This window comes from Chanos chanos, chromosome 2 (genome assembly GCF_902362185.1).
Source record: "Chanos chanos chromosome 2, fChaCha1.1, whole genome shotgun sequence".
Classification (NCBI taxonomy): Eukaryota; Metazoa; Chordata; class Actinopteri; order Gonorynchiformes; family Chanidae; genus Chanos; species Chanos chanos.
In genome coordinates, this window is record NC_044496.1 from 9,805,179 (window position 1) to 9,876,928 (window position 71,750).

Consider the following 71,750-nt stretch of genomic DNA (forward strand, 5'->3'; position numbering starts at 1 on the left):
CCCCCCCCCCGGCCAATAAGTGAGTGTCACATTGGGAATGCCCATGCTGTGACCTCATGAGAAGCTCCTATTACATTCTGCCAGCCAGGATTGCCAGTGTCAGGGGAGTGTGGAGATTCACCCTTAATAAAAGGGCTTGACACTGCACTGCCACTCATTCAAAAAATGTTCACTTCTTCCTCGCTACGAATGAGCAACGAGGGTGGTCTGGTGAGTAGGGTTGCCACCCGTCCCTTATATTACGGAATTGTCCTGTATTGGAAAATAAAATCCTGCGTCCTGTATTGAATCAATAAGGGACGCGATTTGCCCCGTATCTTCGTACACAACATTTCATATATACACAAGGTCTTCAAAGTGCTGAGAATAACATAACATCACGTAAAATAAAGCCAGTTATACAAGCAGAGTGGGGAAGTTTAATTTCAGTGGTGATCTACAGACCAACAAGCTCTACATGCTGTGTTAGACTACATGTCAGCGACATCATATCCATTAGGTGTGACTCAGGGGCTGCCTTGTAGCTTACAATTAAAAATAGCACCCTCAGCTGCAGTATTTTTCTTTTCCTTATTATTTCAATGATGTCTCAAGTCTCCTGGTGAAACGTAAGAGGCTGTTGAGATATTGGGCTGAATGATCAGGGGCGGGGGGTGGGGTGGGAGCCTTCCTTATCACGCAAGTAACATAAATTTCTCTTTCATAGTGTTCGTTTCATGTCTCACATTGGGAAAAATACAGACTCCTGGATTGCTAGACAGATTTTACAAAGAAACTGACTGTCCTGAAATGAGTCTTACTGAGACTTTGCCACACTAAGCACTGGATGGGCTAATGGGGGGGCCATCACATCAAGTCTGTAGAACCTGGTGAAGGTGTGTGGGGAGGCTCAGCTTGCTGTGGCCGCAGACCCCTGGTATGTATGCTAGCTGTACCCTAAAGCAAAAGCCCCCACAATCCAGTGAGAGAGCCGCTGCTTTGAGACTGGCTTCCCCAAGTGGTTCTTTGCCCAAGACACAAACAGCTGGTCACTTCTCCTACACCTTTTGGACCTCTCCATGTAGATGTGTAAAGCCCACAAGGAAGACAAAATCACAACCACAGAACACTGAAAGGGAACTTCCTGTAAGTCTAAGCACCATTTCTCAAATATTGACCATTTGCTCTCGTAAAGGGACCTTGTCGAGGGGGCCCTGACATTCTGGATGGTCTCAATAACGCCTAGAGGGAGGCCCACAGTCCTCAGATTAAACCACTCACAGGCCAGGCCCACAGAGCCAGCCTCTCTGGGTGGGGACGAAATATTTCTCCGCGCACTTGAGACAGCAGGTCCCTGCATTTTGGCAGAGGCCATGGCTCTCGATAAAGAAGTCGGGTTATCTCTACCAGCCAGTGCTTTGACAACCAGTAAGGAGCAATGAGAATCATCGACAGGGCCTCCTCCCACCACCCTGGCTAGGGTTGGGGAGATCAGAGCTATCGGGGAAAATGCATACAAAAGAACACAAGGCCACCAGTGCGCCACTGCATCCACCCCCAGAGGTTGCATTCTGATCGTGAAAAGAGAAAAGCAGAGGACACTGAGTACTCTCCCGCGTTGCAAAGAGGTCCACGGTCAGCCGCCCGTAACGCTCCCAAATTAGACTTACAACGCCTGGGTGAAGTCTCCATTCTGCTTAAAGGAGGTTTCCCCTGGACAGAAGATCTGCTCCGCAGTTCAGTATCCCTGGCACATGGGTGGCCTTCAGGGACAGAAAACAATCAGTCTGTGTGCCAGCGCATGTAAATGAAGGGATCTCAGGCCCCCCTGTCTGTTGATCTAAGCCACTACTGTGGTGTTGTCTGTCCAGAGCAACCCATGATGTCCCCTCAGGAAAAGGAAGAAATGTTTCAGTGACAGATGAACTGCTAATAATTCCAGGTAATTTATGTGAGATGAGTGCATCTGCGGATCCCAGATCCCATTCACTGCTCTCCCTTTGAACACACCCCCCCAGCCTGATAGGGAGGCATCTGTTGTGTCCACTTATCTGCAGAAAACAACCCCCCATAGGCACTCCCTGAGTCAGGAAGCCCACCCCTTCTCCATGTGCTGTTTTGCAGGCCACTGAGACTCTCACCCTGAGAGAACCCTGACGGCATGGGTCTAACCTGTGAGAAGTCACCTAACGCTACATTCCCTTCATGTGCAAGCGTCCCATTTAGACCACCACTAGGCCTGAGGCCATCAGCCCCAGCAGCCTCTGGCAAAGCCTCAGAGACACAAATTTTCACCTAGAAAAAAGGCCTAGACAGTTTTTGAGTGTCTGTAACCTTTCTCCAGTCAGCCTCACTCTGGCCTGAGCTGAGTCTATAGATACGCCTATAAAGGAGTCTGACAAGAAAGAAAAACACTCTCTTCTAGATTTATTTTGAAGCCTGGATTCACCAAGTGTAACTGCGTGTGATCTGTTGCTTCCTGCTCGGAGGATGCCGCAATAAGCCAGTCATTGCTAAGTTAAGTGATTGCACACACACACACTGTGAACAGTCAATTTGTCCTCTGCATTTAACCCATCCAACACACCAGTAGCGAACAAACACAACAGACGTAGCATTCCTCTGCGCCCGGGGAGCATTATGGTTAAGTGCCTTGCTCAAGGGCACACAGCCATGGATGTTGGGCCTGGGAATCGAACCAGCAACCCTCCAGTCACAAGCCCGGTTCGCTAACCTTTAGACCACAGGTCTTACGGAGCTATTTGGATTCCGCGCTTCCTGAGCGGTCCCACGGCCCCCTCAGTGCATTTTACAAACACTCTTGGGCTTGTTGGTCGGACCGGGTCCCCTCCTGAGGCGAAGGGACTCTTCTGCCAAAGTCCCTTTTGGGCCGGCGCTCTTGGCGGAGCCTGGGTGGCAGTTTGAAGTTTGGGCAGCCTGGGGATTCTGAAAGAGGGAGGAGGCCTCGCTGCGTCCTGGGCGAAGGGCCGGCGATAGGCTGGAGGGATGACCGAGGATGCCCTTCTTATCAGGCACAGCTTCAGGGCTTCATCCTCCCTCTTTCTCTCCTCGCACCTCTTCTGCATCGATGTGACCGCCGTACCAAAGAGGCCCTGGGGTGTTATGGAGGTGTCGAGAAGGTCCTCCTTCTCCCTGCTGGACAAGGTGGTGAGGTTCAGCCAGCGCACTCTCTCCTGCAGGACCATCAACCCTATGGCTCTGACCTGTGACTATACCATTACCTTGTGCAGGTGGAAGCAGTGATCTGTAATGAGACACAGCTCATCCCACAGTGCGGGATCAGGCGAAGCCGTCATCTCTGCATCCAGCTAAGCCTGGTATGCCATTACAAGAGAGGTGGTATTGAGGGCCCGGATCGACAGTGCAGCCACCTTGTAAGCCTTGTCTGTAAGGCTGGACTGAAACGGTCCGCTCTGGATGGGAGTGCATACCCCGGCGATGACAGGGATGTCTTCGGGCCCCACCCAACAAAACCCCTCCCCTACCACGCCAAAATAAACAGTTAACACTGAAAAGTACTGACATCGAAAAAAAGACTTGCAGCATAAAAAAAAAAAATGCTCAGAAAAAGACACGAAGAAACCAAAGATTGACAATGAAAAAGTACATTAGAATAAACAAAAAACATCAAAACAACTTTTCAGTGCCCAAAGTTAATTTCAACACAGGTGTTTCAATGCCAATGTTTATTTTTCAGTTTAGTTTTCTTTTTTAATCAATGCCGATTTAGTTTTTTTTTTTTCAATACCAAGCTTAAAGTCTCTGATTTAGCCCCATAGTCCCAGCCATGTTTTCGCTCACTCACATCGTGTTAAAAGGAATTTTTGAACAAAAATATGTAGGTTAGCTCGGGACTCCCGCTCATGTGCATTGGTAGCAACTGTTTTTGAGTTGTCTTCGTTTCACTTTAGAGGAAAGTACCGTACTTAATAGTCGCAGGCACGACGAAAATACAAATACATCAGCTGATAAGATCCTTCAAATTATCCAATTTTACATACACTCGCAACTGTGTATGTAAAATGCAAAGACAGATATCAAATAGAATCAGCTTTAACTGACACAACGACAACAACAACAACAACAACAACAACAACAACAAAAGACTCAAAAGGTAGAGTATTAACGCGATTAGGCTGTAACAATGGAAATAAGTCATTCTTCAGTGGTGTCAGCGTGAAGTTGAACATCCTCTCCCCTTTAATTCATTATTACGCCTTGATGGGTGTTAAACAAACAAGGATTTTTTTTCGTTCTGACTGAAAAGCGGGGTTTCGAGTAAAATAGGTTGAGTGGTAATCTGGGGCACCACGCCACAAGGGAGTGAGCTGTGATTCAGCAGCATGACAATTCATTTAAAAGTACCTAAGTTGCAGTTAGTAGCCTAGGCAGTACTCAAACTAGTCACAACGTCTTTATCAACTGCTTTCCACATCTATAATTACTTCTGCAGATATTAGTGTATTATGATTTTAGATTAAAATTACATTCAGGGTCCATGGCAACGCCCTAAGCCATTGTCCCAGCTTTTTCAAACACTGGAGGGCAGTTATGGTTAACCTATCAATTCTTTGGTTGTTTAAATGAACACCAAAAAGAGGTGGTTAGATATGTGCCTTCATACTATTATTGACTGTACAATCTGCTTCTCAATTCCTTTTAACAAACAAAAAAGACAGAGGTTTTGATTACCTGTTTTATGAATGGGTTGTTCTTTAGGTCAGTGACATTCATTCATTTAATGAACGCTTTTATCAAAAACCACTTCACATTTCTTTTTCCATCAGAGGCCATAAGCAGCAGTGTTGAGTACAGTGTCTGAGGGCACAATGACACAAAGCCATCATGGTCAGGAATTGAACCCACAACTATTTAACTCTTTCCCCTTTACTACTAAGATTCTGCCAACTATTTATTTGTTACTAACACTTTTTCACATGATCAAGTCAGCCATATGCTATTTTCCCCAAACATAACTGCATTCCGGTAAACTGCTGGAACAGTTATGACTAAAGGGGTAAAAGGGGTGTTCCAGTGACACCTGAACACAAGAACAAAACAATAAATAAATAAATAAACAAAAGTATGTAAAACCTCTCATGGCCAAGTGAAAGTGAAAATTCACATATTCCAACATCATCCTTTTTTCATCACCTTCAATGACAACCATTAAAACATGCAAAATTTCCAGATAATTTAAAACACCATCTCTCTCAACTCTCACTTATTAAATTACCTGACAATTCAATTTAGCATTTTGAGAGCCAAACAATGTTGTACAAATGTCCACTTGTAACACCAGCGCCCCCCGCCCCCCAAAAAAACCCAGTTAGAAAGTAAGTTAGCAGCAGTCAAATTTGGTAAAAGAATGACAAGTTTGGGATACGTTAAAACAACTTACTTACTAAGGAAAACCGTTTTCAAAAGGCAAGATTAATAAAAAGATTAATAAGAGGGGAATATGGAATAATCAGACTTTTGTATAGGAGCACAGTAGGTCCATTTAAATACCACAAGGAGCATTTCCCTGACTAATATGAAAATTAATGTTTATATCAAATTATATTACTTTGTCCTTGCTTAAATGTGGCATTAGAGTAACAGAATGGCAAAACAACTGCTGAGGGTTTCTCAATACAAATGAATTACAAATTTCTGGTACAGTGCTACCATGCTTTTATAGTCAATGCTTTCAAATCATTTGAGCAACCAGACAACAGAACATATTCTTCATACAAATCAGGGCAGTCATGATGTAAATCTTTAAAAGCGACTCTTTGATTCAAGGAAAAAAAATAACCTTTAAAATGGAACCAAAGAGTATCGCTAGGTGTGAAATACTGGACAATGCATTCTGTAGACAGAAAAAAAAAACAGTTATAAACAACTAGTTTATTTTAGTCCCAAGATTAAAAGTAAAGAAATGTTATGAGAACTCACACAGCCTCAAAAATCTCAAGGTACCAATAAATTAACATTCAGCAAAAAATGTACTAATTAGATTGGTTTTGTCAATAGGGAACTGTAACGCTTCAAGATACCAAGCCATCTATTTCTGGCCACATGGATGACGTCATAGCGGCTAAATATCAGCCGGTACTAAAGTTATCGCTTTTTAACATTATCACTGTGGAATGGCAGCGTACTGGTAGACCCCTAAGAACACAGAGACCTTTCAGATACAGGTGCAAAAAGTAATGGTCAGGGTTTAAGACTGTTGCTTTGCACAGTAATTACAAGGCAATATGACATGTGAATAAGATCATCAATAAAGTTCTCATCCACAGAAACAGTAAGGCAAATATTCAAAAAACATGATCTCGTTCTGAAATAAGGACAGAGATCCATCTGATTTTGTTTCATCGCTTGCTGTCCTCGACGTTTAAAAACCCTTTAAGTCATCTGTTGTGAGAGGACAGGAAAAAGAACAAGTATAAGTGAGGAGGGAAAAAAAAGAATCTATTCTGAGGTTTAATAAAATTCAGTTATTACTAAATATCATCATTAAAAGACTATGAACACAGATCAACACTCTCCACTCATGTCCTGAGCAATGACAAAGCACAGTGAAGGTGAAACATCTCTTAAAACACATATGAGGCTTCTCAGGTCCCAATGCATTCCACCTGTTTTATCCAACTGTACATTTTATAAACCACTGCAATTTTTACCACCATTATGTAAAAGAATAGTCAATTTAAGACATATAATGTGTAACATCATCATGTGTATGTGTCTTTTAAATTTGTGACGTTATGTGAGACATTGTATGTGTGTGTGTGTGTGTGTGTTCCATTACAGTAAGTCTTCAAAGCCTGTCAGATCACAAAGTTCAAAGGCATTATCTGTCAATGTAAGAGCAAACTACAATTCAATACAGAGTACAGTAAGGACTTTTATGTTAACAGACCCAGTCACTTTGAATACACTATTTTGTCCTCATTAATCACTGGAGACAGAGGGCATCTAATAAGGTCTGTCCTCCTTACAACACATTTGGACCCTTATGAGGCATGTTCAGAAACATAGAAAATAATAATAGAGGTGTGTTTCATTATCACTGTACCTTTTTTAAAGATGAACTATTGCACCAGAGTCTAAAATAAATCACTGCATTTCAAAGAGACACATCATATCATCTCCTCACTTCATAAATAATGCTATGACCTGCCAGAGAGGTCAAAACGATAGTTTTATACACTAAGACTCTTCTCAGCAGTTAGCAAACAAGGAACATTTTGATCACAGCATCACCATATTTGCTAATTCCCAACCACAAAAGCAACCTTTTATTATTTGAATGTTTTGTGCTCCACCTACTCATATTATATGCCTGGAAAGGTCCTTTCATTAAGTTGTAATTTGTGGCAATATATTTTTTTCCACTTCCAGTTGAGAGTAGATAGTGTGTTAGTGTACATTATATATGGTAGTGTAGCAGTTCCTGACACAAAAGTTAATTCCAGTGTTGAGACTGTGCTCAGACAGTGTTGAGGTTAAGTCAACTGAGGTTTTGTTTCTTTTTGTTTTCTTTTTTTTTGACCTCTGAGTGTTTTCACAGATAGACAAAGTAAGCAGTTATCCTCAGATGGCCAGTACAGACTCTTCCTCAGGTTGTGCTGAAGATGAGGGTTTCCCTTTGACATAAGTCTGTAGCGCAGACGCTGTAGTGACGTCTGTGGAACTGTTGCAGTGTCTGAGGTCCATTTGGCCACACTGCCTCTAAAGTCTGACCTGTTATCCCGGCCCACGCTGTGAGACAAAAAAAAGAAAGAAAGAAAAGAAATTGGCAATGGATACATGAATGTGTTATTCAAAAAAATTCAGCTTTATCTTAAAATAACAACATCAGTTACTGAAAGAGAGAATGACCCCACATGATAAACCCTTCCCAAGGAAACAATTTTATTTCTTTAGATGCGGTGTTTAAATGTGGCATAGCTGAGTTTTGTTCTGGAAATCTCAAGATACAGAGCACGCAGCAAATCAGTGCCTTAACCAGTTGTGCTCTGGAGCAAATACGACTTAACATTTCAATTAATGTTTAATGTGGGTGCATTTACCGGTACACTGGACCAGTGTACAGCAAAATCAGAGTGTCAGTAAAAGGGCTTACATGATCATGAGACAACACAGCGGCAATTCAGACAGTCTTGACCGTTGTCATCAGGAGGGTTTAGCTTCCTCAGTTTGTGCTGTCTGATCTCACGTACCAGTGTGTAAAACGCATCTTCTACTCCCTGGGGACAAAATTATGCACCTCTTAACACATTGTACTCCTTATCTTACGACTGGTTTTAGTGTTTGTGTCAGTGAGTATCCACACTGAGGCCAGTGGCCTGGGGAATGCCCACCCACCTGTCGGGTCTTGGCCGAAGTCTCTATGTACGGGATGCCATAGCTGCGTGCCAATTCCTGCGCTTGTCGTGTGTCCACAGTACGAGCAGGCAGATCACACTTGTTACCCACAAGCACCATGGGCACATCATCTGAGTCCTTAACCCTTTTGATCTGTTCCCTAAGCAGGCAAACACACAAAACATTGAGGAAAACAAAGACCAACAACGTAGGACATCTGTACCACGTTTCCAGTAGTGTTTACAGACTGCAGACTAGTGTCTGGTACATCACAGCAGCATTTGGAAGAATTCTACAAATTCTGAATCTCTGAGTATTCAGTTTAGTTGCTGAAATGAAGTACATTCATTTGAGATTGTTTTAAAAACTCATATTCTCTTATTGCCTATCCCAACAGCATATCACTATATTCATTCAAAAGTAAATACAGGTATGCGTTGCATAACAACGTTTCAGTCAATGACAGACCGCATATACGACGGTGGTCCCATAAGACTGTAAAGGAGCTGAAAATTTCTTTTTATCACTACTTTAGAGTGTACTGTTTTTGCTTATAAAAAAAAGTTTACTGGAGAACAGTATGCCGTGTTACGTTGGCAGCAGCCTCATACATCTCGTGCTTAAGGCGTCTCTTGATTGCATCATTTTAAGTACACTCTACGATCACACGACGATGAAATCGCCTAACAATGCATTTCTCAGAACGTATCCCTGTCGTTAAGCGACGCATACCCGCATCCACAGACACAAATTCATATATGACTTAGAGGTGTAAACCTCTGAATAGGTAATTAACTGTAATTTTAAGTTTGTTTGTTTCTTCCATTAACCATCAATTGACCTGTACTGATGAATGTCCTCAAAAGACTTAGTGTTGTTGATGGCAAAGACACAGAGGAAGCCCTCTCCTGTCCTCATGTACTGATCTCTCATTGCACTGTACTCCTCCTGACCAGCCGTATCCAAAATATCCAACAGGCATGTCTCCCCATCAATTACCACCTGTTTTCTATAGGAATCCTGCAGAAAGTAACAAATCCTTTGAGAAACAGAGACATTCCTACATAACTCAGTCCAAACTTATGTAAAAGTTGTATGTTCAGTGGGATTTATATGCACACCAGTTTGCAAGTTGATTTTCCGGAGTAAAATTTCAGAGAGTTGCAAACAGATAATTTCAGAGATATTTTACCTTCCATTAACAGCTATGTTGTTGCTGTTACACTTGAAAGGATATTGTTTTCTGGTGCTCTCATAATTGCATTTACTTAGGTAAGGGTGCATCTCATTAGCATTAAAAAGTATAGATTGTAAAATCCACAATTGCTTTGTGGGAGTATGCTGATGATGAGGCCTACCTCAATAGTTGGATCATATTCATCCACAAAGTGATTCTGGATCAGCTGAATGGTGAGTGCACTCTTTCCAACACCTCCAGCTCCAACCACGACTAACTTATACTCAGTCATTCTGCCTGTCCTTGTGAGGAGAGAGAGAGAGAGAGAAGAGAAATCGAATACCGGTTCTTTGAATGCTATCCTCACAAACTCTTCAAAATGCTGACAAAAAAGGAATGTAGCACAGTGCCAGTTGATATATATATTTCAGGTTATCTTAAAGCAAAAAGTATTTCCTGGACAGATCCTAGCAACAACTCACCTTGCCTTCTGTTACCATGACAAACGAGGTAGCTCTTACCCAGTGACGTACATGTAGCTATTTTGGCTATCAGGCAAGCCTTTCCAACAGTGAACCGTTGGGCTTTCCCCATAACACACTGCCAACCATCTATTCTTGGATCGGGTTTGAAAGATAAACACCAATAGGAGCCCACCTTTGAGTTGCAACATTCCTGCTCCATTCCACACCTTGAAGGAAACAGAGTCTACCACACAAATAGATGTACCTAAAAAACGACTGTAATGAGCTATTCTGAACTGTCATGTATTTAAACTAGGCAGTACATATGAAATACAACTTAAAACGTATTCTACATACCAACATAGGCTTGGTAACCTGCACATTTTATCCATTAACCAGTGTAGCGCAAAAGCTACTGCTCAGTACAAAAACAATTTTAGACTGAAAACACTCAAACACTACAGGACATCCACAATACCTATCATCAATGATATCTGTGATATACACCTTACAAGCTGGAAGGCATAGGGTGAGGTATTTCTTTCTAGCTTCCATTTCAAAGGATGTGTTCATATTTTTTTCGCCTATTTTTGCCAAAGTAGTCATATTACCCATGCTCTTCAGGTCTAAGAGGGCAAAGACAAACACACACCTCCTGTGATATGACTCAAGTTCCTCGCTGCTTAGTGTTGTCAAGCGACAAGACATGCAGAGAGAAGAATGCTATTTGTTTAGTACTGGTCAACACTATATAACTACCTGTATCATACCAGCTGCTGCCTAGACACTGCTCTTTAGCATTAACTTCACACCTACAGAACTAGAGGGAAATACATAACAGCTTGTTTAGACTGGGCGACCATATTTAAAAGAAAAATTACTGCCAGTGCAGTTCCACAAGGATCTGTCTTTGGTCCATTCTTATCTAATTCTTCATGATTATAAAAACTGTGAGATGATTTGGGAAAATTCTATCAAAAGCCCTAGACAAGTAAAAGATAAACAGTAGCTACAACTCTGCAGCAATGCGTAACACTGACATTCTTAATCCTTTGATTCACCGTCCAGCATGCATATCAATGAAAGGGAAATTTCCTAAAATCTCATAATCGGGCCAAATAAATGGAGGGGATAACCTAAGGGGGCACTTGGCCTTCTAGTACAAGTCTAAGAGTCATATGAGTTATTTTAGACTGGCCTAACTTTCCAAGGGCACAAACAGAACAAAATTGATCTGTCTAGTTAGTACGTGCACATGGAAACATGTTATCTAGTGACTTGAATCTACTGAAAATGAAGCAGTCCAATTTTTGAAAAGTCTGAAAGTCAGTGAAAACACAATGTGGGAATATTGTACTATTGTACTACAGCTATTAAGAAAGATAGTGGGGGAAAAAAAAAAAACAACATAAACTGGAAATTACAGAGGTAGGCTATTGTTTTTACATGGCATAAAACAAGGTTGGGTTTGCAAAATGTGGTACTTGTGCTTGTACAGTGATTTTTATGCAAACAGATGTCTTCTTTACACACCTCCTTGACAGTACCCCATCAAACATTGCCTCTGCTTCTGGTACTGCTATGTCTTGGAACCAAAGATACTCACAAGTGCATAGCACACCTCCCTGTCCTCAGGAATATTATTCTCAACGATGGGACTTCTTTAAGCTGCATAGACTTAAAGTTTAATACAGATATTTAGTTGCTTAAACTACAGACACCCTTTAACTCTTTGTATTAATATTATTACTAATGTCATAAAAAAAATAAAAACAGTCTTAGGACGAAACAGTTTCCCTGATTCTTTGCTTTACAAATACATACAAATGATTCAATGACGGAGAGTTATGCAGACCCACATCACAACTTGGTCATCGCAGAGATGAAATACCTTAACTAGTTGAGTAGTTAGCTTACTTAACCGAACTTGTGCACATCCGTCAGGTAAGCCGACGTAACATACTGTCAGCACATTTTGAATAGGTATCGTTACCAGGCGATGCTTACAGATATCAGCTTGTTGGATTTTGTGCCCTTCTGCGCTACCTCAAACCAGAATTAGCCGATGGAAGAGATTTATGGAATTAATAACTGAAAGGCAGAATATTCTTAACATGTGATGCCTGAATGGTTACCGGAAAGTTGGAGACAGTGTCCTCTCCGACAGAATCACCACGACAAACCACAACACCACATAGTACCTTAAATCTTAGTAGGGGTAGGCAATACCCTACCGGCATTTCCGCAGTAAGAGCTACAGTGGTTGTTGCACTGAGACGGGGCGTTACCTTCATACAGGGCAGCCATTCACCAGTGAGTCAGTCAGGACTCTGAGGTGAGGCCCAGCTACCATGAGGGCTGGAGTGGGGTTCACAACAATTGTTTGAAACACAGAAAACAATATATGTGCTCAATGTTTATTTTCTTATTTCATTTTCAAACGACCGGACCAAAGTCCCATTTCTCTTTTATACAATTAGGCCATTCCCCAGGCCGCAAGTCAACAGCATACAATGACATCACCCGTATTGATTTCTCAGATGGCAGCTAGTAAACAATGTAATCATTTTTAGTGAGGGTGAAGTATGAATATCTCTAAAAACAAAAGAAGAGACACTCCTTTTCCTTGTCCATTCATGCATATAAAAGTATAGTACAGTAAAAATTAACTGAAAGCACAGTGGTTAATTTAAGTGACTCGAAGTGATTCAAATAAGCTTCTAGAAAGAGTCATAGATCTATGTCATCGTCCTCTATTATAACTGAATGTGTAATGCGAATCCGCATTGATTTGCAAAAAGGATGTTCGGCATAATTAACGCAACAAGCAGTCCACATGAAATCTTGAAGTCTATGTCTTGATTTCTTTTCTTTTCTTTCTTTTTATTTTTACAAATTCATTTCAACAGTTCTTGTCCACTCCTTTTAATATATGTTCAAATACAAATAATCAATACTCACAAAATCCGTGGTGTTCTCCTCGAGGACAGAATGCGATGTTCCCTGAGAGGCAATTCAGTAGCCTAGGCTAATCTGTAGATACGCGTCAAATATGTTCAAAACATGAAATGATTTCAGTCCCTTAATTACCCACACAACATTGTCGACTACAGCTTTTCATTATTACTGAAACGTGTTTGTTTTTTTCATCCCAGTTACGATAGTTCTCTCGATACTGCTTTACCGAAGCTTGAGCACAGCGAAACCGGTCAGGTCGAAATGGTACAGAACAATGTGTGTGTAGGCTACTGGGAGACTGGCGCTGCAGCCCACGCCCAAACTCGCTGCAACCCGCCGTCTAGATCAACTTAGCTTTACAGCAGCTTATTATTGGTTCAGAAGTTAAACAATATGGTATCATCTTCGTATCAATGCAAGCAATTACTAAATAATACAATAACTCCTCTCTTCACACAGGAGAGTGAAAGAGACACTTTCAAAATTACATCATGTCTCGGAGTCTTTTGGAAACCCATGAAGGGAAGCATTCGCATTCCTTTCATGTTTTCTGGTAGCCCAGATTTGATCGATGTTGAGATGAAATTCTCGTGATGGACGGCATGTCCCTTGAGTCACCATGAGGGACAGCAAAACAAGAACATAACACATCTACAAGAGTCTTTTACGATGACTGACATAGCCTATATCGTGATGTTTTCATGCCAAGGAGAGGCTGTTCTGGCTACTGTTTGTAAGAGAAGGTGGGAGGGAGAACATGGGGGGAAAAAACTGTACGCGGGAAATGTATCCTACAGTATTCGGTTTTTAAAAATATTTATGTCTCTGAACTGGGTATAGCAAAATTTTGACCAGCTGATTTTGTGTTGAGTATACTATTATAAATCTATGTTGAGTTTTCATAAACTAACAAACATTTTAGAGGCTGGGAGCATGGAACAAGCCATTATGATGCTTTTACAGGGTCAGGCAAGAAGGCTCAGCCATATCTAACCATACCTAAACCACTGTGCATTTTCAATTAAATTATGCAGTCAAGTAATTTTAGAGGTTCTCAAACAGACATTAGGTCCAAACAATGTCTGTTCTCCTTTTATTTAATTCTGCTGTATGTTTATCCCTATAGAATGGAAGGACTTGTGCAGTTAAGCACTCAGTGGAACATGGATAACTTATTTATTTATTTTTCAGAGGACTGTCCATTATTTCCTTTCCACATTTCTCAGTTCCTCTGTTGATGCTCAGTTCATTTGAGGACTGACTAAACTAGCTAAATCCTCCAGTAGAGAGCAGCAGTCTCAAATTTTTATCTGCCCTTGCAACTAAAGTATGGGGAGTTAACATTTGTCAGTGAAGTACAAGCTAATGCTTAAAATTTGTGTGTAAAATTATAGGTTCACTAACAAGCACAGACAAAGATTCCAACATCTCAGTCATACTGACAAGAACAGCATCAAAGCAGAGTTATGACTCAAACTAGTCAGAACTTGCAAAAAAGGTGTATGAAAAACAAGAGTCCACACTTAAATTTAGGTGTTGCTAAAACATGACTATCAACCTAATTGCTACAGTTTAACAACTGAGTGCAAGTCAGTTACCGAGACTGTAACTGGCTTGTCTTTGCAAAATTGCATGTCTAATAACAAGTGATTTGTTGGTACCATGTAATATAAATGTGCAATGCAACACTATCACAATACTCAGCGTTAAAGCCTACTGTAGTTTAAACTGCGTATGTTCATACACAAGGATTGCAGTTGAAACTAACATGCCTGTCACCTGAAGTAATTTGACATATGAATGACCACACCATCATACTGCGATTTCAATAGACTTCTTAGCTCAAATGTTCAAAAAACACTGTACTTATCAGAACAAATAGCAGTGAGATAATGCCAGAGTAAATTTGCCTTTTCCATTCGTTGCTAATCCTTCCTTTCTTCGTTTCTCATAATAAAATGTGGCCATGGTGTCACATGGCCTTTTGTGTGGCTGCCCTTGGCGTTTTTATTGGTCGATCCCCCTGAAAAAGCATCCATCACCAAGGAGACAGGGAGTGCTACTTCCATTGCACCCATTTGACAATGCCGGCTGAGTCACATTTATATCTGCACTCTCTCTCTCTCTCTCTCTCTCTCACTCAATCTTTTCTACTGTGTTCACCAGGAGTTAAGAGGGGTGAGTGCATTGATGCTAGCATCTTTAAGAAAAGGCTTATATTTGTGTCTAGAATGTAAACTTATATTGTACATTGGGTAGTGTAATAGACAAATAGAAATTAAATACTTAGATAGTTCATGAGAGTATGTGATTTGTTAATTAGAAGAAAATTAGGTCTGGATAAATTTAATATAGATTGCGATACTTTTTGAAGTAGTTGTTTTGTGCATCATTCAAAGCGTTTGTGTGAATAAATTACAAATACTGAGACATGACACAAAATAGCACAGACTCTTTGCTCAAACCTATGAAAAATATTGCTCCTGTATTTATATATAGCATGCTTAGGTAATGCTTCATGTCAATTCAGTATTTCATCTAATATGCAAGTACAGTGTGACTACTGTGTTATCAACATACCAGGTTATTATCTGACATATGGAGTTATTAGGCACATAGCTACAAAATAAAATGGAGCCAGAGCAACTAATAATTTTATATTGCTTTAAATAAGTGATAGTCCTCAAATTGACAATACAAGTCTGATTAGTTTGCAAAAGGTCACTCTCATCATGGGTTGCTCCAAAGCCAAAGTACTTCAGCACGCACAGACATGTAGTCACCACCACTGACAAACACATCTGACAAACACATCTTCCCACCCACTCAGTCCAGAATTTTGTGGTCTACCACTGTCAGGAGTTACTCAGGCCAATCATAGTGAACAAACATAAGCGAACTTTTCCTCAATCATCTTCACCCTTGTGTAAGTCTAAATGCCTTTTTATATTAAGGCAGGCATTTTAGGAGAGTTAGCATTTAAGAATTTCCCTGGACCAAACATCATAATCAGACAAAATGTAATTTTAAACTAGACATATATCCCCTGCTTTCAGGCTGGAAGAGCACATATTTAGTAAGGTAGACTTCACTATAGGAAAGTATAGTCCAAAAGGAAATGCTAAGAATTGTTTTAAGAAGTCGTTACAACTTATTTGGCTGTGCCTACTGTAGATTTATCAAAAACTACCTTACTGTAGTAACTTCAGTGCTATAATTTATTCACATGTGATGCCAGTGTGATTTGCATTGTGTTTTACCTAAAGTGCCTATGGTTCTGAAAAGGCATCCTTTTGTTAGTATTTCTGACTGCCTAATTGCCATCGATGTAACAAAGATTAGAGCGGTGTAGAGTAAGTTAAGCAAAACTTTTACAGGATGGAAATTTAATTGACAGAGGGAGCAAAAGTGTGACGTTTCATGAGCTTTGGCTTTCCTTGTGAAATATCATTTACAGAGTCAGTGACACTGACAACATTTATGTTAGATTTAGGTTCATAAAATAAATGTATAACATATAAGGACATTAGGATATAGGGCATATATAAGGACATAAGGATATATGTGTGCACATGTACATAGAACTTTAAATAATAAAATACCTACCATTCAGAGATGAAGTGAAAGCTCAACATACATACAGGCAGATGGCAACATTGTTGGAGTCGCACACACAGATGACACAGACATTCTGCCATGTCAGCTGTATTTGGTCTAGTGTTTCAAAGTAAACACAGTTCGAACAGTTATTTTTCTGGGTGATTATGCATGATCTCAGAAGCACAATGCACTGGCAAATCTTTTAAAGTCACCCAAATGTTACATGAACTTTCAAAAATTTTTAGAGAGAGAAAGAGAGAGAGAGAGAGAAAGAGAGAGAGGACTCCTTTCACCTGGTGTGGGGGAGGAGTTTAGACAGGTTATGGAATGCAATCATGGGACAGAGAGAGACACAGAGGGAGTTGCTTTGAGACAGTGTTTGGAGGCTAAGGCGTACAGATCGCCATTTCTCCTTTTCATTGACACATAGACACTCTAAACATCACCACTTCAGGACAGTATTCTGATTTGTGATTTTTCACATCAACGCTATCTTCTTCATATAGTTTCTGAGGACTTAGTTTCTGTTTGCTTTGTTCAGGATGGTATCAGGAAAGCTTCACATATGGAAGAGAGCTTTCAACTCAAAGGTAAATACAACCACTCTCTCAGACAGAACAGCAGGTTTATCTCGTTCCTCTGTGTAGTCTGCATCAGGGAGTACCAGATTTTCCACTGTAATTCCCTCAGTCCTAAGTAAAACCTAAGAGTAAATAGTGTGACTCTAGACTCACTTGTGTCAGAGAGGACACTTCATCACCTGTTGTTTAAAACTATTTTGTTGACAATGAGCTAAAGAGATGTTGTCGCAAAGCTTAACTTAACTTTTAGTATTTTATATATGTTTAATGTTGTTTTTTGTGTTATGTGATATATTAAGCACTTGAGAAAGTTACGTTGTTCATGTTATTCAGATTTTGTGCATGTATATAGTCTTTAAATAAAGTTTGAGGTATTTTCAAGTGTATTTTCCTGTACATACTATCTGTCCACACTGCTTAGTCAAATTTTGTGCTTGTCTGGGGTTACTTGATAGTGTTTCAGGTGTCTTCTAGTGTATTTTCCTATACGTTCGCATAGTGTTTTCTGTGAGTTAAAATTTGCTATCTGTCCACACAGACTTTTGGTCCAACACATATGCCCATACGCTTGACCAAAATCCTGTTGAGGCAATGCCTACAGTTAGCGTTAAGTTGTTAGTCACAGGTCTGACATCTGTGCATTTGACAATTTGAAGTTCTTATATTCTCTCATTCATCTATGAAAAAACAACATGTTGTTCATTGATAAATCCTCAGGCGTGTCATTACAGTCCTGTGCAAGCCTCTGTGTTGACTTTACTTTAAATCAGGTGCTTTCAAGATCAAGACATTTAAACGGTGCTGTGCCTACCTTACGATGGTTTTAATAAAAGTAGCATACACGTTACTGACATTTCAGCTGTGTTCTCCAGTACTGGATACCCACACTCTCTGTTACTGTGTAATTTATTGGAATATCTGGACCCTGTTTTTTCCCCCACAATTATTGTGCCAACACAGTGTCTATAGTTTTACGACTTTCCTATTTCAAAACTGGGATTTTAGAGGCCAGCTGGAAATGGGTTGGTAGGTTATTTCATTAGACATTTAGGCTTTTGAAGGTCATCTTGTTGGCTTGATAAAATGTTTTCCTTTAATGTTAAAGTACAATGTCCGTGAAATAGCAGCAATCGACTCATGACTCATCATGAACACAAACATCATTCATTATGCTTCATGTGAAATAAGCCTTGGCAAGAATTAGCAGCCCACACACCACCAAGTTCTGATATCTGGCAATGAACGTGAGGGATTGGTTCAGTCCAAGGTGTGCCATTATTGCTGGACTTTAATCTGTTGTTGAAGTTGATTGCTGATAGGGCAGAGAAAAATTTCTAAGTATATTTACTTATACTCACGCAGCACACCTTTTTATGTGCATGTCTTTTCTCTGGGAAGTAACCACACTAAACATACTAAACATTTCCTTTTGTTCTTTCTGATACTTTTATCACTATGAACGTGCAGATATTTGCATGCTCCTAATTATCTGTTTGTGTTTGAAACACTCGTGTATCTTTAGTCACTCTATTTGTTTTCTTTCCCACTCTCTCTCTCTCTCTCTCTCTCTCTCACACACACACACATACACACACACATACACACACACACACAACCATATACATCACAGTATTCTAATATGTAATAGTTAGTGTAGAGAAAGAATTGACACCAAATGGTCTTGGAGTTTGTCTGTGTCTCTAACAGTTACACAGCTTAATAGTATTTGATCTGTGACCATGATAAAGACAAGTGAGAAGTTTCATTTGGTTGATTATTAAGGGTCTGTAAACTTCTAAGTGTCACCGGTTGGCTGTCTGAGGTTGAACCACCTGAAATACTACATGCCAAAGGCTGCTTGCTTAGTTTCTAGGCATTGTTTTCCTGCATTCTGATTGACCTCACTCATACCAAAGAGAGGAAAAGATATAAAGAGGAGAGAGAGAGAGAGAGAGAGAGAGAGAGGTCCTCCCTTTGCACACAGTGATAGCAGCTGGGATTTGCTTTAAGACTTACTCAGGGCAGTTTCACCCCTTAAACTACACCTGTTAAACTTAATGTGTGTGTGAAAAACTGATGAGACAGGAATGGGTTGGTTCTTTTGTCAGTGGAACACACACATTTTTTGGATCGTCTCATTTTGAGGGCACATTTTTTTGGGGATATTGTTGCATACCACAGGTATTTAATTGACTCAGTACTCTCCTTTGTAGAATAATACTAAAAACTGCCTAATTTAGAAACTACCCAGTTAGAAACTACCTAATCTTACAAATGACCTTCAGATAAATTGTCAGGTATGGAAAAACGTGTTGATAATTTGACACCTCAGGGTACTAGACATATCATCAGCAGGAAGGAAGAACTTAAACCAGTTTGTCTTGTTTATTATAAATATTTTTTGTAGTACGTTTTTATCATGTGTGCTAAAGCTCTGATTTCTGTCTTGACTGAATGTTCTGGGAAAATCTCTAGTTACAGTGGCAGGTTCAAGGTCTTGCAGCCGTAAGTATTTCTCAGAGATGGCATGTGAAGATTAATAGACGATAAGAGAGTAATTTTTCATTTGTGGCCATGCACATGCTATTTCAAAGAATGTTGTTGTGCAGATAGCAGTTGTTTCTTTATTTAATTCAAATGCTAATGATTCAACATCAGAGTGCATAAATGACCACTGATTTTTCTTTATTTAATTGTGGACCTGACCTGAGTACACTGCGTTTGTGGTCTCAGTTTAAGGGTTTAAAACTTCACCTATGACATGCCTTAAACAAGAGGCTTAGACAGGTTCTCTTCTAAAGCTGTTCTTTGAGGTTCTGTGAAGACGGGAGATCAGCAGGAGAGATGTCTCTTTTATTTGAGATGTGCACACAGACACAGACACAGCCTCTTAGCACACAGATTCTCTCTCTCTCACTCTCTCTCTTTCAAACACACACACACACACACACACACACACACACGCACACACACTAGGGCCTAATCAACAGCAGTTATGTTGAGTCAGGTGTGAGGTCTGTAATTACATGCAGCTTTTCAGATTCAAGCCTACAACATGCTTAATAATGAGCCTTTGATCTTATGATCTTAGAAAAGTCACAGGCTGCCAGTCGTCTAAGAACTGACAATCTATAATATAAAAAAGGGCTGACTTCCTTTTCTGTATTGTTGTGTAGGATTTGCCGAATGCCTTTAATTCCCTTTGTTGAGTTACATACGTGTGCTCACAGAGAAACCAGACAAAGTATGTGAAGTGTGTTTTCAGAGACTGGACATGATAGGGACTGTATTTACCATATGTAGAAGAACTGGGATGGGAGATGATGTGTGTCTGTGTGTGTCCTGGTTATTGTCATTTAATTCTTGTAATAACTCACATTTTGGTCTTAGTTTGTGAATCCATGTATTTTTTCACGCGCTGAGATAGATAGATAGATAGATAGATAGATAGAAAAAGAAAGAGAGAGAGAGAGAGAGAGAGAGAGAGAGAGTGAGAACATCTATTTCTTCTTATACTATTTCTTGTTCAACCTTGAGACTGAAAGAGCTTTCCTGTTAAACATTCCAAGAGTGACGTCATATTTGCCTTTGGACTGTAGTCCAGTATCAGCTATGTGTACAGTTTCAGCCTGAGAGTCTGTGGTTTGCTGAAATATTTTTACCTAATGGAGTGAAGCATTCACGGGTCGCATTTGAGCCAATTCACACATTACGGATTGGCAGGGTTTTGGAGCTTTATAATTCAAGGCTTTACAAAATTTATTGTAGAAGTTAATACTCAATTCCTATTACCAGTGATTGGATAAAGTATTAAAATAAATAAACAATGTTCCAAATGATTTTCATGGAAAAAAGGTGTATTAAGTCTAGGGGGAAGTGTTCAATACATTTGCCACATTTCAATCATTTATTTGGTTGCCACATACTCCTTCTCTTGTTCCACAAACAGTGGAGGGGAATGTTGGTTAAATATTGTCTGAGCTGTCTTACATCAAACAGTACAACACAGCTCACACATTTCGTAACCTTTACTCGTATTTCAGTACATACGCAAGTATTTTTCCACAATTTATCATAAGTGACATACGGTTCGAGTAGAATGAGAACACTGGGAATATTAACCTGTCAGATATGCAGTGTGAAGATCATTTTAGGCTTTGAACTATTCTGCCCATAAGATAAATGGGCTAGAGCATACAGGCCAACCTTTCCCAATTAGTCTCAATTAGTCAGAGCTAAACATATTTGATAATGATCATATCTAAGACAGATCTGACTTGCAGAGATGGCACGTAATGATTTGTTGTGACGTGAATTTAAGGTTTTTGTTTTTTTTTTTTAGTTTAAAATTTACCCTTTTTGTTTGCAACACTGTACTATTTGAATGATAGGGTGTTGATTTGATTTTATAATGGGACAGCCCTGTTTGAATGAAAAAATGGCTGGCATCTCCTGTCCAACACCAGTTTCAATAATCAGTGCTTTAAGAGTAAAAAATGCCTTGGACCAGTTTAGCATGTCCTGACACATTTTTTGTCATTTTAGACCTTGTGAATGGAATGATTAAGATAGGGAAAATATTCACCACTACTTTTACACTAGTGTAGGATTACAGTGTAGAGTTTCATCACAAAGGTCAGACTTGTGTTTCTTTAGGACGTAGCCTCACCTTAGGCATACATGAGAGAGAATATCATTGTTTCAGCACCAGCTGTAAAACAAAACAAACATGGTCTTGCACTGAAAAATGCCATGTTACCACTCGTTCATCATTGTTGCTATACTAGCAGCTGGATTTGGTATCTCTGTTTGTAGAAATAAACAATGGTTCATCTTCACTTGTAGAGTAATTAACTGCTGACTTCCATATTATTTGTCCACAGTGACCGCAGAAAATTACAGCTCCTTATTACATTTCCCTTATAAATTAAGCTTCCTAGGTCCAAGGCTTAGAGCTTTGGACCTGGTATTGTGTAGTGATTTAGTGTGTTTTTGGTTGGTACAGTTTGTATCATTATCTTTTTAGAGCAGCATTTCTTTGCCAAGTGCCCTCTGCAAAAGAGGTATACAGATCTCAGTTGGAATTTGTGGTAATATAAACGCTAACAGAAAAACTAATTAAAAATGTGTAATTAACAAACTCCTGAAGCCTCATCAGTTGAATGTCTTGATTAAAAATGTTCCACGATCTCCCAAACTGCCCTGAAGGCAGCATGTCAGTTGTTTAAAATGTGAGTAAGTCAGATTTCCTGTGTTGAAATCATGGGGAAGAATTAACACATTGTCCTCTGTTCATAACCTGCTGGCCTGCATTCCTCAGAATCATACCTAAGATTGTCAACACCACTACCTGAACTATGGAAATGTCTAAAAACCCTTTCTCTCAGGAAGACCAATTCATGGTCACAGATTACCTGTTATGTACACATAAGATATGGCTGATCAATCTAGATAAACCGTGCATTTGAGTATCACTTGTCACATGACAATGTACACATGCAATGTCAGGTTTGGTAATATAAGCAATTCCATTTCCAAATAAGACCTGTGAGTCTTACACCTGTGCTTACTCAAGTTTCCATTGCTACTTAATCTAGCACAGCAAATTTCTACTTGTGCGTAGTAACTCTTAGTTCTCACCTCTTAACTTTCTTGATTTAAGATGGATGGTTGTATTTTTGTTTTTATATTCTGATTTAAAATTCATGCTAGTATCTCTGTTTGTTTAGTCTCCTTTGTAGGGAACTGACAGTAGCATGTACAGAAACATTGGGTGGGACTGAAATAAAGAGATGGAACTGAAGGTGTGGGTGGATGGGGTTTTGCGGGTGGTTTGCGGCCTATCAGAAGAAACCTCCTGTCAGGACGTGGTCATTGCTCTTGCCCAGGCTATAGGTACTGTATATCTCTTCACACAGGACTTTGTTATCTGTCCATATGATTCTGTCTGCATAATTTTGAAATTCTACTGAACAGTCTCTCTTTTTTTCTCCCTCTCTCCACTCTTTCACTGATTGTTTTTTTCTCTCTTGAGCACAAAATGAGTATTTGTTTTGATGTGCTTTCCAGGTCAAACTGGTCGCTATGTTCTCGTCCAGAGACTCAGGGATACAGAACGACAGCTTCTCGCGAATGAACGCCCACTGGAGTCACTGGCCAAACTGGGCCAGCTGGGACATGAGGTCCAGTTCATCCTCCGTCGCACTGGCCCAAGCGGTTCTGGGGAGCCTGACACAGAGAGATTACCTCACCTGCCCAAGTCCCATGACTTAGAACCCCCAAAACGCAAGGAGCCTAAAAAGGCCCTCACTTTCAACCTGGGACCCTCTACCTCACCTCAAACGCGTATGAAGTACTTTAGAAATGCATCCAAAGACTCTCAGGAGCAAAGAGCATCTCCCACTCCTCCGTCTTCCCTTCCTCTGACTGGACCTTCCAAGGAGGAAGTTTTCAGGCAGGTCCTTCATCAGCAAGAAAGGCTGCAAGCTCTAAAGGACCAGTTAGAGACTCTAGATCATGAGGTATGGGCTTTGGAGCAGCCTCCTCCAGGGCTCTCCCCTTCTGCCCTGGAGGAGCTGGACTTTCTTGAAGAGTCTTTCAGGCGCAATGAGGCAATACTGGCACATGGGGTGCAATGGGAGACTGAGCTTAATGCTGAGACCCAGGAAGAACAGAATATGCTCAGGCACCTAAATGAGCTTTATTCTGCTGTTGATGAACATAACCACAGGCTTGATGATCTCAGCGGTCAAATGGGGAAGCTAGAGGAAGACATCCAACTCTGCAAAGATGGCAAGAAGAATGGAATGCGTTCCATGAGGGTGGAGGAGTCTTTAGGGATGGTGAGGGGTGAGTTGGACGGAGTACACCATCAAGCAGAGGAACTGGCAATGTCTCTCAGAGAGACAGAAGATGGACTGGAGATGACTGAGCAATTACTAGAGGTAAGGACTGAACATGTAAGAGATGCGGCTGCGGCCTTTATATAAGTTGTAGGGTTTGTTTCATAGTGTGAATCAGTCATGTTCACTTGATTTAAACATAATCAGACAAGGATCAGTCATCCTCTTTGTTACAGTTTACAAGCTTTATCTCCTCAGAGACATTTGTGCCTTTTAAAAGTAAGCTCAGATAGAAAGATAAACTAGTTGTACATGTTTTCACTATGTATTACGTATTACACTACCTGGAAGTGTAAACGTAAAAACGCATGCATACACACACAGGTAGTTTAGAGACAGCTCTGATCATACAATTTTACTTGTTGAGACTTATTGTTAAACTTTGTCCCATGGCAACACTATGTAAGCATCACTTTCTTTCTTCAATGAATCAGTTGTTCTATGAACAATCATTTATTGTGTTAAGCGTGTTACTGAAATAATATTGGCTTAAATTGAGAGAACTATACTCATCATGACTAAATGCCCTTAAGAGCATGGTGTAAAAACTGTTTCATCATCTGCTTTATCACATACCTACCCCAGGGCAACACTGTACTTCTTCACACTGACACACAGCACTCTTTTAATGCCTGGCTGTGATATCCAGAATCCAATCACATGTTCATGCTTCTGTGTGGTACACTCAAATTTCAATTGAAACATCTAAAATGTGTCATATAATTAGGCGATGAGGGCAAACAACAGAAACATTGACGCATAATTATCCTTTTGTTAAGGTAAAAACTGATAACGAAATTGTCCCATTAAAATCACAGCAATCAATAATTTATTTGTAAGCTTAGGGACAGTTATGATGCGGATATAGAAACACTGAAATGTTGATTATGCTACTAACAAATGTACATTCTTTTGCCATGATATTTAATAGCACTGCTATACAATGGATGGAAGTTTACATTTCTGTGGGTGTGAAATGTTAACCATTTGTCTAAATACTTGCTGTACTCAGGCAACAGAAACAAAAGGGCCTCAAATATGTCTTGCTCCAGTAGTATCACATAAGCTCACTGAAAATCACCTCAGATAAATTGTTGTATTACCTCTTGCAAACTTGCATTACTGAACACCAGCACAGTGCTGGAAACTCATTGACCCATGCTACATTCAGTTAAGTTATAAAGGGAAATTTTTCTCCTAAGAGTGGGTAGCCACAATATGACAGCCCAGAACCAATACCTGATCTCGGCAAGTGCTGAAGGAAGAATCACAGACAAACTCCACAAAGAGAGGAACCATCACCAGCACTCAAACCCAGAAATGTTTTCTTGCGAGGCAACAGTGCTAACCTCTACACCACCATTCTGCGGTGTATTTCTAACACGTTGTAATACTCACTGCTAACCAGCACTCTCTTTGTCGCACAGGCTAAAAGTCAGGAGCTGGATGAGCTAAATAAGGAACTTCGTCAGTGTAACCTGCAGCAGTTTATCCAGCAGACTGGAGTCCCTCCAGCTGTGCCAAACCCGTATGCAGATGAGCCAGACCTAGACTATCTCTCACCAGATGGGCAGAGTGATGATGGTATGAAAATGGCTTACTGATGCGATAAGTGATGATCTAGGAGGAGATCTCTACTAGTCTGTCCTCTGTCTACAATGTTATGAAATGAAACACACAGCTAAATTGAATTCAGTTCAATCTCCAGGGGTCAGTGTCACAAAGCATCTTTACGGGACTGAGATAACTAGGGAGCATGCCTCAAATGACACTGGCAAGGCAAAATTTCCATAGGCTATGGAGGAGATCTGAATGGGACCAAGACTTTAGGAAGGAAGATCTGCATTTACACACCTGAGTAGTTCATAGGATTCACAGGACACGTAGCAGCAACCATAAAAGCACTTGAATAGCACTTGAATTCTGTAAAGGTTTAAAGGGTGGCTTTAGTTAAACTTAAGATCCAGAGAAAGCACGTATTACCTTTGAAATAAGCCTCTGCAGAGAGGTTGAGTAATATCAGTACATGCAAAGGAGTATAGATTGTTAAAACACTTGTGGATCAAAACCATATGCAAATTTCTCAGGAACAGAACGTGACTACTGATTAACCAGGAACTGCAACTAAATATTCACCGCCAACAATGAGTCATTTTGTTGGCATTTGATTAAGACTGAATGTAGCACTTGGCTGATTTTACAGCTCTGCTGCCCTCTATTGTCTCATAGAATCAGAGCCCTCTGTTTTGGAATTTAACCCTCATACCACTGCCAAGCAAATTCTTGAGAACAACCGCAGCCTCCAAAACCCACTGGTGTCCAGGCTCCATCATGAGGGTGAGTATGTGTAAGGGGGTAGACAGCCAGTTCTCTGCTGCTGCCTGCCAGTCTCTCTGCATATCTCTGCTTGCTCAGGCTTTTTCTCTGAGTGCCTACAAGACCATAAACTCTTCAAGCCACATATGAATGCTTCATGTTCCTCCTCTTTTCTCTACTATTGTTTTTGGGCCTTCTCAGACTTACAGTATTTTATCTTTATTTTGTTAACAGTCTATAGTTCTCTCACACATCTATGGTACGCATTGCTCTCCCATCTCACAAGTCTTATTGACTTTGCAGTTCACTCGGTTTTCAGATTTTCCTTATCTGGCACTTTTCTTAACATAATTCCATAAATAAGGGGTTATTGAATAGATAACTTAGTTCAGGCACATCTTTAGGATGGAATCAGTACATGTAACTCTTAGCACAGGTACTTCATTTTTCAACCAGAGGTAAATTTTAAATGCTATTGTGTATATGTTTCAGCACTGCCATCCAGAGAGAATTCATGGCGATAGCACAAGGAATCGGTCCTTCCCTGTCCATTCTACATTCTATGACCTGTGTCAGTGTTTACCCTATGGTGTCGAGTATTCATTTACATTTTTAACGTATTTCATGATATTTGTAGATCGAATTTGAGGAAAATCTATACATGTAAATAAAAGGATGATGTTTGTAATAAAAAATTAAAAAGATTACAGATATTTTTAATGTTATTCTCATTGTGTCAAATGTGTTTTCTGTTCTTATTCAGTTATAATGATAATAAATCATACAGTCGATTGTAAATTGTGGGCTTCCTGTTAATTTTTATTTTCACACATATTTAAATGATAATGGTTTGGTTGTTAAAACAATATGTAAATGTATTAATACTCTAATCGTTTTTACATCAAGGTTGGTGCAATAATTTTAATAAGAATTTACATAACTTCAAAAGCCAATACTGATATATTCTATGCTAGAATGATATATATTGTTCATATACTATCCTTGATTATAAATACGTTATGGAGAACTAAAACTGAAAGATGTGATGCCACCCATTGTTCCAATTGCCAGACCAGGGCAGAGATTGGTCTCACTCATTCACACTCTCTCTCTTTTTCTCTCTCTCTCAAACATTTTCATTTGTGGGAGCTGTCATTGTTCCCAAAAAGTTCTTTGTTCCTAAGACGTTCCTTTAAGAAGACACTGAAAAATGAACGGACTCCGGAAATGTCTCCTTAGGACTTGCCTGGCCGCCAGCTCTGCTGGAGCTGCTAGTCGCTATGTGATGAGCATTTTTATATGGATTAGTGGAACGCATCATCAAAAATATTTTGGGAAGATATTTCCAGCCTAACTAATAAACACCAACGCCTCTTGAAAACGTTTAAGCGCTCTACTTTCATTTTTTTAATGTATTCTGAACTTCGTGATTCGTTTTAATGCTTAATTTAAATTTACAAATCGTAATTCTAACGTCATTCCAAGAATTTTAAAATAACTTCCTTGGTGGTGTTAGCCAATCAGAGAGAACATGCCCAAGGAAGTGGGCTCCTCGATTGTAAACTCCCTGTCCAATGGTCTTCGAAAACGTCAAGAATTCAAGTGGGGTGGGACTATGCCAGCTTCAAAACATTAGCAAAACAACGGTGGGTTAGTTAACAGTAACTGTTGTTTGAACTCTGTAAATATTTTAGATTACTTGTTGAAAATCATGCGATCGGGGAAGTACATTATTAAATTTAAAGGCGTGGGCTTTGGCCAGTGGAACAGATAAGAAAACTATGTGATAAGTCTCTTGCCTGTACCTCAAGGACTGAATGAGTGTGGGGCAAGCAAAATTGTACCTGATTTGTAGCTCCACGGTACCTGTTTGCACGCCTTTTAGCCTTTAGCCTTAGTCTTATTAGGATTGTTAAAAATGCCAGGTTATCAGATTTTACAGTTGAGCAACCGGGGTCTTGCCCTGTAGAACATCACTGCTGGAATGAAGGAGTTTTAATGTTAGTCTGGAGTTGTGTGCGCTGAAAAGAAGTTCTTTACGCAGTACGACGACATGAAGTTCACAGCTGCTCGCAACTAAAAGCGTGTATGTGGCAATCAGCTGTAGTATAATACAAATCATGTAAAAACAATAAGTAGAATAGGTAATTTAAATGGGTGATATTGAAACGGCAAGCTCGAAAGATGAATGTACAGATATGGACTTTGTGACTGATGAATGCAAATGCTTCATCTGCCTCAGTACCTTCACTGGGCAAGCAGTGGCTTCACCTGACCATTGTGAGCACCACTTCTGCTTGGAGTGCATTTTAGAGTGGGTCAAGGTGAGTGACTGTGACTCTCTCTCTCTCTCAAAACATTTGTTACAGAAGCTTAAATATTGATGGTTATGTCCAAAACTGAGCATGTTCTAGTCCTGGACTATCAGATGAAACCACAGGATTTTGCAGCCCTGCTCCCTAGCTGCCCTGTCTGGTCAAAAGGCACATACCTGAAATATCCTGCCATTACATACTCAGTACTAGTACTGATGGCTCCTAAATTTGCATTGTCTGACCCACATACACAATTGTATTTGGGTCAGTATGACAACTGAAAGGAAACAGAACCAGGGTTTATTTGTATGTTTCTGTCTTCTGTCACTTCTTGAGGTGCATGATTAACCAGCCATCCTTGAAACTGACACCTGCTACAGCCCCTTAGCCTTGTTGATGGATGAGGACAGTGAAGGCTGAAAGTTTGAGTGTGATGTTAATTAGCTGATATGCTCTCATTAAGCACTGGCCTTGGGCCCCTGTCACAGAAGACACTGTGGGAATAACACATTACAGTTCAACACTGCCACACTCTGGCATTGTATGGCAGTGGAACTACCATGATTATCAGACACATTTTCTCCTCATCTGGCTTATTCTAACTTTGAAATATATGAACTGACATACAACATTTGTTCAAAAGTACAGTTTATACGAGACACAGGGAAAGTTTTAGCTGTTTGAGATTTGGTTCTTTAAGATGATAAATCTATCTGTTATAAAATACAGCCTGTAATTAACTTTTTAAAACTGACTGGGTAAAAATACTGTTAATTTTAGTGGATATGTTCAATGTAAAGTTTACATTTGTATGTGAAAAGCTTTCTAAGTAAGAAGGCCTTCTCTTGAAAAATTCTGTATGTATGTTGCATGCAGAACTGTGCATATTTTACTTTTACAACTATATATCATCCTCCCTGTAGAACTCAAATACCTGTCCAGTGGATCGAAAAGAATTCAACACCCTTTACAAGAGGAAACGATTTGGAGGAAAAATTCAAAATGTTGTAAGAAACTTCATTAGATTTTGCTGAGTTCTCTGTGTCTGTTCCTTCCTTATAATCTAGTCACAAGTAAGTAGATATTAATTTGTTTCTTTCTCCTGGGTTCTGTGTTCAGATTAAAGTGCCAGTCCGGCAGAACTTAACAGAGGAAGATACTGACAGCGATGAATGGACTGTCTGTGAGGAGTGTGGCCGCAGTGACCGGAGGCACCTAATGCTTCTGTGTTCTGTTTGTGAGTCTGGGTGAGAACAGAGCACATAATAATATTTTATGTATATATAATATATTTATGTGTGTCCTCAGGCAATGTCAAGCGTGACATAAAAAATTACTTAAAAAAAATGAAAAAAAACCCTGAAAGCACTGTTTCAACGAATTTAAGGTGTCATTCAAATCTGCATTGCTTTATTAAAATCTTGAGAAGCTGTTTTGGAATGTCAGCTTTTCAGATGCAGGGAATGAAGCTTAACTCAGAATGCTATAGAGTTAAGTTGTTCAAGGTTAATGAAGTATAACAAGTTCATCTGTCAAGTGTCAATGCAGAAGAATGAGTTTAGTGGTCAGTGCAGTGTAATATTACTTTATTCATTCATTCTGCATCTATAGTGTTAGTCTATGACTGTAGCTAGTTTGTGTTTTTCCTGTGGTAGTCCATGTATTTTGCATTAATTGTTTAGAACAAGCACAATACAAAAAGTGCTGTACAGATAAAATTAATGCCCTTGGTAGTCTCTGATTACTGGGTGTAATGACTTGAAGAGTCTGTGGTTTCATATTTTCATTTTCTTTCCTTTCCTTTTTTTTTTTTTTTTTTTAAATATTTATTTTCTTTTAATCCTGTTTTCTTTGAAGGCACCACATCACCTGTCTGAGCCCTCAACTGACTGCAGTTCCATCCCAGCCCTGGATCTGTCAGGAATGTCTGGACAGTAATTCTCAAACAAGTGAAAATAACTCTGAGGCTGAGATTTATGAAGATGAAGTAACAGATCTACTTGCTGATGTTGTTCCAACGTCCTGTCGCCTTCGACCCAGCTCAGCAAGACACCCCCAAACCAACAGGAGGACGAGTGAGAGAATCAGGAGCCAAGCCAGCAGAGACTCTGTCAGATTGTCCCGCTCTGATCAGGTGACAAGCTGATTCTATGAGACAAAGAGAAATAGAGGCAAACTACCCTTAAGTCAGTAGATCATTTTCTGCGTTGTTTTCCACAATTGCATTCATACATGTATTAGCTGTTATTAATTTTTCTGTTTTTTTTTCCCCTCATCAGCATGTGCCCCTGTACCTTTTGAGGTCATCTTGGCCTACTCATGAAGAGGAAACTGGTGGCAGAAGCATAGCCAATGCTTCTGGAAGCAGACAGAAGCCCTCTACCAGCAAGAGACGAAGGACCTGATACGTCACTTAAACACTAACGAATTCATTTGCTGTCAACCGCTCTGGTTTTTAAATTGTAGTGCTAAAATTAAAAAAAAAAAAAGTTACAGTAATTGATCAACTGGCACTTACATTGTGATTCTGTACAGAATGTTGGATAATTGTGATGCTGCATTGCAATACACTGTAACAAGAAATGAGTATTCATAGATAATGATAATGTCTAAATAAATAAACGCTGTAGTAACATGTGGTAAATAATATATAATCACAGTTTAATTGATGTCTGCTGAATTTTAGTACTGATGCTTTTGTTTACTGTGCTAAACTTCAAAAAGATGTTCTGTTACCAAAAATAACCAGAGGAGGGCAGCATTTATTCCATGAAGGTATGGGGACTGTGAGAATTCAAGACGTCACTGTAGGCGTTAACCCATGTGGGTCATATGACAGAAACTGAAACAGAGACTGGAATGATTTCAGAGTAAATGAAAGTAACAAGCTTTGATTGTGGTGGATATCTTTGAGCATGATTATTATTATTCTTCAATGCGTGACTGAATAAGTATTGTAATCTGAAATTAATGACTGAGGTTACATAGATCTGCATTTGAATTTACTGTGACCGCAAGATGACACTGAGTGAATTTAATTTGGTCATAACACGATCAGAAGACTCAAGTGATCTCAGTGAGCAGTTTGCCTTGGGAGGAAAGTTCTCCTGATCATGTAGAGTTTCTAATACAAGGCATAAAAATTTTTCATTCAGAAAACAGTGGGATACAAACAGTATTTTTAAGTTTCGTCTATTGGCTCCACCTCTAACCCACAGTAAGGAAGTGAATGAGTATATTAGCTCTGTTCATACCGGTATTCAGTGAATGAAGGAAGTAACAGACAAATCCTCTTTTCAAAATGGCTCTAACAAACGGCAAGTATAAAACTCTTCTGATAATTTAACAAATATTTTAAAAGTGTATTCGTTTGGACAATAGGGGCATTGTATGATGTAGTTATTACTAGTTTGTCAAACTGCAATCTGCTTGCTCTTAATAGCAACTTAGAAGATGAGGTCCTCTTAAAAAGCCACTTGCCTAGTCGATTCTACCTAAATGTGGTGTATAGGATTGCGTTTTGTGGCATCTGTGTAGACTGGCAACATAGTGAATACAATACTCTTAGAGAGCAACACTCAAGCCAGGTCAGTGCTAGCAGACTGTGGCTGTTATGTACTGCATTACATGTTAAAGTCCTATGCCGTTGTTGCTAAAGTAAACATTTTGTCCCTTTCAACTACAATTATACAGCAAGACTTTGTAAGACACTGAAAAACCATCATTTATTTGATGACAGTAATATCTAGGGTAAATATTCTTTTTAAAATGAAAACACTTGTTCATCTGAAAAACAATCACTAAACAAACCTGTTCTGACTATTTCCATATTGCCAAGGTTACATTTGTGACTTACAAATCACTTAGGGATAACATGTAATTTGGAAAGCACTCACTCCATACGTGTCACAAAATATGGCTATATGATCACAACGCTTTTAAAACACGAATAAATATAGTTTTACACTTTACAATATAAATAATTGTAAATATTGTATTTATTTAGAATTTACTTAGCACTACTGACTTTAGGAGTCAATGATCTAAGCTACAACAACACTAATACATGACTATAACTTTGGTCTCCTCTCCTGTCATTTTTGATTATATACACACACAGGCTTTCAGCGTGGACAGAAGGAGATGGATTTTGCAGGGAAAAAGCTCAAAAAATTGCCTCTTTCAATGATAAATGACAGAGAGGGGATCAGAAAGGTGGACCTGCAGCGAAACAGATTGCGAGATGTCATTGGCATTTCCCATCTATCCAACCTTAAAGAGCTAAACCTCTCCAGGAATGACCTGGGTGAGTTCCCTCGGGAGATCAGGGAGCTTCAGCAACTGGAGAAACTCTATATGAACCAGAACAACATTAAAAGTATACCAGAAAATGTCTTTCCACAACTGAAGAGGCTGACGTTTCTCAAGCTGAGCACAAACCGACTTACTGACCTTCCATTGGACATGAAGCACTGCCAAAGTCTCAGTTACCTGAACATCTCCAACAACAGCCTGAGAGATCTCCAATCTCTGGTGGGTCTACCTAGACTAAAAGAACTTTTTGTGGAGAGGAACCGTCTAGAAGAGCTTCCAGTGTCTCTCTTTCAGGGTAAAGAGTTCTCTGTTTTCAAAGCGAGTGGCAATCCCCTCAGGAAGCCTCCAGAGGAGGTTTGTGCAGGAGGTCTGAAGGACATCAAAAGCTATTTTTCCATGTTAGAAGATAGCTCCTCAAGTGTCAGTACGGTCAAAACAATGTTCCTTGGATCGTCAATGGCAGGGAAGTCCACCCTTTGCCGTAGCTTGAAAAAAGGTCAGCCGGAACCTGTGGGTGAAGATGACCGGACGGTGGGAATTGAAATTTTTGACGTTGAAAAAGAGAATATACGTTTCCTCTTCTGGGATTTTGCTGGGCAAGAGGAATACTACTTCACCCATCATGTCTTCATCACCCCTAATGCCTTTGTCATCCTAACTGTGGATCTTTGCAGGTATAAAAAACATCATTTATTTGTTTTGATAAGATTGGTGATTGAGTGACCCCTGAAGAGCTTGTTGCTATGTTTTTTTTTTTTTAGCTATGACATGGACAAGCCAAAGTCTTTCGATGAAAACGTGAGCTTCTGGCTCAAGAACATACAGCTTAAAGTACCAAACTCTGTGGTTCTTCTGGTGGGTACCCATGCTGATGAGTGCAAAGATGCTACAGAAGTGAGTGGCAAGAAAAGAGACATTGAGAAGAAGGTGAAGGAGATGCTGTCAGAGTGGAAGGAAAATTTATCCCAGCAAAAAAAGACTCTTCAGGATCTGAAAGACCCTGCATTGTTCTCTGAACAGATCGATGAAATCGACCGACTTTCTGAATATGATTTCAGGGTAATTTAAAATGGCCTTTGTTGTTTGTGCGTGCATTTTCAAAGTAGGGTTCTTTCTGTTCTAATATTATTTTTGCTTACATAGGTTCTTGACCTGATACCTATGGACTGCACTAAGTCTGAAGATATAAACAGGCTTCTAAACCACATTCTGCAGACAGTTTCAAACAAGAACACATTTCCTAACATAGAAATGACACTACCAAGATGCTATCAAGAAGTTGAGCAAGATATTAAAAAACTGATTAAAGAAGAAGCTATTCCTCAGCATGGTGAGCATTTGTTTATGACTTTATATTATTGTTCAATCTCTATGTCAAGCTTAACTCACTTTCTGGCATCTGTACGCAGGAATTGTGGCTCTTGATGACCTTCTTGCTCAGTTAAAAGACCGACATGAAGAATTGAACAATGAAAAGCTGAGCTGCATTCTTCGATATCTCCACCGGATTGGTATCATAATGTGGTATGAAGAAATCCCAGCCTTGAGAAACATGGTTTTTGTAGAACCATCATTTCTCATCTCATTATTCAAGGTGAGTGCTTAAAAACACAAATATATATTTAAAATGTTGTATAATGACCAAAACCATGGGTGTTACAGAATAGTCATTGTTAACCAAATGGTCATTGTTGTAATATATTGATAAAATATGTGTCCCTGGTTAAAAAAATACAGGGTGGATGCAGACAAAAAATAGGCAATTACAAATAATCTCTTATAGACTTTGAGAAAACTACACATGAAAATAACAACACTCTGACCTTCTACATATGGGCTCACAGTTCACTACATTATAGCTGTAAAGCCAGAATATGCTTCCTCCCCATTAAGCAAATGTGTTTTTGGTGTCCTACAGACCATTGTCAGGCATGATCTGGCTCAGCAGCTGGAAGCCATTCCAAAAAATGTCCTCAAACAGGAAAATGCACTCCACATTCATAGGGACACGTGGATTCGGGATTTCCAAGAGAAAGCCACTCTGACCAATAAAGCAATAAGAATCCTCGTACGTTCAGAACTGAAGCAACTGGCTCTTGATGATGAAGATCTGGTAGAAGAGGTAGTTGGAACCAAAGAGAGGGCAGGGAATCTCCTCACACTTTTACAACACTTTGAGGTTTGCCTACCGAGCAAACTCACAAGTCCTCTTAACCCTGAAGCCAAAGAATTTACACCAGACAGAAAATGGCAACCTTCAAATCCTTCAATATATAATCCAGATGGTGCCTGCCTTTTCCCAAGCTTCTTGTCAAACAACACCCAGATTGAAAAGATGTGGGGAATGGACAATCCAGAAGACCTCAGAGTGCATGTGTACTTTCTCCCAGAGATTCCCCATGGCTTCTTTCATAGGTAAAATAGTCACACATACCATTTTCCACAACCATCAACACCTCCAGACTGTTTGTCATTGTTTCCTTTGAGTGACATGTAAGCAGTCCTCTTTCTGATGAATTCAAACATACCTCATTCAAACAGCCTCTCAATATTTGTTAGATTAGAGAATGTATAGAGTAAGAAAAGATTTCATAACCCAGCTATTAGAGGTAACTGAATTTAGTGACACTAGATTCAGATGTATTCATCGTGCTGGTATTTTAATTTACAGTTAGACAACTCTTATTGTTACAGGCTAATTGTCAAGACATGTTCCTTTTACCCAACTCACTGGGTAGGGCTAAATGAGTGCTGTTTCTGCTCTGGTGAGAAACGGGTTCTGCTCAGAGAACACCGAAGTGATACAGACCACTTCATAGAAATCCGCTACAAAAACCCTGAGATTGGAGGTGAGATTCTTCTTTATGTGTTTAATTACATGCATGCATGTAATATTTCTAATTACATCACCACCTAACCAATAAGAAACAAAACTATCTGTGTAACGTGCTATGCCTGGTTTTTACCTACTTTTTGTTCACGTGTTAGATTAATTTTTTTTAAAGGTTGCATTAATACAATCATCCTAAAAAGGCAAGGTGTGGATGATGAATTGGACGCTGCACAGCTGCACAAACCCTAGTTTTATAGTAACTCTGCCCTAAACCATTCTCCATACAAGTAAATTGACAGCCAGTAAATCTTGATTACTACTATCTGCTTTTCATTGAATATTGTTTGCTGCAAAAAAAATATGGATTTAACATGTGGCTAGGACATCATTGAATCTCTATGTCAAAGCTCTGTCTTCTTTAAACTTAGTGAGATGAGTAGCTGACCACAAATCATCTACTATGAGCAATCAGCTGTGGTTATTATACATGCATACTCAAATTCATTTGAACCGAAGTAAACTTTTCACTAGTAGTTAATACAGTTGTCACTCCCATTTTTAGCTCCACTACACATAAACAGGACCATGTTAGGGATTAAAATAGGCAATGGCAACAGTACAAAGCTCTAGCTGAATACCACCCCAGAAACTTACAATGTGGCTTTAAAATACTTTCAAAGGACTAAAATTCCAGGTTTCCAATGAATGACAATAATGTTTTTGTGCCTGTGTTGTTGCTCTTGCCATTGGAACCATACTCTTTAAACCTGAAGAGATCCAGAAAGCATGGGACATGGTTAAGGTTATAATGATGAAGCTGGCAGTACTGACCAAGCAGTGGCGTGGGCTATGCCAACTTGTCCATAGCCCATGCAGGCATCAGGGCTGCACAGATTCCTTTGAGTGGGGAGACTGGCAGGATTGGCTGGATTCCTCCAGAGCAGACATCTTTAACCTGTACGTGGTTTGGCATGATTACTTTTGGATAAGGGTTAATGTAAATAGTGGGTAACGTAGTTTTAATCTGCACATGAAAGCATAATAATTTCAGCATAATTTCAACCGACTCCACAGTTAAGTGTCCTTAAAAGTTATACTGAATGTACGATTATGCTCTTACAGTAAAACAACTCTGTATAGACATAACAATAACAATACTTTGCCGCAGTAAATACAATAAACGTGTTTATTATTATCAAACTCAATTAACCGTAACGATTTTTGACATTTCATTCAATGTCTTACCTACTTAGCCTATATTCTTTGCGCTTCGTTTCAACAGGGATGATAAAATCACTTGCCGAGATGGACATGTGCGGCAGACCGAGCTGCTCTTTCCGAAAGGTATTTTGATTGTTTTAAACTCACAGTTTTCTACAACGTTTGTACTTTCCTGCTTCCCACTTTTATGAATATCATTATACGTCCAGTATGTTTGTCTTTCCGCAGGCCCAAGTGTCTCACACTCGAACTCCAGAGGATGTCACGGGAAGAAATCTGCCTACGACAAATCGAAGTAAATATCATATCTTCCAGGATGGTCGCATGTATAATTTAATGTATACGGTGTCAAGGAGCATTACATTCGAACTTGGCTTTGGATCTCGTTTAGTCGAAAGTTTGCACAGTTTAAATCTTTTTTTTTTTTGCACCACAAATTTACTGCGAGCAATAACACAAGACACGGTGGTTAGATAATTTGCCAACCTCCAGGGAGCGCTGTGTATCCGTTAACATGTGTATGTCCACTTCACTCAACGCTGTGAAACAAGCAAAGAGGCCATCGCGTGTCCTCCAGTTTAAGATAGAGCCGTTTGGCCAATAAAAGTTGCACGATTATTATATTCTCACTGTAACTTTAAGTTAAAAAACTCAAATTACTGAGTAAACGGCTATATGAAACACGTGTGATTAAAATTCATTCTAGATGGATTGATGCCCCCCCCCCCCTTTTGATTCACTTTATGTTGGTTGAGACAGTAAATAATTAATTTGATAATACACTTGCATCATGCCTTCATATTTTTAACTGACTTTTTTTTCTTTTTATTAAAGTTATTATAGGAAAATGTGGTATGCAGAGTTCTTTATTGCATCTTTGTCTTCATGCGCACACAGAATTATGAAATAATAAAGAATAATAAAGATTTTTGAAAAATCAAAACTCTCGGTATATTTTTTAACACATTGTATCATTACATGTATTTTTTTAGCTGGGTAAAAGGTAACTACTGGTCAGCAGTAGCAGTATTTAAATTGTCCTAGCTTGGCCTGGAGGAGCGCTGATTTGTTTATTGGATTCCCCTGAGCCACGCGCCCGGCTCGCGAACCCATGCTACAGAAGAATAACTCCACGGGGGCGGAGTCTTCCCTGGGGGGGTAGCGTACAGCTCAAAAAAAGAGAGTGGGTGTGGGACGCGTGTAGAAAAGAAGGAGTGCGCGTCTTCTCTCTTTCAAATCGGTTGTCTAACAGGTGCCGTCATCATCTGACAAACTAACTGAAACGTTACGGTTAACCGAGCCACGCGAAGGGCACGAGAGCGGTGCGCTGCCACATCTGACCGACCCACACCTTCTTTATCTTTAACTCTTTGGATCAGTTGTTAGAGATGGAGACAACTATCATCACAATGACACAGATTAAGCAAGATTCCTACACGTTCGGAATTTCAGAGAATTTTGCGGCTCTCCAAAACCCAATCAAAGAGCGTAATTCTCCCAGCTCTGAGAATAAGCAGTGTAAACCAAGAACGCTGAAAAGAGAGCGCTCCAGTAGTCCAGAGCTACTACGGTGTAAGCGCAGACTGAGCTTCAATAGTCTCGGCTACTCCATCCCTCAGCAACAACCGGTGGCGGTGGCCAGGCGCAACGAGCGCGAAAGAAACCGAGTGAAACAGGTGAACATGGGCTTTCAAACTCTCCGTCAGCACGTCCCCAACGGTGCAGCTAACAAGAAGATGAGCAAAGTTGAGACATTACGGTCAGCCGTGGAATACATACGAGCCCTCCAACAGCTTTTGGACGAACATGATGCTGTGTCTGCCGCTTTTCAATGCGGTCTTCCTTCACCAACGCTCTCCACTGCATACTCTGCGGAACCAGAGTCTCCTCACTCCTCTTACTCCTCAGACGAGGGGAGTTACGAGCATCTGAGTTCTGAGGAACAAGAGCTGCTCGATTTCACAACATGGTTCGACAGATACTAGTCAGGTAAAGGTTGCTCCTTAATGCACGTCTTCATAGAGCCCCCCCCCCCCCTCCATTGTTATAATGCGCAATGAAATATTTCATGCGTGTTTCTCGTCAGCTGTTGCCTTATCTACTATTTCAATTTCCACACAGGTGTCAGAGAAACTCCGTGTAACTGTCTTCTTGATGCCCTTTCACTGATGACTTGGTGCTGCACATAAGGACCAGAGGAGACCAGAGCATCACTGCTGATGTGAAAACGTGTGCATGTGAAGCACACAAACTAACCAAAAAGAAAAAGAAAAAACCCTGCTTAATCAGGTGTTGGGTCCTGAAAGACAAATTATTTATGATCATGTCCCTACAATTCCAGGTCCTACAGCGAAGCAACTTCTTTTCTCTGGGAATCCTCACGTATCATGCTGCACTGATGGATGCCAGTATGACAACCTCCTCACTGTAAAACCTGAATGAGAAAACAATTTGAGTGAGATATCAACAAGAACAAAACAGACACTACTTCCACATAATTACGATATAATATTTATTCGACCCTGATTTTCATTCCTCTGCTGAAGTTTGTAGGACGGTAACATCACTTCAAATAATACAGTCCATTCCAATGTGTAGAGATGGTCATCTGGTATGGTCATCAGACAAGACATATAGATCAAACAGACACTACACATGCAAAAAATGTATTATATTAGAGAGTTTGACATTCCCTTCTCAACCAGCTGTGAATTTTTTTTTCTTTTACATGTAACACAATAGGCTATGTATTTCATTGTATGCACTCATATTTTTCACATGTAAATATGTAATGTTTTGCTTTTTTATGAAGAGGACTCTTATTTTATGTATAATAAAAATATTCTATTTATACAAGACTTGTGCTTGAAATTTTGATTTAAATGAGAGATTTGTGTTTGTGTGGACAAACAGATTTTGAAGCATTTCCTATCCAAAAAGCAAAACAAAACATTCCAGCTGGTCAGTTGTGTCAGTTTTCACTTTGGTTTATGCATTTTTAATCTTCGCAGAACAGACAGGTTTAGCGAAAAGGTTGCCTCCCATTGTTTAACCTTAACATCTAAGTTGTTAAAAGCAGTTTATTCAACTTTTTTTGACAACGGGGCTCTGATTTCACACTACACTTCATACTATTACTTCAAAGTAGCACATAAGGGATAGAACATTTTTCTACTGTACTTGTGTGCCCTTTTCCTGCAGAAAATCTTTTGTATAGACTTGAAATTCCAGGAAATAAAACCATTTTAAATAATATATGCCATTACACAGGTGCCTCAAAAAAGTTAAGGTCTTTCCTCACCAAAATCTTTTTAATTGCAAGTTTCCAATGTCTGTGATCATAAAATGTAGCCATACTGAGTAAGTGGTAAGTGTTCACATTAACACAAGAATTTTGTTCAGTTCATTTCAGTCTCGGAAGTTGTGTTCTTTCTTAGATCTACCTGTTTGAGGCATAACTTTCTTTGGTCATTTGTGAAAACTGTTTATTGTTGTTCCCTAACACTGACTGACATGTCAAGAGTTGGGACTGTGAATAATGTCAGTGATAATATTAATGACTCTAGCAGTTTAACCTTGGGGTTCTATAACGGAATGGTTAATTTTTAAAGCTTACACACAAAAAAGTTGAAGTTCAAAGTACTTTATAAAGCCTAAATGCTTTGGGAGTGTGACCTATGCCTGTAAAAGCAATGCCGGTGAATGGTAAACAGAGCTTCCACAAGAATAATGATGATGAACCAACCTTTCTGGAAGCTGTCCATGTTGAGCATGCCAAAGGCAGTTTGTACCAGTAAGCCCCTTATTCTCCAGATCTGACTCGTCACTTCTCTGTAAAGTCTGGTCTGAGACAGGCATTTCTAGCACTTTCAGATTGCCAGTCCAAGGCAACTGATTTCATACCGGCTGCTGTTCTCCACTGAGCCATGGAAAAGTTTAAAATATTCTCTGTTGTATGAAAATACAACATAACCAAATGAAAAATTTGATTATTTTCAGATTCCCTGAAACAGGTGGGTAATTCAGAAGAACCAATAAGAGACTATGTGAAGAAAGGCATGGGAGTCAGATCAGTGAAAATAATTGTCATTATTGTCCTTTATATAGCCAACAGCTTAACTTTTACATCCAAACAAACATAACACTTGTTACCCCTAACATGCATTTTGCCAGGGCTATAAAAGCGTTGAATTGATAGTGGCATCATACATGAAAATTATACACACACATACACACACACATATGTTTTATTATTTTTTTTTTCAGTTTGAATTCTTAAGGTGGAATTGCAAATTTGAAATCGATAAACTGTCAAAAAACAAAAACAAAAAGAATGATCATTTTACACTCTGTTTCTTCTGTTCATAAGTTAACATTCAGTATTCCAAAGAGAACATTTACCTAGTTGGGTGAGGTATAAGCATCTGCATGGCCTGTTTTTGGTGTTCAAAGTTTTGATGCACCACAAACCCATTTGCTGTTGTCCAATAGGACTGGCTGCTGTTGATAATGAATAGACCGGACTCTACATGCTCTAGGTGACACAAAAGCTCTATTGTGCTTTTGGCCACACCATATTCATCATGTAATGCCTTCAAGACAAATCTGATTGGATGTCTTTGGTACTTTGATGTGGCTCCAAAATGTGAGTAGCCCTGTGTAGTCTCTATTGGCCATTCTGAGCTCTTAAACCAGGGGGTCTGCTCACTCTGAGAGAGAGAGTAAATTCAGAATAAAAGTCTCCTGTCTCACAAAAACAACCGGAATGATTGACACTACTTTACATCCAGCCACACAAAAGCCTGATTTATGCTCAATACACCAATGAATGGGCCAGAGCGTGGGCTTCATTCAGACAAATTTTAATCTTTCTCTCTCTCTCCCCTGTAGTCTTTTTTTCATCCCTTCATTTTTTTTCTCTACACTTTCACCCCCCCCCCCTCTGCTTTCCAGTCCTTTATTTGAAGCTGTCTCGATTTACAGGGCAATTCTGCTCCAACAGACCTGCTAATTGTGCGGTGTTAAATGGTGGGGGTTGGTGTTTAGATGTGATATCAAGCTCGTTTTCACTTACTGGTTAACTGTTCAACATTGAGGCGACATGAAAGAAGAAAGTTTCTCTTGTATATAAAAAACAAAACAAAAACAACTTAATTACTTTAAAATTGCTTTATTCCATGTAAATTTCATTTAACTTACTTATTTCATGCAGTATGGGATCCACTGTAATATGGGGTAGTTCTGGACAACTCAGACTGAAAATCAAGGATGTAGTGATAAATCATGTGTCAACGATATCTGAATTATTCACAGCAAAAAAAAAAAAGGCATGGTTGTTTGTGTTGTGAATCTCAGATGATGAACTGAAATTATTTGCTAGAGCATGTCACTACCTGTTATTGTTTACATGTAGAAATGGAACAGCAGAATCTACCATCTTCCACACCACGTTTGTTATTTGGTAGAAAACAGAATCATTCATAAAGGGTTTGTCGATTGTCGATGCAAAGTATCTCTAAGCCAGCCTCACATTCAACCTGTTTCACTTCTAACAATCCAAGATTTTGTCTTCTAGTATCTATCTCACAGCCTTTAAGCTCCTGCCTGTCTGCGGTAAGCTAGTCTAACTTAAAAATGTTTTCTGTCTTGAGTTAGTGGGGAGATTGCCTCTGTTTGCACACATCCATATTAAGTGCAATCAAAGACATACCCCAGCATCTTGAGCATGCGACAAAGCCTCATGTCACAATCAATATTTGTTTTGCTCAGCCTCCAAACCCCCACATTTTTCCTATTCAATAAGACCAAAATGAGTAAGACACCCCCACCTCCTGCACTCCTTCTCTTTTGCCCAGTGTTTGTTGGCAGTCAGACTGATTTACTCTGTCTGGCTCTGCATGCAGCCCCCCCCCCCAACACACACATACACACACACACACACACACACACACACACACAGACACGCGCACACACACGCACGCACACATGCACACACACACACACACACACACACACACACACACACTCACAATAACTCACAAATGCTGTCCTTGCATAGACAACAGCAGTCCGTCTCGGCACAGGGCCAAATCCCCCCTCCCTTCCAAAAACTTCAACACAGACGTCCCCAACTCTCCCCAAATCTAGGCGCCTTCTCTCTGTGTACACATTGGCTGCCTCAGTGAGAGAGTGAAAGTGCTTAAAATGCTTAAACAATAAGAGCTTAAAATTTCAAGATAATAGTTCTGGCTCACTACAAACATAAACAGATCCAAGCTATTCAAATCCTCTAGTTCGCTTTCTCCTTTTGAGAAAAAGAAGATGATGCATATAGCTTTGATATTACAAGTGTGTATGTGGATCAATGAGATGCACATATATGTATGACCCAGTAGGGTGCGAGTGTGTGTGTGTGTGTGTGTGTGTGTGTGTGTGTGTATGTGTGTGTGTGTGTGTGTGTGTATAGGATAGCAAATAAGAGGCCTCGTAAGTAAATAGAACTCTCACCCTTCACTCACTCAGTCGCACTTCCATTGTTGTAATATTTTACATATCTCTTTAGCTGTTTGCAGAGCTGGCCTGATAGAGAGATTGCGTGTGGGTGGTATTCTGGTCATAATCTTTTGCAGAAATTACTGACAGCAAACATACTGTCATGGCTGATGTGTAACGGGAGATTAACTATGAACCACCGAACATACAACATTTTATAAACTGTGACCTGGGCTGTTTGTTCATTTTGTTTTGAGTGAAAGTGAAATGACCAATTAAGGAGTTATATAAAGCTATATAGAGTATTGTATCTTCAGTTTCGACATCTCTTATATTCCTTTTCTCTCAGTTTGGTACTGTTCAGGTGGAATCATGAACGATTCACAGTGTTCAAATCCATTTCAGTCTTGCAGTCATTTTACAAATACTGGGCTGTGCACTTTGCAAAGGAGGTTATGGGGCGACAGTGTACCACCGGTGATTAACTGCTCAACCTCAAAATCCAATCTTGGAATTCGTTTTAATAGCACCTCTCCTTTTAGCATGTCACCACTATATGCTGTAGTTAAAACATGAGCTTTGCTCATTCACACTGCAGGTGCGAAAGTAACTAGAGAAGAAGGACATAAATACTATGTTCATTTTGTGTATCTAATCGGCCCTCTGGGTAAACCGCCCTGTCATATTCTCATGATTCCACCATGACAAACAAACTCACAAAAAATGTTAAAATGTTAAAAGCTACACACCCACAGAAGCCCAGAAGTGGTTAGTAAGGTATCTGAAGCAGATACGCTGGCTGAAGAGAAAGAATGAATGGGGAGTGTGGTTGATGGGAAGTCTAATGGGTTAATCGTCTAATCTAGTAATGCATCTAATCTGACCCTGCACCATTTGCCCTCATGAAAGTCAGTTTTTTTTTTTTTTTTTGGAGTTTGGTACAGTACAGAATCTCAGTATTACCCCCTCGTCTGAATACCCTCTGTTGTCTTCTCATTTAATCATTAGCCCGCTGGTCTGCTCTCCACTATCTCCCTAAAGTTAAGAATCTGTGTGTTTAGTTTAGTACTTCACTCAAATAAAATAACTCCATGTGAGGCCCAAACCAATTTATCAGAGGTGTAATGATAAGATATGCAGTCAAAGGGATTTGAGTCAACAGCAGGTGCTAGAATGAGCTACTGTAGCAATACACACTCAAACACTGGGGTTCTACTTTAAAATGTTCGCAGTGGGATATTGGGAATAGACTTAAAAAACGTTTTCAATTCTATGAAGGCCTTGATGTAAGAGGTTTAGGTGCATCCTAAGAGGATTGTGAGGGTGTAGTTTTCTTTCACCTTTTTATTTTTAAGCAGAATACAATTACCCAAATATATCAGAGATAGTTTCAACAAAGCTTCTGAGTGTCTGAGGTCATAAGAATGTATTTGAATGTCCACTACAGTTTTGGTAACTGTATTGCTGTGAAAACAAAAAAAAACAACAACAACTGTGCTGTTGTTTATGCTCTTTATGAATTTTTTTTTCATTCTTTCAGATTAGCCCTCTTAAAAGCCCACTTAAAAGATTTCAGCATGTTGTGCCATGTTTCTGGTAATGCTACACGAAAGCAGCATCTGTTCAATAAACTACATACCGCAGTGGTGATCGAAATCGAAAAGTATAACTAAGCTCCTCCTCTGAACTTTTCATGGTCTCATATGCAACTTTAGTGAATTGGCTACCTGTAAAAAAACAATGACAGTTTGTCTTTAAATCGTTCAGTACAAGCCTGGATAAGTTGTTACTGTGTATTCTGTGCTACTGCCGCTCCTCTTAGGACTGTACTGTTCAGCTGTGCTTCCATCTGAGGCAACCCCCACCCCCCCCATCCCCAAGCCAAAAACATCCTATGTTTTCCTGCCTAGACAAAAAGAGATAATGTCATTCTGTGTTTAATCGGTTCTACACACTCTCTAGTGTTTCTGTGCTCTTTACAGGACATTATATCAATACCCACTCCACAGCCAGTTTTGCCCTTCCTTCAGAGGGGTGATTGGGTCGGACTGGGCAGGGGTCTGGGAGGAAGGTATTGTGAAAGAACTGGGATAATGTAGAGGGGTGTTTCGAGGTTAGGGTACAAGAGCTTTGAGTCTCTGCAGTCCTTCACTCAAGTCTCAACGCACTGTGAGGTCTTCATTAGTGAATTCTGTTCTCTGGTTTCCCTCTGTCTGTACAAGGCTTGGCTCTTCCACCACAATTTGAGCGATGACAAATGCACGAACCGATTTTCCCTTCAGTCTCTGGAAAAATATTTTTGAATGTGCTACATGGTTAGTGCTGTGTTAAGCTGTGTTGGTTTGTGCTGTGTCTGTCTGTCCTATGTTGCATATAAATGCATTCTTGAGAACCGAGTGAGAACCAAAAGGCCACATCTCTCCCCAGACAAAGCAAGCCCACTGTGATGCAAATTCTAGTGTTTAAAATTATTAAGCCTTTATGTTTGAATATCCAGTAGTGACTCTCTAACTCCCTCTTGAATGACTTGAGTGTGTATTGTGTAAAGGGCATTCCAAGTGGATAAGTACATTATAATGGTAATATTTTAACACAGTCTTACAGTTGTATTGGTTCTGTATGACATGCGTCCTGGCAGTTCTGTCACAGAAAAAAGGAAGAAGCTGCCAGTTATCCAGCCTGTCTTCACTTCTGTCTGATTTATCGTATTTTATCATATTTCCTCTTTATCTTAAAAATGACAAATAATTTATTTTTTTAATTAAGTACATAAACAAACTATCATGCAGTACTGGCAGTTGTAAACAAAAAACAAAACAAAACAAAACTGGAGTCAACTGGCCTGAAACGCATTCTTCAAAGTAAGATTACCATTAATCTGAATAATTTCCTAGAAACGTTCAGTTTTTTTTCTGCTGGAACACAGAACAGGTATGAACAGAGCTTTGCCACTCTTTTACTCGGACTGTTGGATGTCATCACATACACACCACTTTTCTCACCTATCAGAGTGGCTTGTTCATCAGATATCCCAGTGCCCAATGCACAGAAAAGTTACAGGGTTTGATTTTACCAATATACAGTTTTTTGGACTTCTACAGAATTCTGTCTATTCCAGCTTAACATGAGAACCAGTCACTTGCTCATTAGTTTAATCCTTTGTTGACATGTAATAACCTGCTCAACTGAATCTCTGGTCTGGCTGATTTCGGCCCACTAATATTACTGAGTTTAAGTGCTTCTACAAAGTGTCTCCTCTTTTCAGTGTATAACTCAGTTCAGTTGCATTCAGCTGTGGTCCTCTGTGCTTGTAACAAATGAACATCGGTGCTGTGTGAGATTAATTGCACAGGACTCCTTGGATATGGAGACAGTGAGTGCTGGCCATTCCATGGCTGATTGGATGTGTTTTTGGCTCTCAAGCATTTTTTCAATTTAAGCCTTTATGCTTGAATATTTAAAGCTGAACTTGGCATACAGGTATATTGCATTAAGTACAAAACCTAAGCCTACATCTAAATGATTTATATATTACATTTATTTCATTGAGCAACATAACATATGTATTAGATATAATGTATTATACTTGGACATATAATTAGCATTTGTATGTGTTGTGGTCACCTTAGCACAATGTTGGGTATAGCATTGAAAACTGTTCACATTTTTCCCACAATGTGAGACATTGTTCACATTAAAATGACTCAAACAAAGTGCAAAGTCATGTGGACATTAGGAAAATGTATTCGATTTGCCAACATAATGGTTTCTACCTGTATGTGCAGCCCATTTTTTCAGTTGTATTGAGAACAGTGCTAATCAGAAGGGATCTTCAAAGAATCCCACTGAGGAAAGCATGCTCAGACATCTGCCCTTTGCTTTGTTTATACCTGAGACAAAGTATAAACTGACAGTTAACCGCTCCCTGAACTGGTTGCCTTTTCCATGTACCTGCAAGTAACAGATGACGCATTACCTGACAGTGAACAACGAAGCCAGTGGAGAATTTTGAGGATGTGAAAAATTTGAAAGTTATGAACTGAACTGAAAATTTCCTATAATAGGCTATTTAAAGTGATGTAAAACATTTCTGACTAACTGAAGAGACAAGCAAGATGTTTTTACATTGACTGTCTGCACAACCCAAAATGAAAAGTGATAGGTCTTAGGGCAGTAGGGAAGTCCCTCTTCTGCAAGACAAAATTTGATGTGTGTGTGTGTGTGTGTGAGAGGGAGAGAGAGAGAGAGAGAAATGGAGAGAAGCAGAGAGAAACAGAGGACAGAAGAAAGAGAGAAAGTGAGAGCCAGATTAATAAAGGAGAGAGAGGAGCACAATCACTCACCTTGACCAAAACTTTAATGTGATGAATGATCAAAACACAAGAGCGGAGCATTGCCATTTTTTGCCATTTTCAGAGCTACAGTATATTCTCCTTGAAAATGTATGCACGCATTTGTGTTCCTTTGAAGCTATTTGATGATTTCACTCTGACATGATCATACATGTTTAGTTTTTACATTTTCCTCAACTCTCAGGCAGTCCCCACCATCCCCCCATTACTTAATGTTCACTTTCCAGTGGATATGCAAATGATTCTCTGTGAAAATTATGAAGACCCTTAAGGAACATGGTACTGTTTTACTCAAAGCTTCAGAATATAACTTATGCTAGTGAATGTGAGACAAGACTAGAGAGAGAGAGAGAGAGAGAAACTGACTGATGAAGGGAGAGAGAGAGAGTGAATGAGTGAGCTAATGTGTGTGTGTGTGTGTGTGAGAGAGAGAGAGAGAGAGAGAGAGAGAGAAAGAGAGAGAGAAACAGACTGATGGAGGGAGAGATAGAGTGAATGAGTAAATGTGTGTGTGTGTGTGTGTGTGTCAGAGGGGAGAGAGAGAGAGAGAGAGAAACTGACTGATGGAGGAAGAGAGAGGGTGAATGAGTGAGCTAATCTATGTGTACATGTAGAGTGCCCTGTGATATTGCGCGTACAATAAACACTCAGTGACACATTGGCTGTTTGGGGATCTCCTTTGCTTTCGCAACAAGAAGAAATTCCACTAACCGTCATAACACTGAGCCCGTCTGTCTGTCTAGAGTTCAGCTTGACCTCAGCACCCGGATCCACATCTGTTGAGCCCTGACACAATGAGTCAACAGCTGTAATCAGTCTCTGCTTGGCACCTTATTTTGTAGATACACAATAAGAACATCTCTTTGGATAAGCATTTACCTCCTTGAGGGGGTATGGGGTTGAGGCCCATTGATGACAATCCTTACATTAAAAAAGTCACACCAAGTTTCTATCAGCACTGCACTTCTGTCAACTGCCCTGTTACTCCTGTGCTAGTCCAGGAGGGCGAGGATTAGTGCATACATCCCATGCAGGGGTCATGCAGGGTCAGCCAACGCTTATTTTTAGCTAACAGTTTGCAAATGTCTTCACTGGAACGTGGAATGTATGGAGGTTCACACTGTTTTTAAAAATTCACCTGCAACTGCGCAGTCGCTCCACTGCCATTAAGAGACACTGAGGTGTGGCAGGAATACCCTGTCTGTTTCATTATATTATGGCTTTCAATAACCCAGTTTCATTATGTTGGCTTTCAATAACCCGGTCTCTTTACCAGGTGTGTCATGGGGATGAGTAGTTCTGTAATATGTTTGGTTTTCACAATTCATGAGTAATTTCATGGGATGTACTCTAATTTCTTTTCTTTTTTTTTTCCCCCTTTTTTTCATTTTAGACTAATCGGTGGGGAAAAGTCTGATTCCATTGGCTGAACAGAAAATGTACTAAAGTGGTCTTCCCACTGTGCACATGCACACATATACATGCCCTTGTGTGTACAGAACATAAATCACTGCTGCTTCAAGCACTAACCATTCAGCTTACAAGACTTTTATAATTACCAAGGCCTCCTGAGTGGACACCTAAAATATTTTTAAAGTGTAAAGTATAAATATGACCAGGATTGATGCAAAGAACAACAAACAGCTACTCTGCACTGATGTGAACCATGACGAAAATATCAACACATCATGCCATACAAGGACATATCTTGGAGAGGAAGTTTATTTACAATACAAACAAACATGTTATCATTTTCATTTGTCTGTCCTGATGTTTTCACTAAGGATGAATATAACAGTTAAGTCAAAATAAATGCACCATTAAACTTAGGCAAGGCTGACCTGCAGGAGTGTTGGGAGGGAAATTCCACAAAGCAGGACTTCTCAGATAGCCTGAATCAAAGTCAAAACTGTCCAATAGGAGAACAGCTAAGGAATATTCCTGTTGAGCAGACTTGACTTTTGGCTCCAGAAATCCCCCTTCATGGAATACCACCCTGAGGTGTGTATGAGTGTGTTGTGTCTGTATAGGTGTGTGTCTGTGCATTCTCTGTGCTCTCACTAATCTGTCCTTGCTGTCTAAAGTGTAGTGTCTTGAGGCTTGCCTAAGGTCCTGAGTGTGTAGGCAGATGGTGTTAAAGGCGTCCTGCAGTGAGTTCTCATTCACTCAGAGGTTTAGAGTGCCGGCATGCATGCTGCCTTACACACACAAGGGTCAGTGCAGTGAGGAGGATCAGGGCTGTGGTACCCAAAACCCAGAGAGAGAGAGAGACCCGAGAATTCACGATCTGGCAGAGGGCCAGCAATTGCCAATTTGATATGTTCATCCTATATGTATGTTCTATCCTCTGTTATCACCTTATCTTGTGATAAACCAGTTTCTGCTCTCAGGATATTCTTTTGACAGTCTTTCTTTCTTTCTTTCTTTCTTTCTTTCTTTCTTTCTTTCTTTCTTTCTTTCTTTCTTTCTTTCTTTCTTTTTTTCTGTCTGTCTGTCTCCCTCTCTCCATTCATTCTTTAATCACCAGAACAATAGAGCTGGTCTAGGGCTCTGTGACTGCATGGAGAAATCTCATCCTGCCTGAGTGAGAGTAGCCACGGTGTGGTGATATTTGGAGCATGAAGAGCCATCTGTTCTGTCATGGAGGATGAAAGAGAGAGAGGAGAGCAGGAGCTCAGGAATGGGACTACAGACTGTGTTCAGATTAAAAAAGATTACAGAAGTTATTGAATTTTGAGTTACTACTTGAGTTACTGAGTTAGTACATTTATTAAATGAAACGTGATGCATATCAGAGAAATATTACATAATTGGGCAAATAAAGAAAATCCAGATTCTGTCTTGTTTCAAATGTTGTTATTTCACTCTTTAAGTAAAGGTTAACGAGGGAATATTTTGTCCAGTTTTTGCAGGTGATCTGCCATTTGCCTGTTTCAACCAGCATCCAAGTTCACTTTCAAGATGAATGCATCCAACTCTGCTCTCTCTCTCTCTCTCTTGCTCTCTCTCTCTCGTTCTCTCGTTCTCTCTCTCTCTCTCTCTCTCTCTCTCTCTTTCTGAATTCACTATGCATTCTTCCTTTTTCTCTGTGTGGCTGAGACACCATGCAGTCTGGGAGCTGTCCGCCCTGCCTGGGTTGTAAAGGCTTGGGGAAAGCTCAGAGTAATGTGCTTTGTGTGTCCTCATTGATCCTTGACTTGCCATATTGCGCCTCAGCAGGATGTCAAAGGGACAAAAGCTTAGCACTGCATTGTTCCACTCTCTAAATGAAGAAGTCTGTCTTCCTACAGAGTATGGTCCCTGGAAATGGCAGGAGTGAGAGAGATGGAGAGAAGGAGGGAGGGCAAAACGGTTAATAATTAATATTGCAAGATAGCATTCCTGCAGGAGCCATACACCCTGCTAATTTACTTAAAGACAGCAAGACAGGAGAGATATATTACAACACAGATGTTAACACCAGTCCAATTAAACAAACTGGACTCATAAGATTTCAGGCCAACAAAGACAAAACAAAACAAAACAAAACAAAACAAACAAATTCATTGTCTAACTGCTATAAATGTAATAGTGGAAGTGATGCCTTTACTGAACTAACATTTTGTAGACTAATCAGAAAAAAAAAAATCCAATCAAGACCTGAGTGTAAAAAGTAAAACGAATGAAGAAAACTGAGCATTTCCGGTAAACAAAATAACCAGAACTAGATGATTCACCCCGTGATGAGCACATTCATGGTGGCTGAAAATGGGAGGAGATGATCCCGTCTATAAAAGCTTGTGGAAATGTATTTGCATGTTTCATTTTTATTGACAGGGTGTAACTGCATACTTAAAGCACCCAGTTTGCATTGAATGGTCCATACATCTGGAGCTGGGTGGGCTGTTACAGACACCCTGGACTGGGCAGAGTTCTCTGTCTGGGGATGCTGTAACTCTGTTTGCCCTAAGGTGTCCCCCTTACTGAAAAGCTCAGTGGTGTTTTATGTTGTATGCACTGGGACAACAGCTCCCAATAAAACCAACAACTTTACAAGCACTTCAACAAACATTACAAACTGTCTCCCACCTGGCAGTTCATTAAAGAATATGAGTGTCCTATTTAGATTGTTTCACAAATGTAAGTTTATTTTCAAACTGACTTGGTATTTTCAGAGAATAGAGAGGCTGATCAGTATCAAATATGAGTTACAGTCTCAATCTCTACTCTGACATTGGTATGTAAACTGAACAATACAATGATCAACAACTATGTAAGTAAATAAGCAAGTAAGTCAGTAAGTAAGTAAGTAAGTAACTAACTGACCAACTGACCTACTAATTAACTAACCCCTTTGGATGTTCCAGTAGAAGCTCAGTGCTAGCATGTGGAGGCATCGTGCCAGTCTGTACTGGTCTATTGGAGAGCTGTTCCTCATCTATCCTGTGTGAGTGTGCCGAGCCTCTCCCTTGCTTTCTAATGAACCCGTTCTCTTCATAAGCCTAATCCCCCATTCAACTTGGAGGGTCATTTTGTGCCGATGCACCTTGAGACCTTCTCAAAGTTTAATTAAACATCCCCAGAAGTTCAGCTCTGCAGGCCTGCCTCAACAATAGAATGAGCTGCTCATTCAGTGCATTGTGGATTTTAATGGCACCCTTTTTTTGGTTTAAATCCATACGCCTATCTCTTTGGCGGAGAGGGGGTAGCCGGCTCCCTTGCAGCCCCAAACTGTGGAGATGTTTAAGAAATCTTTGAAGCGACAGTTCGAGAGAACAAAGGGGCAAAGCTAGGACTGGTGTCATGTAACCAAGTATTCACTTGCACTTCCTCCCTTGACTAGCTTTTATAAACCTTTCAAACACTGATTTCTAGAGCTGAACTCAACTGCACCATGAGGCAGAACAAAACTATGAAGCACAAAATGTAACTATAGGCTAATAAAAAATAACCCAAAACAACTCTTTCCATTTAACGCTTAACCTGGACCACCCAAGCACATTTTGGGTAAATGGACTCAGCTTCAAGCATTACAAACATCAAATAAGTAAGAGTACAACGAAAGCACTAACACTTACCATAAATTCATTACCATGCCAGCAATCATCATTCATGTATTTTCATGTGTCATGGCTTAGTTCTCTATTTTTCAATGCCATTTGAAGTACAGGGAAAATTTCATTGAGTCTCGAGGGGTCAACTCACTGTTTCTTTTACCAGTACACATTTCCCGTTTGCTTTTGGATATGGGGTATATTGGCTGCGTAAAACTCAACTCAGATACTTTTACCCATCCTGCTCCTGCATTAGCAGAGTGCATGTCAGAGATTTATCATTGCGTTTCTTTATCCCTCCCAATACTTCATTTATCCAGCACACAGAGACAGGTTGCCTTCCATAACAAACCAGAGAGCTAGGGGCAGTGTTTCTGTCTTGACAGACAGGTCTTTCATTGAAGCTATCTATGGCAGTGAAGCTATCTATGGTACTTTTAGGCACACAGTCAATTTTAAGACAAATGAAAAGGTCAGCATTCCAAATTTATTACAAGAGCTAGCCAGGTAATAGGTGCATTACAACAGTAAGCAAAATCTATGGACAATTTTCTGAATTACACCCCAGACTAACTACCAGAACCAGGAACTTACCTAGCACTCATGCCCCTAATATTATAAGTCATTGCAGCACTACATAAGTTAGACTGTTCTGTCTTATATAGAAACTCATAACTCTACTGAGCAAGATAATTGATTAATAATATGCAGTCCATGATAAACAGTTCATGTGTTTGTTGATTCACTGTTTGTGTGACCATTTAATAACATTGTGTTCTTTGGATAAGCTGAACCTTCTTACTTCTTAGCAGACTTGCTGACAACACTGCAGAGTAACCCACAACTTTCACATGGAAACAGTTGCTATGATTACCAATTCAAACCTCTGTAATCTCCTTGTCATCTCCCAAAAGCTCAGTCAAATCTTGGCTCTAAGAGGATACAAAAACCTACGTAAGAAATCCTGCTAAAATAAGGTCCAGTTGCAGAAACCTTCTTTTCAGCCATTGATACATTTTCTTATCTCCTCCAGGCAGGAGCATAGGATAGAAAAGCCCTGATCAGTCTCAGTGACCCACAGTGGATTGGCACTGTTTGACAGCATTTGGTGTGGGTCACTAGCTTTCTTGCACATTGTTTGTCTATCCATTCTCCCCTTAACTAGATTCAGTGTGTTTGTTTTTTAAGGGGGATACTTTTCAGTTGTCAAGTGAAATGCTCTGGCTTAGTCTCTGGAGGTTTCGCTTGACCGCAGAGGCCGGGAAACCATATGGAAACTGAAGACAGACAATCAAATTAGTATTGTCTTCATCCTTTTCTCCTCGTAAAGAAATTAAGACGACCCTCTAAAGACCAAAAGTTTCAGTGGGTCGGGAAGGGCAGGAGCGGGCCCAGATTCCGCTGGTGCTAATTACCAAATTAAATAATTGGGCCATCTTTTGGGCATCTGTCAATGGTTGCCTGGAGTTAGCTTGAAAGAACAGTGCAATGGTATGTTTCAGTGTCACTAGGTCCTTTTCAAGTCTTTCTTTTATCTTACAAAAGGAAAAAAAGTATAATCCAATATATTTTTCTCCTTTTATCATCTTCTTTCAGCAAAAAAAACAGAAAGACTTTCAACCTATTAAACCTTTCACCCCCTCCCCTTTCTTTCTTACCTTAAGAATAAGTGGAAATGCTCATTTTGAAAAAAAAAAGAAAAAGAAAGAAAATTGTACAAAACATTTAACACATTTTACATTACGTTTTTTTTTTTTTTTACATATTGTGTTTATTACATTTGCTGAGTTCATGAGTTGCTGTTACCACCTATTGCAGCTGCTGTGTAGAATGAACATAACCTACATAAAAAGGGTAACTATTATTTTGTAACCCTTAATGTGAAGTGTTACCAAAGTTTGCATTTCCTCCCAGAGTTAGGCGCATAGCCATTTTTGGCATATGTCTAATGTCTTTTTTATTCAGCCTTGAGATTAAAACAGGAGAACTGATTGGCCTGAGGCTATGGGTGGCCAATTAAAAAGACTTAAAGAAAGCCTTTCTATGCTTCTCTCCTGCTTTCTTCCCACTCTCGCTGTGTCCATCCCTCTTTAACCTGTTCATACTCACATAACCCAATTATAGCATGAAGAGAGAGAGGATTTAAAACACCCCAAAACTCTATCATTTTCAGTGTCCATCATTTCTTGGAGCATCATGCCTCTGATGCAGTTACAGAACAAAGAGATGACAGTTATAATAACTATAGATATGAAATGAAATGAGGTGGTAGTCAACATTCAGCTTTGACTCTCTGTTTTACATGTTCAGTTTTGAGCGCTGGACTAGTAAATGGATGATGGATGAGTGCAGGCCGTATGGGGCTGGGGATGTGGTCTCCAAACCAGTGAAGACAAGAGGCTTTGTCCCAGTGTGGCAGTGGGCTTGACTTTGGGGGGCTCTGCTTTGGGGTAAGGACAAAGCTTCCCTTGGAGAAACCCCCTCTGTGACAAAGCTTCTGATTAGCATGAGAAAACAGTTTGGTTTGGGGTCCACAGCAAAGACAGGAGACTGGGGTGTGCTGCTCCGCTGGTTTTTAGAGCACGCTATCGTGCAAAGGAACTTGAGAGATCATGCTCCCAAACCACACACGCGCACACACACACACACACACACACACACACACACACACACACACACACACACACACATAAAGCTGGGTGGCAAACACAATAATGAATTTTCCTTTCTTCTCAAACCATAAGTCATATGTTACAGAATACATAATACAATATTTAACAGTATTTAAACATAGAAGTGTTGTCTTTTCCATTCTTACAAAAAAGTTAACACTCCAAGAGACCTAGAATTTTATTTAAAAAGAAAAAAGAGTTTTTCTCCAGGTAACAAAAACACTGCATGTTTTGCTGGAATATGACATGTGATGTAAGTTATGAATCACAATGTAGTAAGCATACACCCGCACGAGGCTGACAGCTCAACCGATTGTTTAGAGTGTACACACATGCACAAAACTTCTCTTTCTCTTCTATCTTATCTTGATTGAAGATTAAAAAACAAACTTATTTTCCAGTTTCTCGGAATGTAATAACCATTTCAACACAGACATTAGTCCTGGACACTGATTGTGGTAGTTCTGGCTTGACATGAGATAAGCTATTCGCAAAAAAGGCACAAATCAGGGATGCCTTTGAAGGGGTATTCTGAGAATAATATTTTCTGGGGCAAGAGTATCTATGCCCCATAAGCCACTTCATCAAAAGTCTATATTTACACCAGTCCAATCCAGTCCAGTCCAGTTCAGACAAGATATATTTTATGATGAATGTGATTAAACTGCAATAATAAAATTATGTTGTTCAGATGAATATCAGACAGAGTTAAAAATGTTTGTTTTGTCAGTCTAACATCTGAAAACTAACTTTTCTGTTTAAACAGACATGTCTGAACACATTCAATTTGCATAGAGGTGGGGGCAGGTGAAACAGAACTGTAATGAAATTGCCTTTAACACTGTGTTCAGCAGGTAACTGTTAAACCACCATTACCATCTTCCCGTTGATGAACAGCTACCCAGAGAAAACACGGTTTGCTTAAATGAACAATTTTTGGGTGTTGGTCGGCGACTCACCGCCCTGGCAACCAAATGTTCACCCCTCATCTTATATGACAGAGCTATTCTCACTGTTGCACACACTCAGGACACAGGCAAGCCAAACCTTCACCGAAGCCTCTTTCTTTAAGTTCACTGAATTTATCCTACGCTCTAACGTCATTGCCTAGAGAAAAGTCCATTAGATGGGGATTTTGAGGTATACATTATCCCTTAAAATCCAGTGTGATGACTTCTCTGAGAGCCCCTGACTTGTGGCGCTGAGAACCGATGCTGCTCTATGTTTCTGAGAGGTGGGCTGTATTTTGTGCCTCTTACGTTGGATCCCTCAGATTAACGACTATAGGACCTGCTGTTCCACCTCCTGGCCTCACTTCTGTCCTGGTCAGGGGCTCAGAGTCTCCCTTTTGTGCTGAATCCTTACTCCACTGGAAGAGATAAGTGTCTTTGTGTGCCCTTGGACAGGAGAAACTGGGGTAGTAGTTAATGAGGCCTGTGGATTAGTGGGCTAAAGACATTTACTGATGGGCCAAATTAATCTTTCTCCTTAGGCTTCAGTGATTCTGATATAGGGTGGTAATTAAACAGCTGTGTGGGAAGAGTGACACTTTTAAGCTTGGCCAGAGGGCAAGAGGTCATAAATTGACCCCAGTGTGAAGCCAAAATGAACTCTTGACAGTAGGCTGGTGTTCCAAGTCGCTGGTTTACAGCACTCTCGAGGTTTGGCTGCCTTTCTCCTCAGGATGACATATTTTGCATTCCCGCTCTAGGACAGCCCTGAACTACAGTAACTTTCAGCTGAAAACATCTGATTCCTGATCAGTTGGTATAGTTCATTTTCAGTGAGCCTAATCATTTTTCTCCTGAGGGAAAAAAACCCCCCACCATATACGTTGATAAGAGTGAGATATTTTGACATGCTGAAATATTTCTGTTTTGTAACGTGTACAGAGCTCAGTGTTAGTTTGAATGTAATATCACAATAGTAACAAAGTTATTAACAAACCAAAAGGGCTGATTCAGTTAAAATACTTGTTCATTGACAAGTTCTCCTAATTTTTGGAACAAGTGTGTGATTAAAAAAAAAAAAAAAAAAAAAAAAAAAAATTAAAGAAGCAGCGGCACATGAAAAAGGCCTAAATTATTTGAGAAGAGAGAACAAATAAAAGTGAGGCCGGCCGTGCAGCCCGTGTCGACACTGGGCTGTGGGATATCCCAGATGCCCTGGCATATCATTTATTACCATTGGAACCAATGAACCCTCCTGCTTTGTGCCTCTGCCTCCGACTAAGTCAATGCATTCTGCTTAGCAACGTGTAGCCCTGAAGGGCATTCCAGTTCAGTGAGCACATTGGACTTTGACCTCCCTCACACACACACATACACACATATACAAAATACTGTAATATATTTAAAAAAATACACTTAGAGTGTAATAGTGATATTGAACTGTTCATGTTTTAAATTCCTAAACATACACACATATGCTCTGTCTTCATGTCCCATCTCTCATTCACTATTATTTCTCCATTCACCATTCATAAATTTGAGAGAGTGAACACTTTCAATCTGAGCTCAAGTCAAGATGTTCATTGCCTTAGTATCAAACTGTGCCAGAAACAAGTGAAGGAGAGAGAGAGAGAGAGAGAGAGAGAGAGTGCGAGAGAGAGAGAGAGAGAGAGACAAGAGGTAGGAGGAGGAGGAAAAACACTTATCCATTATTCTCTATGTCCTTCTCTTTCTCTCTTTTGTTCTTTCAGCCATAATCACTTTATCTCTCCTTCTGGCTCACTCCTCTAATAATATTACTTAATGACAGGCGTCATGCTTTACAATACTGAATAATTCAGGCTGCCAACCCAGCTTTACCTCTGTCTCTGCTGCTCTGTTCTTTTCTCTGTCCCGCAGGGCAGCTGCAGCAGGACAAGACAACCATAGCAAATCCTGAAGAGAGCTCAATCAGAAGGGCCGTGAAAGAGGCCAAATGGGATTTCCCCATCAGCCAATCAAACGCTTCCCTTCAGTCCCTCAAACACACACACACACACACACACACACTCACACACAAGCACGCACACGCACGCACGCATGCACACACACACACAGACACACATACATACAAAGGCAATCATTGTTACCCACTAATGTGAGTGTGTGACTTTTCTCTCCTTTGTTTCCTCTAGGCTGCAGCACTGCAGGGTTCTTGTATCTGGATGGAGAGTAATTTGAGGTTATGCCCCCTGCGTCCCTGTGGCACATGCCCGCCTGACTCGGGGCATGGTGCCTTTTTTTTCCTGTCTTTTGCAGAGGCAACAGATTAGGAGAGGAAAACTCTACACTACTCACCATGGATCCCAGTCTCACCAGTTAACATTTCTGATCTGAAAATTATTATGACAGGCCTGGCTCTGTCCACAGCTTGTCTTATTAAAAAAAAAAAAACAGCTTTCAAATAGCATACAGTTTCAGCATGTCTGGATACCTGAACTTCCATCTTAGCACAATCACAAGAACAAACGGCATTATAAGGAAAAAGGAATCAATAAAATAAAAAATAAAAAAACATATAGCTCTATGTTGAAGACTCTTGGAACTAAAATAGAGAGAGGGCTTTTTATGATCAATTTGATTGAGTAACTGACTGATGCAGACTCAAAATTTAAACACAAGCTCTCCATAAACATCCACACAATGATCTTCTCAGTGAAACTAACCGGTATTGTAATGCCGCACACACCGTTGAAGGGAGAGAATACTTTTCATTTCAAAGCCAGTGTTTTTTTTTTCTTTTTTTCTTTTTTTTGTTAAAGATGCTCCTTCAAAAGCAGCCAAACTGAAACTCTTCAGGATCAATGCATCACCTCTGTGGCTGGCTGAAGGCCAGGGATGGATGGGTACTCTTGTTGTGAATGGGCACCAGTTTATTGTTGCAATATAAGCGCAATAGGGGGGCAGGACGGTCCTGCCCATCCAAGAGCCCAACACAAGAGGAGCTGCTGGTGACCAGAGCACGGGGCGGTTCCAGTGCTCCAGCGCCGACACTCCCTTCTCTCTCTCTGTTCCTCCCTGGCTTCATTGTGCCGAGGGGCCCAGTGAGACAGGACAAAAGCAGTCCAGGCTCTGGTCCGTTTCAGTTGTGAAGCAGGTTGTTTGGAGTGGGTGCTGCCCCAGCTCTCCTCACGTGTATTGGGAGAGGGCGGCGGAAGGCCAGTGGGTGTCAGCGTGACGGATGGGTTGTGGGTCGGTAGTGCTTTTGTGGATGGTGATGTGTGTGTGTGTGTGTGTGTGTGAATGTGTGTGTGCGCCCTGGTGAATAGGGACGTGTTGCCTGTCCTCTGTGCCCCCGTTGCCTGAAGCAGGGGGTGGGATTGGTGCGTGTAGGGGGCGGGGGGGGGGGGGGGGGGGGGGTTGCTGGGAGATTTTATTAAAGTTCAGCACAGTCAGGAGGGTTTGGGGCTGTTTTGGAGTGCAAGAACACAATCAGTGCTAAGCCTGCCAAACATTCTCCTACTCTCTTGGCATCAGTTGTCTTACAAATAGCCTGGTATGGGGGCAGACACCCCTTACCCTTAGCCTTAACAGACACTGTGTTCACTTTACTCTCTGTCTCTGAATGTCTTTTGATTCTCTTTTTACCCAGAAAGACGCTTGCATTTTATTCTCCCTTCGTTTCTCAGAATTCTCATCCCGCTTTTGAGAATTTGTTGTTTACATGATCACTTCTTCTTTCTTATGCTTCCCAGACAGATGTTAATTAACCCTTTGAACCGAGAGCTTTTTGTGATGGAACTGAACTTTGTTGCACATCTATTATTAGTACAGTACAGTTGTTAATATCAGAAAACAAGGCAACTAAATCTAGTTGTGATTTTCTTAGCTATCAAAGGCCCCACTGGCTTTAATAAACCTGGTTTGTTATGATGTTTTGTGTGTCCTTGCCTCAAAGGGTTAAGAAGATGGATTTGATAAAGAGTTTGCAACACAGAGCTTTCAATGGTGTCTCAGAATGGGTTGTTTGAAACCATTAATGGTTTCCATATATATATATATGCATGTCCAATTTACAGTTGTTAAAATTGTTTGTGAGAAGGCTCTCTTTTTTGTGCTTGTATAATTTCAATTATTTTAGTAAATTATCACATCCTTAGAATTAATTTATCACTGATATATTTCACATTTTCAGTCACCTTAATACATCAGCTTCCCCCCTTTTTACATTCATTTATTCACCCATAGTTGTTGCTGACGTATCGTGTCTCTGAATATTGTTGCTGACGTATCGTGTGTCTGAATATTGTTGCTGACGTATCGTGTGTCTGAATATTGTTGCTGACGTATCGTGTGTCTGAATATTGTTGCTGACATATCGTGTGTCTGAATATCCGCTGTGACTTCTACACAATTATAACATTTCATTTTCTTTTACTTTTTTTTTTAATTGTAAAAATATTTTCTTGTGTGTCTCTTGCTATTTCACAACAAAATCACAAATTGTCCATTACTGAATTGATGATAATGATAGTGAATTAAAACTGGCCCTGTTAATGGTGATTTTAGCATAGTAGTATTAAAAAAAAAAACGAAAATGCAGCACTAAATACAGCAGCAGAACCATCTAAACATTTAATAGTTTCACAGTATGTTGCTTGGCTGGCCTGGTGCTACTGAACATATGTGTGATGTCACTGACCTTTTATCTAAATTGAAATCTCACCATTATTGTCTGTATCACACCAGAGATGTGTGTTCAGAATATGGACGGGCAGTATTAATGAGATAACATAGATCTGAATGCATATGTAATGAAGCATTCACAAATGAATGAGCTAATCTGTCGTTCCAGCTTAAGAAAAAAAAAAAACAGAGATCTGGCCTGCTCCTTGGAGCAGAAGTCAATGGGAAAGACACAGGCATGCATGTTAATGGTGCCTCTGTATCCCTGGGGCCTGATACTTTTGTCTGAGGTCCCTTGAACTGCTGTTTGAATATCTAGAGATCTCTTTTCGCTCTTTCTGAGGCCAGATTAGTCTGCTAGCACTGTAAGCCTAACAGTCAACGGAGCAGGTTGAGGCTGACTTCAGAGGGTTTGATGGGCGGACAATTTGCATCTCGCTCTTGTTGTGCTTTGTCTTGTTTTGAAGGAAAGGTATGTTAGTTTTCTGGCACAGAGAAAATGTGTCACACACTCACTGTGTCTCGGTAGGAAGATGCCTCCTGAGAGATGTGTCTACAAAGACTCCTAACTGAGCTCATAGACTCCAGTGAGGCCGGAATGAGGCTTCTTTTTAGTAAAGGACAGGGGAAGTAAGTAATTTGTGGACACTTGGGCAATAAGGAATTGATTTGGGAGGAAGTGGGGTCTTTATAAAAAGGGCTGTATTGACAAATATAGACAAAAAAGCCCTCCTGTCTCAGCATACCACTGTGCATGGTTCAAGCCCTGATCAGCATTATCCTGATCTGTGAATGTGTGTGTGCGTGTGTGCATGTGTGTATAGGTGTGTGTGTGTGTGTGAGAGAGAGAGAGAGAGGACACTTATACATTCAAATGTGTGATTTGATAACAAATGCAAGTAATGTAAGTAAATGTAAATGTAAATTGAGAGTAACAGTAGATATAGTTGTGTTTAAGTTATCGTTTAGTGATAATAGGTCATTATACAGTTTCAGAAACACATTTGTATATAAATCAAATCAGTATCTGGTTTCCAGCTGAGCACTCCCTCAGAGGTGACAGACAACAGATCAGGTTGCATCAGTGACTTTGACAGGCAGACAATTAACATTTTTTACTTGTTGTCTTCTGTGACTTTTGAAGGGAAGGTATGTTTACTGTTTGACTTAGTGAAAGTGTGACACACAATCTGTGCAACTCTGTGGGAAGATGTCCATCTCTACAGTTCCCTTTGACTGGGCTCTGAGACTCCACTGTCACCTGCCTGTGAGGCCAAGAGCTAGTGAAAAGGAATTATATTTTGAAGACAGAATTTTTCTGTGTGAAATAAGAATATTACACACCCACTGGGCTGGGCATTCCAAACTGCAAGGTGCAAGACCCAGCTGAGGGTTGGGGGAGAGGAAACAGAGAGGAAAGGGCAGAAAAGTTCATTAAAGGATGAATAGCGTTTGGTTGTGGGGGGGATTGTAAATCACCCTAGAGGAAGGAGAGAGATTATGGAATAGATTCATTCAGTGTGATGTTTAATGATTCCAGAGCCCAGTGTAACATTACAATGTTATTTAATGCATTTTTGCTTTGGATGTGTTTTGTTTCTTGTGTAAAGGGCATTATTTTCCCTACACACACACACACACACACACACACACACACACACACACGTACTCACACTGGATCTGGACATCATTTTATAAGAGATTTTAAGACGGCCTATTGCTCCAGTATGTCTCTGAGTACCTCGCTTCCACGTTGAAAGGCCTGGCCATTGCACACACACACACATTTACATGTGAAAAAAACATACCTTATCACCAGTGTGCTGTATCCAGGAGAGGTGCCAAAAAAATCTGGGGTTTTGTATGTGTGCACATGTTCATGGTAACAAAAATATGGAAACACACAAGCACGCAGAAACTAACTGTCTTACCAGAGGTAAGCCTCTGCATTTTACTTAAATTAGTCAAATCTGCTAGGGAAAAAAGGCCTAGTGAGAACAAGAATATGTTAATAGGAAAAACAAACAAACAAACAAACAGAGTTCAGAGGAACAGATCCCTCTTTCCAAAGATAAATACCACCACCTTGTGGCTGCATTTAACATTGTTCTGACAGTTGTGCTAATTTCAGCCATGCAAAGAAACCTGACCCTGTCTGCAGTTTTTGTTGAAATAAATTTTTGCAGAACTTTAAATAAATGAATGAAGAAACGAATGAATGACTGACTGAATGAACAAACAAACAAACAGATAAATAAATAAATAAATAAAATCCGATATATTTCTTTCTCACACAAAGACATACATATTTGTACAAATGAAACACGATATAAAAAATGTGTTAAGACAAAAGACAAACTGATAACAGCGTCAGAAGGCATAACAAAAGAATGCAGAGCTACTATTAATGTCATTTAATGTTTTAATGCATGAACTATTCAAGCATTCATGTAATTTTTAATAAATATTTTGAAATTGATCACTCTGTATAAATTGGGAAACAGATCTGTGTAAACATGTGCTCTCTTTTAAAAGTGAACAAACACTTAGAGTAAATTTGGATTTAACAAAATCACTGGAGTGTCCAGCAGATGGCACTATTCGCACGTAACAAGCCACTTAATAAGAAACACTTGCCTTGGAAGAAACAGCATCTCTTTTGTCCAGATTTACAGACTTCAAACTATTTTTTGGGGGGTGGGGGTTTAAAATGTGTTTAAGTCTATTAGAACTCTTATTTACAAATGATGCATATAAGCCTTAACTGTGTAATGCGGACAGCGAATACATGATGTACAAATGCTTGCTTTTTATCTTTATGTGCAGAATACTTACATCATTGCCAGAGCTCATACCGTTACTGCTACTGCTTCCACAAAAGACATTTATGTGAGTACATTCACACTGTCCTTGCCAATCATCTCAAAATAATCTAAGGAAAAAAAAAAAAAAAGACCACGGCTTTTTAACATTTGTGTGAGAATTTTGCTCGATAATCTACTTTTGCTGGAACACTGTGTAACAATAAGCAGCAGAGTATGAATACTGACCAGACAAAAGCTGCATGACGTATGATGTGGGCTTTGGTTTCGGTTCTGTAGGCACATAATGCATTTCTGAATCACTGAAATTTCTACAGTGTGGCACTGAGTACTTCTGCATTGTAAAACATTCTTTTAAACAGAAAAGAAAACAAATTCCCTCTTGTTTTTCCCTTAGTCAGGACATATCAGGATGTGGTGTTTTGGGAGCAGTGGTCCACACTGAAAGAGCTATTTTTCCACAAATGGAGAGGAAGAGGACAGGGAGACAGGGATGGGGTCTACTGTGTGGTGCTTTGTCGTTGCTTATGAGTCTCTTTTATTTATCTTTTTGTATGTGTGGGTGGGGGTGAGGGGCAGGGGCGCTGGTGCCTTCATAGGGTCTGTAGTGAAGGAGACAGGAAACGCCAGTTAGAGGGGATTTTGAGTTTGAGTTCTTTGGCTTTTGCACTTTACCTCCATAGCAACTGCATGCACTGTGTCTGTTTGTATGTGTGTGTGTGTGTGTGAGAGAGAGAGAGAAAGTATGAGTGTGTCCTTCCTGTCAAGTACAGGATGCTGAAAAGGTTATTTTATTTACTCTCAAAGACATGGGGGGTGCTTTTTAAATGATTTCAGCAAATAACATAATGTATTGACTTCACAATACTGAAAGAAAAAGAATTTCTGAGTATATTTTTGCCTCTGAATATTGAGATGTAATGTTTAATTTACCAACATAAAAGTCATTGACTTTGTAAGGATAATTTCTAACAAAAACCTAAGTAAAAGTTCTAAAACACTTATTTTACTCTCTGAAAGTGCAGTTTTAAGCACTGATATTTTTCTGCATATTTTCCTGTTTATTGAACAGTTTGAAGATTTCCCCTTGACATTTTAACATATTTATGGCTCTGTGGGTCTGTTAATAAATGATTTAGCAGAAGGAGAATTAAAAAAATGTGAGAAATGTTTTCTGATAAAAACTTTATGATCTGTAGTGTGTGTATGATCTGTATTTGAAAGAGGTCTATTAGTAGAATTCGTGCCATAAAAAGTTCTGAAAAATTTGTATTCCTCTGACTATTTCCCTATACATATTTTGTGATAAGTATAAGTTTTGATTTCTCCACCCAGCATGATGGATGGATGATGGGCCTGTCAGAGAGATCATGACTGAAAATGTTTCACTCTGGCACTCAGCTATATTAACTTGTCATTTTAATAAATGGAGTAGATTTTCTGTCATCAGCTCGGATACAAATCAATATGGTGAAAGCATGTCATGTGCACCCACAATAAATTATTTGTTTTCCATAGAGAGAGAGAGATAGAGAGAGTGAGGGTGAGAAAAATGGATTGAGATATTTGCCATGCGGCATAACCACAGAACTGGGAATAGCAGTCACACATCTGAAGGTTCAGTAAAATATTAAGAGATGTGATGGATTGTTACAAAATGTGGACTGATGCAATAAAACTTCACATGTTTCATTTGAATGAGAGAATCACACAGCAGACCTCAGAGGCCATAAACAGTGAATGGCTCATTGCTTAGAAAAACCGGGCTCTCCACCAAGAGCGCTGCTTTAGCACCAAACACAGCTTTTAACTCCTCTGATTTAACTCATAGCACATGGACTTGACATCTCCAATTCAATAAATGAATGTTTCAAAATCACTATGACTTGCTCCTGAAAGGGTAAATTGACCTTTTCTCAAAAAGCAATAGGCACTCTATAAATTTAATGTGCGTTGGGTAAATATAGAAAATGTTGAGTCCAACACGAAAATGAATGTGTGAAATATTTTTTAAATTGGCAGTGTATGCACAGTTGCATAAAATGATGGAAAGAAATAACTTTTTTTCTAGTCAAGATGGTAATTATTTCCTTCAGCTATTGGTCATGATGGCTATTATTCAGAGTGAACGTACTCAGTAACTGCACTAGATACTGTCTAAGAAAATGAAGCCTGAATCTGGAGTGCACAGGGATGGGAAAACACTGGAAATGAATGAATGAATGTTTCAAAATTTTTGCTTGTTTCTTGTTGACGAAGTTTTTCATTTCCCTTATATTCATGGTTAGTCTTATTCATGGTGACTCTAGTTAGCTCTGTGTGTTATGGGCAGAGGTGGCAAAACATGGTGACAGGTATTAATGTCTTCACGATGACCCTGTCTCTACATAGCAGCCCTGTACTCACTGAGTTACAGGTGCTGAACAGAGACGGACATAAAAATTAAGGATATAAAATGACAACTCATGGAAATGGGTAGGCTACTGTTAACTGTTTCAGGATATTGTTGCTTTATTGTCTTACAGTGATAACTACAGTAACTGGATATTGTTTAAGTCGCAGGTGTGCACTGTTGTGAGTGTTTGTACAATATATCAATCAACTTGTGACTCAGATAGGAAGCTCAGATCCGCAGCTAACGATTCCTGCTCTCTGTACAGTTCCGGCAATCTGGGTTTATGAGCACTTTCATCTCTGTAACGCACTGAACTGTCCTTCTCCTAAACACAGCTCAGTATTTTTATGATACACCGCCCTCAAGCCAACAACCATGTGACTATGTACAAATCCTGTTTCGTTATCGATGAATCTCAAGTCCACTTAGGCCGATTCAAGAAAGTTTTTGGCCACCTCATACTGTGCCTAAAGAATCCTTTGAAATTTGCAGTTAAGTAATCAAACAGGACGCAACTGCCCATCACCTGCCTGACAAAAATGTACTGGACGGAAAACAATAGTTACACCGGGCACCCATTCGTTCAAAGATACAACTGCTTCTACCGAAAAATGCAAGGCTTCAATGTTCTGTCTTATTGTTGTCCACTTACCTGAACAAGTTCCGTTTAGATAGAACTAAAGGAGGAACTTTAGAAATGCAGAGCAACCTGGGCGGACCGAGTTTCGCTGAGCACCTGCTCTATATTACCGTAAGGCACACATGCACGCTTTTGTATCAGCAAACGTTGGTGAATCTGCCGCAACCCACCTCCACGATCCGTGTATGCTTGACCTTTTGTCTCCACTCCTACGTGCGCTTTTCGTCGAAAACCATCGTAGAAGGGATGTCCAGAATCTCGCTCCAATACTCAGCATCTTCAGCCAACTGGTTAAACTTTAGTTTCAGTTGAGTTCATTTCTGATTTAAGGTGATTGCAGTTGTTTTGGTGAAGGAAATTAAAGTTACAATCCTTTACACCTGTAACATTAATAGCCCTGTCATTTATGTGTGAGAGATCAGTTATTGGTATATGTTAAAGTGACTGAAAATCTAAGTTTTCATTTTCCTTCTGGATAGTCGCCCTAAGGCCTCTTTATACTGTACATACGGACGCCGGAGAGACACCTTACTACGTCAGCCTCACTGAACCACCTTAAGTAAATACAACTCCTGTATGTGTTTGATCATGTAAGAATAGGTTACAGCTCCTGTGTGGGTCTGATAATAATAAAACACATTACAGCTTCTGTGTGTGTTTGGTAATGGAAAAACAAGTTACAGCTGCAGTGTGTATTTGTTCATGTTGAAACAGGACACTTACAGGCAAGATTTGGTTGATGAACAGACTGGAAGAGAGAGGGAGAGAGAGAGAGAGAGAGAGGTCTTCCTTTTCAGTGAATACATACATTCTGCTGATTTCAAGTTTATTGTGTGTTTTCTCTTAAACAAACGCGGAACCTAGGAACAGTTAGAAGCGCAGACCGCAACAACAGAAAAAAAAAACAAAAAACAGTGTACTCACTATATGAATGGAAGACATTTATTAGTCTTGCTGTTGTTTGTTTGCATGGTTTTATTCATCTGATCACACATTATTCAATATTCATGACAGAATGAAAAATGGGTGTGCTTTTTTTTAGTGTAAAATGACAGGCTCGGAATACTGTTAATGAAGCTGTACTGTTTTTATCTCATCCAATATCTTGTGGTGGGGGTGCACAGTGGTGCAAGGGATAGCGCTGTCGCCTCACAGCAAGAAGGTCCTGGGTTCGATTCCCAGCCGGGGTCCGTTCTATGTGGAGTTTGTATGTTCTCCCCGTGTCTGCATGGGTTTCCTCTGGGAGCTCAGGTTTCCTCCAAAGACATGCAGGCAGAACTTCAGCGATATTAAATTGCCCCCATGTGTGAATGTATTTGTCTGTGTGTCTGCCCTGCAATGGACTGGCAACCTGTCCAGGGTGTTTCCCTGCCTTTCACCCAGTGAGTGCTGGGATATGCTCCAGCACCACCTGCGACCCTAATTAGGAAAAGTGGCTTTGAGAATGAATGAATGAACATCCTGTGGTGATATCCTCAAATCTTCAAATAAAAAAAATGCCCTCAGAAGGACATTAGTTTTTTTGTTTTTTTTTAAAACTGCTGGTACATTTTATTGAAATACTGAAAACTGCTGAGGGACTGTGTCAGGCACTTGGTTTCTCTTCCATTGCTTGCGTAACACTAGAACTGCAAGCCCAGTCTCTCTTTACTCTACTGGATGGGCTGTTGGAAAAATGAAAAGTTTAGAACATGGAAACTCTGTGTCCATGGTAATCCAAACAAACGAGAGAATGTTTTCCTGCTTAGTCCTCTGTGGTCTCTGCATGGAGCAAACCCATAGAAAACAAATGACTCATCCATTTGGTGTTTGGAAAACTATCAGACAAATATGAAGGGAAGTGCATTTTTCTCTTATCAGCGTTTGAATTTGGCACAAGCTCAATGCCCTTCCAAGTCTCAACAAGAATGACAGTTTCCTTTGTTAAACTTCTTAAACTGTATTTGATAACAAGAAACATTTTTTCCTTTAATGTAAATGGGCATGAAATCCATCCATTACGTTTGGTTGACGAAAGTACACATTGTGTCATCAGTTAGACAATCAAACCAGATGTATGTGTAAGAAAAATACCCCTCACCGTAGATCAAAGTCCCTCAAAGCAGAACTTACGTCATACAAACACCTCAGGAGAGTGATTTTCAGAAGCTGTAACAGAGGCAGTCCCCAAAGCAAGAGTGGGAGAAAGAGTAAGAGAAGGAGACAGACAGGAGGGAGGAAGAGAGAGAGAGAGAGAGAGAGAGAGAGAAAGCAGAGCTATTGTCGTGATATCTGATCTCCATACACAGTTGAGCTGAGTTCCAGGCAGGAGAATGATTGCTTTGGTGGTGGTGGTGGTGTTGGTGTTGGTCCAGCTGGCTGTGACCCGCAGGACGCTGCTGATGCCACTTCCCTCTCACCACCGATCTTTTCGGCTCCTGTTCTTTCTTCATCTTTTCCGTCTGTGCTCCGCAGTAGCAGCCTGGCCGCAAGGTAAGGACTGCTGCATTTCTTTTCTCTTTTCGTATGACGTAGCGAGCGTGTGTAAAAGCTTAGCTGAAGGAGGTAGAAGCTGCCTGGAGTAAAAGTAACGGTGCATGCTGTGATATTTTAGCACCCTCTTTATTTTTTTTTTGCTACAGGTCACTAACATAACAACTGTTTCCTCAGAATGCCTGAAATAATGTTTTGCACATTTTTTTTGGTTTTCCCTCAGGCATAAGGTAATTAAATACACCAGGAGATCATGGCAAAGTTTCTATGTATTTTTTTTTTCAGTTTTTTACTTTCTGTATAGGCTAAGACACTGTAGCTCAGTGAAAACTGAGGACAGTGACTAATCCAAACTTAACTTTTCTCTCCCAGATGAGTAATATATTCACCCTACAGCTGGCCTCGGGGCATGGTTACACTTGGGTTTATATGCTTATATGGGTTCATATGTTATTCAAAGAAAAATGTCCTCAGGGGTTTGGATGGTTACGACTACATTCTTCTGTGTCTGAAATACTTATCAAGCTAGGCAGTGTCTGGATGAGAAAAACAGATACTGACGTTTGCTTGGGTTGGTCAGGAAAATCACTCAGGCCAAAAGTGCCTTCATATGACACATTGCACGAAAAACTTACTTTCTAGAAAATGTTCATATTTGGAGTTGTGATGTCTCATATTCTGTGTATTGGATAACATGTAACTGATCCTCATTAAAGTGTTCTGTCTTTACAAACCGTCTTGCACCGGGCGAGGGGGGGGACTGATTTTCAAATAAGGTAAAGGGCTTTCTGCATTAACCAGAGGCAGCGGAATGTATGTTTATGAACATATGGATTCCTGCCTTATGCCCTCACAAATCCAACAGAATCTCTTACTGTGTGTTTTAGTGTTGTTCCCATAAAGATTTTGGCAGGTGTTGAAAGATTTCTTACAGTAATAAGAGATTTTTAGGAACCAATCCATCTGCTTTGCATGCAGCATTTTTGCAGTCAGCAGGCCAAATGCCAACCACATCCCAAAACTCAGTTTTAAACATAATGATGTGTGGAACACACACAGAAATGTGTGATAACGTGTGATAACACATTTCCATTTGTTTGCAAGATCTCACTTTGTGTTGTTTACCAAGTCTGGTGATCAGCAGATGTTTTATAAATACAAAAAATGAAAAATCCTTGTCACAGACAGAATTCATTTGCAATTAAGTTTTTGCAGTGCCGTTGATGTGTGTGTGTGTCTGTGTGTGTGTGTGTGTGTATGTGTGTGCATGTGTGCGTGTGTGTATCAGATTTGAGGTCTCCTGAGCAGAAATGTCCTGGTCCGCAGTGGAATGTCATGTGTCGTTCATGCTGTGAATATGAGAAGATTGTATGTAAGTGTCCGGCTCAGGGAACCAAGGTGGGCTATGCTGTCCCCTGCTGCAGAAATGCCCTGCACCAATGTGATCCCTGTATTATTCACCAAGGTAAGGCCATACCCAACCATACTCGCATCTACTTATGCTGACCGTGATGACTTTCATATTTTTAACTTCTACTGCTACTTCTTTGCTATTACTCTTATGTTTATTGCTGCTACTACTACTGCTTTGATTACATCTGCAACTGGTTCTACTACTGGGGCAGCTGTGGACTAAAGGTTAGAGAACCGGGCTTGTGACCAAAGGGTCGCCAGTTCGATTCCCGGGACCAAAATCCATGACCCCCAATGCCCCCCAGGCGCAAGGAATGCTGCCCACTGCTCCTGTGTCTGGTGTGTGCGCTCACTGGTGTGTTAAATACGGAGGACAGATTCACTGCTCACTGTTCATGTGCAGTCGTTTGGATTCTCACGGCCTGTTGCTACCAGCATTGCTGCTACTACAACTATTGTTAGAACCAGTGCTGTTACAATTACTGATCCTACCTTTCGCTATTACTACTGTTACTACTACCACTACTACTACAACTACTACTACACCTGATAGTCTGGCACCATTGCTGGTTTTACTTCCATATCATTCTTATTATCATTTTGAGTGCATTTTAGTTATGTGTGACCTTGATAATTACATTCATTTGACCTTTTCTGACTAAGAAAAAAACTGAGCGACCTGGGAGTTACGATGCTTAAAGGATTTCTTCAGCTTACATCAGTGCTGTGCAGCTGAGGTCCACAGTGTGTAAGAATTGTGTTGTGAGTGAGAATGGGGCTGATTATATTTGTCTCTGACTGCTTA

General features: G+C 40.0%; 5 protein-coding genes and 1 pseudogene across 5 annotated transcripts in view; 4 read left to right on the forward strand and 2 right to left on the reverse strand.

Annotated features, from left to right (window-relative positions):
- Window positions 1–1,242: 1,242 nt before the first annotated feature.
- On the reverse strand, window positions 1,243–3,185 carry LOC115830134 (uncharacterized; annotated as a pseudogene).
- Window positions 3,186–7,715: 4,530 nt separating this feature from the next.
- On the reverse strand, window positions 7,716–9,830 carry hrasb (HRas proto-oncogene, GTPase b). Its single transcript, XM_030793278.1, has 5 exons — window positions 9,717–9,830; window positions 9,200–9,378; window positions 8,359–8,518; window positions 8,117–8,240; window positions 7,716–7,752 (listed from the first exon to the last, which is right to left on the reverse strand). Exons 1-4 carry the CDS (start codon window positions 9,825–9,827, stop codon window positions 8,121–8,123), a joined length of 570 nt encoding a protein of 189 aa, XP_030649138.1. The 5' UTR covers window positions 9,828–9,830; the 3' UTR covers window positions 7,716–7,752; window positions 8,117–8,120.
- A 7,104-nt stretch (window positions 9,831–16,934) lies between these two features.
- Window positions 16,935–26,966, forward strand: rassf7b (Ras association domain family member 7b). Its single transcript, XM_030764740.1, has 6 exons — window positions 16,935–17,147; window positions 22,868–23,033; window positions 23,208–24,082; window positions 25,468–25,624; window positions 26,270–26,377; window positions 26,849–26,966. Exons 2-6 carry the CDS (start codon window positions 22,931–22,933, stop codon window positions 26,878–26,880), a joined length of 1,275 nt encoding a protein of 424 aa, XP_030620600.1. The 5' UTR covers window positions 16,935–17,147; window positions 22,868–22,930; the 3' UTR covers window positions 26,881–26,966.
- Window positions 26,967–32,814: 5,848 nt separating this feature from the next.
- Window positions 32,815–37,347, forward strand: LOC115830135 (malignant fibrous histiocytoma-amplified sequence 1 homolog). Its single transcript, XM_030794184.1, has 9 exons — window positions 32,815–33,659; window positions 33,747–34,044; window positions 34,129–34,315; window positions 34,395–34,579; window positions 34,904–35,400; window positions 35,680–35,820; window positions 36,569–36,775; window positions 37,101–37,162; window positions 37,268–37,347. The coding sequence occupies exons 1-9, from the start codon at window positions 32,815–32,817 to the stop codon at window positions 37,336–37,338; spliced, it is 2,493 nt and encodes an 830-aa protein (XP_030650044.1). The 3' UTR covers window positions 37,339–37,347.
- Window positions 37,348–38,427: 1,080 nt separating this feature from the next.
- On the forward strand, window positions 38,428–39,024 carry ascl1b (achaete-scute family bHLH transcription factor 1b). The gene has a single exon (XM_030766859.1). It carries the CDS (start codon window positions 38,428–38,430, stop codon window positions 39,022–39,024), a length of 597 nt encoding a protein of 198 aa, XP_030622719.1.
- A 31,825-nt stretch (window positions 39,025–70,849) lies between these two features.
- Window positions 70,850–71,750, forward strand: part of pamr1a (peptidase domain containing associated with muscle regeneration 1a) — a 6,796-nt gene continuing 5,895 nt past the window's right edge. The window contains exon 1 of the mRNA XM_030794185.1: window positions 70,850–70,997. Within this exon, the coding sequence (XP_030650045.1) occupies window positions 70,868–70,997 (130 nt within the window). The 5' untranslated portion in view covers window positions 70,850–70,867. The remainder of the gene's footprint in view (window positions 70,998–71,750) is intronic.

Coding starts and splice junctions, on each gene's coding strand:
- rassf7b (XM_030764740.1), top strand. CDS start 22,931: ATGGAACTGAAGGTGTGGGTGGATGGGGTTTTGCGGGTGGTTTGCGGC. Junction 25,625..26,269: donor AGATGGGCAGAGTGATGATG/GTATGAAAATGG, acceptor ATTGTCTCATAG/AATCAGAGCCCTCTGTTTTG. Junction 26,378..26,848: donor GTCCAGGCTCCATCATGAGG/GTGAGTATGTGT, acceptor TATATGTTTCAG/CACTGCCATCCAGAGAGAAT.
- hrasb (XM_030793278.1), bottom strand. CDS start 9,827: ATGACTGAGTATAAGTTAGTCGTGGTTGGAGCTGGAGGTGTTGGAAAG. Junction 9,379..9,716: donor AATATGATCCAACTATTGAG/GTAGGCCTCATC, acceptor TACTTTCTGCAG/GATTCCTATAGAAAACAGGT. Junction 8,519..9,199: donor GAGGACATTCATCAGTACAG/GTCAATTGATGG, acceptor TTGCCTGCTTAG/GGAACAGATCAAAAGGGTTA.
- LOC115830135 (XM_030794184.1), top strand. CDS start 32,815: ATGGATTTTGCAGGGAAAAAGCTCAAAAAATTGCCTCTTTCAATGATA. Junction 36,776..37,100: donor AGAGCAGACATCTTTAACCT/GTACGTGGTTTG, acceptor TCGTTTCAACAG/GGATGATAAAATCACTTGCC. Junction 37,163..37,267: donor CGAGCTGCTCTTTCCGAAAG/GTATTTTGATTG, acceptor GTCTTTCCGCAG/GCCCAAGTGTCTCACACTCG.
- ascl1b (XM_030766859.1), top strand. CDS start 38,428: ATGGAGACAACTATCATCACAATGACACAGATTAAGCAAGATTCCTAC.